General features: G+C 41.2%; 3 protein-coding genes across 3 annotated transcripts; all 3 read right to left on the bottom strand.

The window, feature by feature from the left end:
• Window positions 1-382: 382 nt before the first annotated feature.
• Window positions 383-13,738, bottom strand: LOC101730641 (extracellular calcium-sensing receptor). The gene is made up of 11 exons (XM_031898271.1): window positions 13,593-13,738; window positions 13,049-13,087; window positions 12,794-12,954; window positions 10,929-11,143; window positions 10,554-10,621; window positions 6,766-6,978; window positions 5,969-6,260; window positions 3,518-4,345; window positions 2,271-2,498; window positions 2,064-2,187; window positions 383-1,293 (listed from the first exon to the last, which is right to left on the bottom strand). The coding sequence occupies exons 1-11, from the start codon at window positions 13,736-13,738 to the stop codon at window positions 383-385; spliced, it is 3,225 nt and encodes a 1,074-aa protein (XP_031754131.1).
• A 17,536-nt stretch (window positions 13,739-31,274) lies between these two features.
• Window positions 31,275-47,759, bottom strand: LOC100493136 (extracellular calcium-sensing receptor). The gene is made up of 7 exons (XM_012960280.2): window positions 47,743-47,759; window positions 45,009-45,092; window positions 38,629-38,920; window positions 34,999-35,820; window positions 32,630-32,857; window positions 32,410-32,533; window positions 31,275-32,185 (listed from the first exon to the last, which is right to left on the bottom strand). The coding sequence occupies exons 1-7, from the start codon at window positions 47,757-47,759 to the stop codon at window positions 31,275-31,277; spliced, it is 2,478 nt and encodes an 825-aa protein (XP_012815734.2).
• Window positions 47,760-48,943: 1,184 nt separating this feature from the next.
• On the bottom strand, window positions 48,944-54,131 carry LOC100492970 (extracellular calcium-sensing receptor). The gene is made up of 6 exons (XM_012960279.1): window positions 54,007-54,131; window positions 53,485-53,770; window positions 52,008-52,838; window positions 50,768-50,995; window positions 50,130-50,253; window positions 48,944-49,875 (listed from the first exon to the last, which is right to left on the bottom strand). The coding sequence occupies exons 1-6, from the start codon at window positions 54,129-54,131 to the stop codon at window positions 48,944-48,946; spliced, it is 2,526 nt and encodes an 841-aa protein (XP_012815733.1).
• Between the last annotated feature and the right edge of the window lie 760 nt (window positions 54,132-54,891).

The following is a 54,891-nucleotide window of genomic DNA, read 5'->3' as shown; positions in this document are numbered from 1 at the left end:
AAAATGGCTACCATCTTTTTTCAATTTATTTTCAAATTTTGCCTCCCAATCCAACCTCTTCAACTTCTCCATTTCTTCCATTATATTAGTCCAACGTGTACCGTTGGCTGGAAGGAAACAAATTCTAATTTTAGACTTTCAAGACACCGCTACCCACTTACCAGTGGTGGAAATGTTATCTGCTTTGATTGCCTAGAAGCCGAAACATATAAAACAATATAAAAAGTCCTAGAGTCAAGGGACAACACTGATCTGATATGTTGACTCTACAAGTCCTAAATATAGTTTTGTTAAAAGTTTATTTAGGCAATAAGTGAATTTTTTTTATTGTGAAACAAACCATTGGGATAACATTGTGTCAATTATACAATTACTTTTTTTCTTATTTCCCTCCTCCCTCCTTCCTCATGAAGTTGTCTCTAGAGTTCATGTCGGGTCTGAACAATATGATGAAACATTTGGGGAGGAACATGCAGAACACAAGGGCCCAACTGGAAGTCAGAATGGCAAAGATCTCCATGGCAACAGTATACTTGCCCTGGGCACTGAGAGAGGCTGGGATAAAGTACACCCACACACTGAGGAAGGCCAACATGCTGAATGTTATTAGTTTGGCCTCATTGAAGTTGTCTGGGAGCCTCCTGGCCAGGAAAGCTACAGTGAAACTGACAGAGGCTAAAATTCCAAGATATCCCAGCATGCACCAGAAGGCAAACTGAGAGTTTTCATTGCATTCTACAACAATGATTCCTGGTTTGGCTTCAATATTGAACTGGAGGAAAGGAGGGGAGATGGTCAACCAAAACAGACACAAAGTGAGTTGTATGAAGGTGCAGATGGTAATGATCATGTAGGGCACACGGGGAGTTGTCCATTTTTTGAGGCTGCTCCCGGGTTTAGTGGCCATGAAGGCAAAAACAACAATAACAGTTTTGGCTAAAATGCAGGATACACAGAGGGTAAAGACAAGGCCAAATGCCGCCTGGCGCAGAAGGCACTTCTCAGGTTGGGGGTAACCAATGAAAGCCAAAGCACAGAGGAAGCAGAAAGACAGAGATACTAAGAGAATACAACTCACTGAATAGTTATTGGCTCTCACAATTGGGGTGGATTTATACTGAATGAAAAGTCGAAAGACAGAAATTGGGACCATAGAGGAGAAAGTACTGATTGTTGCCAGGGTGATGCCCAAGTAATCCTCATAGGAAAGAAACTCAGTGGGTTTTAGAAAGCATCTGTCTCTTTTACTGTTGGGCCACATGTCCCAGGGGCACTTCCAGCACTCAATGGCATCTGAAAAGTACAAAAAATAAAAAGTAGCTCATTCCAGAAATAAAGACTTGTATCCATTACTGAATAACAGGCCGCCCTACGTTTAGATGCACAGGGGCACTTTTCACACAGAGCAAAAGTATTTGAGTTTTCATGCTCTTGACCATTCAAATTTATAACTATTCAATAAATCAGTCGTTCAGTCAGGAAAACATAGTCCAACCTGTATGGGCTTAATATATATAGACCCCTATGCAATAAAACACATAAACAGAATAAAACATTGCAAACTAAAGATAATTGGAATTTCGTAATGGAATGATGGAATAAATGTTGTAAATGGGGAAAAAAATATTTAAATAAGAAAAAAGAAATGTGACAGCTTTAGCTTAGACCAGTGATCTCAACCAGTGATCTAACCAGTGGCTCAGGGGTAACATGTTGCTCCCCAACCCCTTGGATGTTGCTCTCAGTGCCCCCAAACCAGGGAGTTATGTTTGAATTCCTGACTTGGGGGCAAGTTTTGGTTGAATAAAAACAAGATTTCCTACCAAAGAAAGCCCCCTGTAAGCTGATAGGATGCATAGAGGCCCCTAATAGCCAATCACAGCCCTTATTTGGCACCTCCATGAACTTTAATGGTGCTTGTGTTGCTCCCCAAGTCTTTTTACATTTGAATGTGGCTCCCGAGTAAGAATGGTTGGGGGCCCCTGACCTAAAAGCATAAATTTTCACATTATGGATTTTTTCTCTTTTACTACATCCCCCCCCCCCCATTATGTTTAACTCACTTGTCTGATTGGAGATCTCGCCTTGAGCACAGGGGCTACACTGAAAGCAGCACACTGGCTCTCCTTCTTTTAAGGATTGTTTGAACCCCTCTGGACAACTCTGACTGCAAACAGAATTTGGAACCTTGGAAGAAATAAAGTCAATTATCAAACCAAAGTCAGGGCAAAAAGTTGACTTTCTTGTTGAAGTCCTATGTGATCACCTACCCCCTGATTCCCTGTAGCCCACCATATCAACGTGGTATTGATGCTGAATATGTCCCCAGAAGAATTTGTAGTGTCGTAGCTTCCCACTTTCACTTGCTTGATGGTTCCATCCGATCCCAACTGCCAGTTGACTATATCATAAATAGCTGGTGGGTTTCCATCCTTATCAAAGAAAACTTCTTGAGCGTTGTTCAGTGTTACTCGGACTTTCCTAAAATAACTCATCAGCTGCAGAAAGGTAAAATATATTAAAATTTATGTCAAGATAAACACTGATGATACTAAGGGACCCATTTACTAAACAATTTTCCGATAAATTTGAATTTTATCTAAATTATAGAACATTTCAGAATGTATGCAAAAATTTCATTAAAATTCTACTAATCTCAAGTGAAGGTCCACTGAGCCTGGGATCAACAGGGCCCCAGTAAAGCCATAATTTACCCTAGAGTCATCACCTACCCTAGTGAAGTCAGGGACAGGGACCCCATGAACGAGGACCAGTTAGATAGTTACTCCTGTGGAGCACATTCTAGGAAAGTGAGATAGAGAGGGAAGGAAGAAAGAGCAGTTTGGGCTCCACCAAGGAAAGCAGCTGGGGGTACCCTTCCATACAGGCAATGTTGCCTCAGCATAGGGCCACGGTTAAGACATAGGAGACAGGCAGTATCTAAACCCTGAACCACAGTCAGATGGAGAACTCTTAAAGCTAGAGGTATTCAACCTGAGGTTTGAGTATCTATCCAGACTGCTTCCATAGGGGTGCCAAACTGACAAGGTGCATTTACCCTGCCTAGACTCTAAAGGAGGTGGGATAAACCGGTGTGCATTCTTTCTTGGCTGTCCTCAGGGAGTACTATCATATAACATCAGTATGTGAGTATATTGCAATAACCCTGCACATTGATTGTCTCTGACAATAAACCAGTTCTATTGTTCAACTGCAACAACCTTCTGGTGTCCATTATTGCTAAATTGCACTGCACACAGCTACAGTGAGTTGCAGTTGCACTACACCCCTGGTTCCACTGGTTACTTCCACTTGGTGGAAGTCATGAAGTCAAAGTGAAAAGTAAAAATAAGGTTTTCCTTGGAAACCTAAAAAGGAGAGCATAAACCTGAAGCAAAGTGTCTCCATCAGACACATACTTGTAACAAATTCAATAGAAAAATTATAAGGAAGAAGTGAAGATGAGCATTAAAAGAACATAACATAAAGTAATAAACATTCTGATCTGTTCCTTTACCTGCCATGGTTTGAAATATCCTATATCGAAACAATTGTTTACAACCAAGGCTCCACCCAAGGACTGGCATTGCCTGAGGTCATGCAGAGCTGTTGCTATCACATACACCGCAGTATAGATATTGTAGGAGGCTCTTAATCTGGACACATCATTATAGATGTTCTGCACAGAACTTAGATGTTCTTCTCCTGTACATTGTTTTTTCATGTTCAGTGTAACGGTGAGGTTCTTCTGGTCAGCAAATGTGCACCCAAAAACTTCTTCCCATAACTCTTTTGCCCAGTATATCCCTGGGGTATTGTAGATAGTCACTGAGTTGAGGAACTCTTGAAGACCTTTGATTTCAGAGCTGAAAAAGGCAAAGCCTATAGTCCCAGACAGTAAGGAGACATATTTATTCACTGCTAAAAGGTTTGAAATGGACCAAGCCTCACTGGCAACAAACGTTTTTCCAGTTACATTTTGTTTCAGCATCTCATCCAGAAGGGGAAATAAGTAGAAGTCAACTGAGAAGACAATTAGGACATTAGCACTTGAATTCTTTATTGTTTTAACAATGTTTGGTAGATTTTGATTAAGTAGGTTGTCTGAAATATACACGGTGTAGGCCACACAAGCTCCTTCTTTCACGACCTCCTGTCTGATGACCTCTATCACTTCGGTGCCATAATCATCATTAGAAGCTATAAGCCCCACCCATTTCCATTTAAAATGCAGCACCATTTGTGCCAGTCCCCTGGCCTGAAAGTCATCACTTGGGACGGTTCTAAAGAAGGAAGGGAACTGTCTCTTGTCACTCAAGAGAGAGCTGGTAGAATAGTAGCTAATCTGTAGATAAAAAGATCCCCTTTATAATACAGCAGATTTTATTTTTATTATAGAAATGTGAAATCATTTAGAGTTATTTATAAACTCTCCAAGTTTGAAAAATGCTGAAGATTTGAAAATCTTATAAAAGGCCTTTAATGCCCTGAACTAAAGTAGAGGGAAAGTAGCTTTGCTTCTTATAGTGACAAGGACATATTGAAGGAGAAGGCTGAAAGGCTGATACCTACACAGGGATTCTTGTCATATGTTTGCACAAGGTATGGACAAAAAGTATCTAAAGCTTTCTGAAGGCAATTCAGTATTACGGATGTATGCAGTCTATATAAACTTCCTGTTTGCAGTCTATATAAACTTCCTGTTTGCAGTCTATATAAACTTCCTGTTTGCAGTCTATGTAAACTTCATGTATGTAGTCTATGTAAACTTCATGTAAGTAGTCTATGTAAACTTCATGTATGTAGTCTATGTAAACTTCATGTATGTAGTCTATGTAAACTTCATGTATGTAGTCTATGTAAACTTCATGTAAGTAGTCTATGTAAACTTCATGTATGTAGTCTATGTAAACTTCATGTATGTAGTCTATGTAAACTTCCTCTATGCAGTCTACGTAAACTTCCTGTATGCAATCTATGTAAATTTCCTGTATGCAGTCTAAGTTAACTTCCTCTATGCAATCTATGTAAACTTCCTGTATGCAGTCTAAGTTAACTTCCTCTATGCAATCTATGTAAACTTCCTGTATGCAGTCTATGTAAACTTTCTATATGCAGTCTATGTAAACTTCATGTATGTAGTCTATGTAAACTTCATGTATGTAGTCTATGTAAACTTCCTGTATGCAATCTATGCAAACTTGCTCTATGCAGTCTACGTAACTTCCTCTATGCAGTCTACGTAAATTTCCTGTATGCAATCTATGTAAACTTCCTGTATGCAGTCTAAGTTAACTTCCTCTATGCAATCTATGTAAACTTCCTGTATGCAGTCTATGTAAACTTTCTATATGCAGTCTATGTAAACTTCATGCATGCAGTAGTCTACATTCACTTCCTCTATGCAGTCTATGTAAACTTCCTCTATGCATTCTAAGTTAACTTCCTGTATGCAATCTATGTAAACTTCCTGTATGCAGTCTATCTAAACTTTCTATATGCAGTCTATGTAAACTTCATGTATGCAGTCTATGTAAATTTCCTGTATGCAGTCTAAGTTAACTTCCTCTATGCAATCTATGTAAACTTCCTGTATGCAGTCTAAGTTGACTTTCTCTATGCAATCTATGTAAACCTCCTGTATGCAGTCTATGTAAACTTTCTATATGCAGTCTATGTAAACTTCATGTATGCAGTAGTCTACATTAACTTCCTCTATGCAGTCTATGTAAACTTCCTCTATGCAGTCTAAGTTAACTTCCTCTATGCAATCTATGTAAACTTCCTGTATGCAGTCTGTTAACTTCCTCTATGCAATCTATGTAAACTTCCTGTATGCAGTCTATGTAAACGTTCTATATGCAGTCTATGTAAACTTCATATACGCAGTAGTCTACATTAACTTCCTGTATTCAGTCTATGTAAACTTCCTGTATGCAGTCTATGAAAACTTCCTAGTAAACCTTACCTGTGGAAATCTGTACAATCCCATGATATGAGCCACGAGGATAGAGAATGTGGATGTTGAGTGACCGATGACAGCAGTAAGAGGAGGATGTACCTGGCAGCAGTAATTTGGTATCACTTGGTTCAGACCAGTTATCATCCATAATGTTCCCCCTAACTCTCTTTGGAGAACAGCACAGGAGTCATAGACATAGAAACCCAGGGTACTGTTGGGTAGGAGTTCAGGGTTTCTGTTGATCTCTTCCACCGCAAACCTGAAGGTCTGGAACTGCTGATAGAAGTCAAGGCGGAACCTAAATGGTTAAAAGGTAAAAACATTTCACTTAAACTTTATTTTTTCGTCTAAGCTAAAGCTGTCACATTTCTTTTTAAAGGAATATCATTAGTAAATAATACTCATTCATGGGTTCCTCAACATAAACACCTGTTAGAAGCAGTGAGGCCTTCTTCAGGTGGGTTCAACTAGCTGAGCATATGGGATCCCTTCCCTTTTTATCAGATATGAGTAGGGTAACCACCTGGCTGGTAAAAACAATGTTTTATAAAAAAAGGTGGCAACCCAAACAAAAAGCAGTAACTGCCCCAAGTACATCAGCGCCAATGGGAATCCTATCCCTTCCTGAGGTCACTGGTAATTCCAGCAGGGCTTCCTGTAAATGAGGGAAACTATTTCATATCATTACACTTGCAAACATTATGTATATATAAATGTGAATATATAAAATCAAACAAAGTTTGGTTTCTTGACATGGAAGAGTTATTCCACAAGGTAATTTTACAGAAAAACAAAAATCTTACCTTTTGCAGATATCTGGGGTTGGTTTCTCTTTATAGGTGGCCAAGGGGAAAATCCTGTCAGTGTGAATGGGAATCACTGCTCCCATTAGAAGATCCCCAGGTACCAGAATCCCATGGGAGCCCAAGATTGAGGGGTTCCCATCCATATAGTAGGCAGGGGTAAGGCATGTAAGGGTGAGGTGCAGGAACGTTCTGTAGAAATAGGGTGTCAACCTGCAATGCAATGAGATGATTTTGGGGTAATAGTCACCCTGCTATAGTTCCAGGGGTACCCAGGGCACAAATAAGCACTCACCCCAAATCCCCCCCTAACTGGCCTTCAGCCTGGGCCCCCTTAGCCCATAACAAGGTTACAGATATATAGAAACATTGGGGTAACAGTCACCCTGCTATAGTTCCAGGGGTACCCAGGGCACAAATAAGCACTCACCCCAAATCCCCCCCTAACTGGCCTTCAGGCTGGGCCCCCTTAGCCCATAACAAGGTTACAGATATATAGAAACATTGGGGTAACAGTCACCCCGCTATAGTTCCAGGGGTACCCAGGGCACAAATAAGCACTCACCCCAAATCCCCCCTAACTGGCCTTCAGGCTGGGCCCCCTTAGCCCATAACAAGGTTACAGATATATAGAAACATTGGGGTAACAGTCACCCCCGCTATAGTTCCAGGGGTACCCAGGGCACAAATAAGCACTCACCCCAAATCCCCCCTAACTGGCCTTCAGGCTGGGCCCCCTTAGCCCATAACAAGGTTACAGATATATAGAAACATTGGGGTAACAGTCACCCCGCTATAGTTCCAGGGGTACCCAGGGCACAAATAAGCACTCACCCCAAATCCCCCCTAACTGGCCTTCAGGCTGGGCCCCCTTAGCCCATAACAAGGTTACAGATATATAGAAACATTGGGGTAACAGTCACCCTGCTATAGTTCCAGGGGTACCCAGGGCACAAATAAGCACTCACCCCAAATCCCCCCTAACTGGCCTTCAGGCTGGGCCCCCTTAGCCCATAACAAGGTTACAGATATATAGAAACATTGGGGTAACAGTCACCCTGCTATAGTTCCAACAAATAAACACCAAAGAGAAAACATATCCAAATAAATAAGATGATAAATGCCCCCTGTCAGTTCCCCGGCTCTCCCTGCCCTGTAGCTCTGCCCCTGCCCCTATTGACTGGAACATGTACCCGGCACTCGCTCCTTACCTCATTCTGTCTCTGTGATGTGATGCGCCCGTGCCTGTCTATATATATATATATATATGCAACAAACAATTATGTCCTTCTCATAGAGGATCAGAGATATTCCCTTAGGTCTCATTTCACCAACTCTTTGGGCTTTATTATGTTTTATACATGCAGAGCAGCGGCACCTCTGCTTCTATGAGGGTTGTAAAGGCAAAAATAAAATATTGGCAAATGAAAGAAAATGTAATTTTAGCCAAATTTACATGAATTTCAATGTATTTCTGCCCATTGTTAGTTCCCTACACTGCTAGTCCTCACTGTATGTTTAATTGAGACTAATTTCCTTTCCTCCAGCTAAGCCCATAATACCCAGAATGCCTTTCACCCTTCTGTGAGTTTCCTGTTTCACAGGTCTGGTATTTGTGGAATGAAAGCCTCAGAGTCATGACCCATGGGTATCTGTGCCATGACACTTCACTGAAGATACTTGTATCCAAAAATGCTCTCCATACTTGTGCCTCCATCTTGCTTTTCAGATAAATTGTGCCCAAGTGTGTCTATTGACACTGGAGCTACTGCCACCCTGGACATGATGATAACTCCAGGGTTCCTTCAGCAGGTTGCACCCAGCCTTCAGATGTGGATGCCATTTTAAACACACTGGCTGCCAGTGACACAATCCCTACTTTGAAAAAGTTGGGCGCAACTTGCACACGATTTGTATAACTGGGAACACGCTATAGCTTATGTTATGATGGAATGGTGGCAGTCAGAAAACTTGTTGATTTGAGTCTGAACATTTGTAAATGGTCCTTCTGAAGTTCTGGCTTGAGGCAGGGATGCTTCTGCTACATTGCTAGGGTGAAATGCAGGGAGAACATAAGTATAGAGAGCTGTGGGGTGTGTGGGTGCAAGTGTTGCCCAAACACAAGCTTTTTTTTAAAGTTGGAACTAAAATTTACTAGGTTAAGGGGTAATCAGAGGCTACATAAAGGGGGGGCAGAACCAGATAAACCTCGGTGACCTTTTCCATAGAGGACAATTTCTATCTTTCCATTACCATGCTCTTGCATTTACAGCATCAGGTTTTGACCCAGTTTAGTTTTGCATTGGCTTCTCTCCAAAATTTCACAACCATTGAACTTAACTTTAATGGAGGCCTTAGAGAAAGCTTTAGGACGACAACAAAGACACTGTCTGTGTAGGCAACTTACTACAGAGGCAGACAATGAGAGGCTTAGAGGTGCTCCAAGTCCAATCTACAAGAACTGATCTATCATAAAAACATGCAGTAATGTATTCAGAGTACAACCCTGGCTCACCCAGCCTCAACCCTTGAGTTTTCACCAGGGCCAACTTTTACGAAGAAAGCTTTCACCCTCCCTACGCCTTACACTTACACAAGGGAGCCCATAGGTATTGATGATCCACTCAGTCAAAAGCCTTAGCATTACTGAGATATAATGATAACAACACCAAAGGGGATAATCTCATGGAGGGAGTTAAGGCCTCCATCGTAACTGGGGTCAAAAGGTGCTTGTAGGTCTTATAGAACTTTTCCCATAATTCCACCTGGACCTGGGGCATTCTTTACCTTAACCAATCCATTGCTCTTCCTCTGAGTCTAAACACATTCTAAATACATTCTAAATACATTCTAGGACATATTCATTTGAGTAAAAAATGCCATAATTAGTAGTCATTCTTTCACTTATGCCTCATTTTCTTCTACTTTTCTATAACTATTTTCTCTTGGCTATTCTCTCTTGAAGTGATTATTTCTGATATACAGGAATAATTTCTAACTAACTTTCCATGTCAATGCCTTCTGCTATCTGACTCACCTACAGCATCACTATTAGTACCTATCACAGTTGGATCTGGCCCACTCTCAAAATGGCTACCATCTTTTTTCAATTTATTTTCAAATTTTGCCTCCCAATCCAACCTCTTCAACTTCTCCATTTCTTCCATTATATTAGTCCAACGTGTACCGTTGGCTGGAAGGAAACAAATTCTAATTTTAGACTTTCAAGACACCGCTACCCCACTTACCAGTGGTGGAAATGTTATCTGCTTTGATTGCCTAGAAGCCGAAACATATAAAACAATATAAAAAGTCCTAGAGTCAAGGGACAACACTGATCTGATATGTTGACTCTACAAGTCCTAAATATAGTTTTGTTAAAAGTTTATTTAGGCAATAAGTGAATTTTTTTTATTGTGAAACAAACCATTGGGATAACATTGTGTCAATTATACAATTACTTTTTTTCTTATTTCCCTCCTCCCTCCTTCCTCATGAAGTTGTCTCTAGAGTTCATGTCGGGTCTGAACAATATGATGAAACATTTGGGGAGGAACATGCAGAACACAAGGGCCCAACTGGAAGTCAGAATGGCAAGATCTCCATGGCAACAGTATACTTGCCCTGGGCACTGAGAGAGGCTGGGATAAAGTACACCCACACACTGAGGAAGGCCAACATGCTGAATGTTATTAGTTTGGCCTCATTGAAGTTGTCTGGGAGCCTCCTGGCCAGGAAGCTACAGTGAAACTGACAGAGGCTAAATTCCAAGATATCCCAGCATGCACCAGAAGGCAAACTGAGAGTTTTCATTGCATTCTACAACAATGATTCCTGGTTTGGCTTCAATATTGAACTGGAGGAAAGGAGGGGAGATGGTCAACCAAAACAGACACAAAGTGAGTTGTATGAAGGTGCAGATGGTAATGATCATGTAGGGCACACGGGGAGTTGTCCATTTTTTGAGGCTGCTCCCGGGTTTAGTGGCCATGAAGGCAAAAACAACAATAACAGTTTTGGCTAAAATGCAGGATACACAGAGGGTAAAGACAAGGCCAAATGCCGCCTGGCGGCAGAAGGCACTTCTCAGGTTGGGGGTAACCAATGAAAGCCAAAGCACAGAGGAAGCAGAAAGACAGAGATACTAAGAGAATACAACTCACTGAATAGTTATTGGCTCTCACAATTGGGGTGGATTTATACTGAATGAAAAGTCGAAAGACAGAAATTGGGACCATAGAGGAGAAAGTACTGATTGTTGCCAGGGTGATGCCCAAGTAATCCTCATAGGAAAGAAACTCAGTGGGTTTTAGAAAGCATCTGTCTCTTTTACTGTTGGGCCACATGTCCCAGGGGCACTTCCAGCACTCAATGGCATCTGAAAAGTAACAAAAAATAAAAGTAGCTCATTCCAGAAATAAAGACTTGTATCCATTACTGAATAACAGGCCGCCCTACGTTTAGATGCACAGGGGCACTTTTCACACAGAGCAAAAGTATTTGAGTTTTCATGCTCTTGACCATTCAAATTTATAACTATTCAATAAATCAGTCGTTCAGTCAGGAAAACATAGTCCAACCTGTATGGGCTTAATATATATAGACCCCTATGCAATAAAACACATAAACAGAATAAAACATTGCAAACTAAAGATAATTGGAATTTCGTAATGGAATGATGGAATAAATGTTGTAAATGGGGAAAAAAATATTTAAATAAGAAAAAGAAATGTGACAGCTTTAGCTTAGACCAGTGATCTCAACCAGTGATCTAACCAGTGGCTCAGGGTAACATGTTGCTCCCCAACCCCTTGGATGTTGCTCTCAGTGCCCCCAAACCAGGGAGTTATGTTTGAATTCCTGACTTGGGGGCAAGTTTTGGTTGAATAAAACAAGATTTCCTACCAAAGAAAGCCCCTGTAAGCTGATAGGATGCATAGAGGCCCCTAATAGCCAATCACAGCCCTTATTTGGCACCTCCATGAACTTTAATGGTGCTTGTGTTGCCTCCCCAAGTCTTTTTACATTTGAATGTGGCTCCCGAGTAAGAATGGTTGGGGGCCCCTGACCTAAAAGCATAAATTTTCACATTATGGATTTTTTCTCTTTTACTACATCCCCCCCCCCATTATGTTTAACTCACTTGTCTGATTGGAGATCTCGCCTTGAGCACAGGGGCTACACTGAAAGCAGCACACTGGCTCTCCTTCTTTTAAGGATTGTTTGAACCCCTCTGGACAACTCTGACTGCAAAACAGATTTGGAACCTTGGAAGAAATAAAGTCAATTATCAAACCAAAGTCAGGGCAAAAAAGTTGACTTTCTTGTTGAAGTCCTATGTGATCACCTACCCCCTGATTCCCTGTAGCCCACCATATCAACGTGGTATTGATGCTGAATATGTCCCCAGAAGAATTTGTAGTGGTCGTAGCTTCCCACTTTTCACTTGCTTGATGGTTCATCCGATCCCAACTGCCAGTTGACTATATCATAAATAGCTGGTGGGTTTCCATCCTTATCAAAGAAAACTTCTTGAGCGTTGTTCAGTGCGACTCGGACTTTCCTAAAATAACTTCATCAGCTGCAGAAAGGTAAAATTTCCTGTATGCAGTCTAAGTTAACTTCCTCTATGCAATCTATGTAAACTTCCTGTATGCAGTCTAAGTTGACTTTCTCTATGCAATCTATGTAAACCTCCTGTATGCAGTCTATGTAACTTTCTATATGCAGTCTAATGTAAACTTCATGTATGCAGTAGTCTACATTAACTTCCTCTATGCAGTCTATGTAAACTTCCTCTATGCAGTCTAAGTTAACTTCCTCTATGCAATCTATGTAAACTTCCTGTATGCAGTCTGTTAACTTCCTCTATGCAATCTATGTAAACTTCCTGTATGCAGTCTATGTAAACGTTCTATATGCAGTCTATGTAAACTTCATATACGCAGTAGTCTACATTAACTTCCTGTATTCAGTCTATGTAAACTTCCTGTATGCAGTCTATGAAAACTTCCCTAGTAAACCTTACCTGTGGAAATCTGTACAATCCCATGATATGAGCCACGAGGATAGAGAATGTGGATGTTGAGTGACCGATGACAGCAGTAAGAGGAGGATGTACCTGGCAGCAGTAATTTGGTATCACTTGGTTCAGACCAGTTATCATCCATAATGTTCCTCCCTAACTCTCTTTGGAGAACAGCACAGGAGTCATAGACATAGAAACCCAGGGTACTGTTGGGTAGGAGTTCAGGGTTTCTGTTGATCTCTTCCACCCGCAAACCTGAAGGTCTGGAACTGCTGATAGAAGTCAAGGCGGAACCTAAATGGTTAAAAGGTAAAAACATTTCACTTAAACTTTATTTTTTCGTCTAAGCTAAAGCTGTCACATTTCTTTTTAAGAATATCATTAGTAAAATAATACTCATTCATGGGTTCCTCACATAAACACCTGTTTAGAAGCAGTGAGGCCTTCTTCAGGTGGGTTCAACTAGCTGAGCATATGGATCCCTTCCCTTTTTATCAGATATGAGTAGGGTAACCACCTGGCTGGTAAAACAAATGTTTTATAAAAAAGGTGGCAACCCAAACAAAAAGCAGTAACTGCCCCAAGTACATCAGCGCCAATGGGAAATCCTATCCCTTCCTGAGGTCACTGGTAATTCCAAGCAGGGCTTCCCTGTAAATGAGGGAAACTATTTCATATCATTACACTTGCAAACATTATGTATATATAAATGTGAATATATAAAATCAAACAAAGTTTGGTTTCTTGACATGGAAGAGTTATTCCACAAGGTAATTTTACAGAAAAACAAAAATCTTACCTTTTGCAGATATCTGGGGTTGGTTTCTCTTTATAGGTGGCCAAGGGGAAAATCCTGTCAGTGTGAATGGGAATCACTGCTCCCATTAGAAGATCCCCAGGTACCAGAATCCCATGGGAGCCCAAGATTGAGGGGTTCCCATCCATATAGTAGGCAGGGGTAAGGCATGTAAGGGTGAGGTGCAGGAACGTTCTGTAGAAATAGGGTGTCAACCTGCAATGCAATGAGATGATTTTGGGGTAATAGTCACCCTGCTATAGTTCCAGGGTACCCAGGGCACAAATAAGCACTCACCCCAAATCCCCCCCTAACTGGCCTTCAGCCTGGGCCCCCTTAGCCCATAACAAGGTTACAGATATATAGAAACATTGGGGTAACAGTCACCCTGCTATAGTTCCAGGGGTACCCAGGGCACAAATAAGCACTCACCCCAAATCCCCCCCTAACTGGCCTTCAGGCTGGGCCCCCTTAGCCCATAACAAGGTTACAGATATATAGAAACATTGGGGTAACAGTCACCCTGCTATAGTTCCAGGGGTACCAGGGGCACAAATAAGCACTCACCCCCAACCCACCCCTAACTAGCCTTCAGGCTGGGCCCCCTTAGCCCATAACAAGGTTACAGATATATAGAAACATTGGGGTAACAGTCACCCTGCTATAGTTCCAGGGGACCCAGGGCACAAATAAGCACTCACCCCAAATCCCCCCTAACTGGCCTTCAGCCTGGGCCCCCTTAGCCCATAACAAGGTTACAGATATATAGAAACATTGGGGTAACAGTCACCCCGCTATAGTTCCAGGGGTACCCAGGGCACAAATAAGCACTCACCCCAAATCCCCCCCTAACTGGCCTTCAGGCTGGGCCCCCTTAGCCCATAACAAGGTTACAGATATATAGAAACATTGGGGTAACAGTCACCCCGCTATAGTTCCAGGGGTACCCAGGGCACAAATAAGCACTCACCCCAAATCCCCCCTAACTGGCCTTCAGGCTGGGCCCCCTTAGCCCATAACAAGGTTACAGATATATAGAAACATTGGGGTAACAGTCACCCCGCTATAGTTCAGGGGTACCCAGGGCACAAATAAGCACTCACCCCAAATCCCCCCTAACTGGCCTTCAGGCTGGGCCCCCTTAGCCCATAACAAGGTTACAGATATATAGAAACATTGGGGTAACAGTCACCCTGCTATAGTTCCAGGGGTACCCAGGGCACAAATAAGCACTCACCCCAAATCCCCCCTAACTGGCCTTCAGGCTGGGCCCCCTTAGCCCATAACAAGGTTACAGATATATAGAAACATTGGGGTAACAGTCACCCTGCTATAGTTCCAACAAATAAACACCAAAGAGAAAACATATCCAAATAAATAAGATGATAAATGCCCCCTGTCAGTTCCCCGGCTCTCCCTGCCCTGTAGCTCTGCCCCTGCCCCTATTGACTGGAACATGTACCCGGCACTCGCTCCTTACCTCATTCTGTCTCTGTGATGTGATGCGCCCGTGCCTGTCTATATATATATATATATATATGCAACAAACAATTATGTCCTTCTCATAGAGGATCAGAGATATTCCCTTAGGTCTCATTTCACCAACTCTTTGGGCTTTATTATGTTTTATACATGCAGAGCAGCAGCACCTCTGCTTCTATGAGGGTTGTAAAGGCAAAATAAAATATTGGCAAATGAAAGAAAATGTAATTTTAGCCAAATTTACATGAATTTCAATGTATTTCTGCCCCATTGTTAGTTCCCTACACTGCCTAGTCCTCACTGTATGTTTAATTGAAGACAATTTCCTTTCCTCCAGCTAAGCCCATAATACCCAGAATGCCTTTCACCCTTCTGTGAGTTTCCCTGTTTCACAGGTCTGGTATTTGTGGAATGAAAGCCTCAGAGTCATGACCCATGGTATCTGTGCCATGACACTTCACTGAAGATACTTGTATCCAAAAATGTCTTCTCCATACTTGTGCCTCCATCTTGCTTTTTCAGATAAATTGTGCCCAAGTGTGTCTATTGACACTGGAGCTACTGCCACCCTGGACATGATGATAACTCCAGGTTCCTTCAGCAGGTTGCACCCAGCCTTCAGATGTGGATGCCATTTTAAACACACTGGCTGCCAGTGACACAATCCCCTACTTTGAAAAGTTGGGCGCAACTTGCACACGATTTGTATAACTGGGAACACGCTATAGCTTATGTTATGATGGAATGGTGGCAGTCAGAAAACTTGTTGATTTGAGTCTGAACATTGTAAATGGTCCTTCTGAAGTTCTGGCTTGAGGCAGGGATGCTTCTGCTACATTGCTAGGGTGAAATGCAGGGAGAACATAAGTATAGAGAGCTGTGGGGGTGTGTGGTGCAAGTGTTGCCCAAACACAAGCTTTTTTTTAAAGTTGGAACTAAAATTTACTAGGTTAAGGGGTTAATCAGAGGCTACATTAAAGGGGGGGCAGAACCAGATAAACCTCGGTGACCTTTTCCATAGGGGACAATTTCTATCTTTCCATTAACCATGCTCTTGCATTTACAGCATCAGGTTTTGACCCAGTTTAGTTTTGCATTGGCTTCTCTCCAAAATTTCACAACCATTGAACTTAACTTTAATGGAGGCCTTAGAGAAAAGCTTTAGGACGACAACAAAGACACTGTCTGTGTAGGCAACTTACTACAGAGGCAGACAATGAGAGGCTTAGAGGTGCTCCAAGTCCAATCTACAAGAACTGATCTATCATAAAAAACATGCAGTAATGTATTCAGAGTACAACCCTGGCTCACCCAGCCTCAACCCTTGAGTTTTCACCAGGGCCAACTTTTACGAAGAAAGCTTTCACCCTCCCTACGCCTTACACTTACACAAGGGAGCCCATAGGTATTGATGATCCACTCAGTCAAAAGCCTTAGCATTACTGAGATATAATGATAACAACACCAAAGGGGATAATCTCATGGAGGGAGTTAAGGCCTCCATCGTAACTGGGGTCAAAAGGTGCTTGTAGGTCTTATAGAACTTTTCCCATAATTCCACCTGGACCTGGGGCATTCTTTACCTTAACCAATCCATTGCTCTTCCTCTGAGTCTAAACACATTCTAAATACATTCTAAATACATTCTAGGACATATTCATTTGAGTAAAAAATGCCATAAATTAGTAGTCATTCTTTCACTTATGCCTCATTTTCTTCTACTTTTCTATAACTATTTTCTCTTGGCTATTCTCTCTTGAAGTGATTATTTCTGATATACAGGAATAATTTCTAACTAACTTCCCATGTCAATGCCTTCTGCTATCTGACTCACCTACAGCATCACTATTAGTACCTATCACAGTTGGATCTGGCCCACTCTCAAAATGGGCTACATCTTTTTTCAATTTATTTTCAAATTTTGCCTCCCAATCCAACCTCTTCCAACTTCTCCATTTCTTCCATTATATTAGTCCAACGTGTACCGTTGGCTGGAAGGAAACAAATTCTAATTTTAGACTTTCAAGACACCGCTACCCACTTTACCAGTGGTGGAAATGTTATCTGCTTTGATTGCCTAGAAGCCGAAACATATAAAACAATATAAAAAAGTCCTAGAGTCAAGGGACAACACTGATCTGATATGTTGACTCTACAAGTCCTAAATATAGTTTTGTTAAAAGTTTATTTAGGCAATAAGTGAATTTTTTTTATTGTGAAACAAACCATTGGGATAACATTGTGTCAATTATACAATTACTTTTTTTTCTTATTTCCCTCCTCCCTCCTTCCTCATGAAGTTGTCTCTAGAGTTCATGTCGGGTCTGAACAATATGATGAAACATTTGGGGAGGAACATGCAGAACACAAGGGCCCAACTGGAAGTCAGAATGGCAAAGATCTCCATGGCAACAGTATACTTGCCCTGGGCACTGAGAGAGGCTGGGATAAAGTACACCCACACACTGAGGAAGGCCAACATGCTGAATGTTATTAGTTTGGCCTCATTGAAGTTGTCTGGGAGCCTCCTGGCCAGGAAAGCTACAGTGAAACTGACAGAGGCTAAAATTCCAAGATATCCCAGCATGCACCAGAAGGCAAACTGAGAGTTTTCATTGCATTCTACAACAATGATTCCTGGTTTGGCTTCAATATTGAACTGGAGGAAAGGAGGGGAGATGGTCAACCAAAACAGACACAAAGTGAGTTGTATGAAGGTGCAGATGGTAATGATCATGTAGGGCACACGGGGAGTTGTCCATTTTTTGAGGCTGCTCCCGGGTTTAGTGGCCATGAAGGCAAAAACAACAATAACAGTTTTGGCTAAAATGCAGGATACACAGAGGGTAAGACAAGGCCAAATGCTGCCTGGCGCAGAAGGCACTTCTCAGGTTGGGGGTAACCAATGAAAGCCAAAGCACAGAGGAGCAGAAAGACAGAGATACTAAGAGAATACAACTCACTGAATAGTTATTGGCTCTCACAATTGGGGTGGATTTATACTGAATGAAAAGTCGAAAGACAGAAATTGGGACCATAGAGGAGAAAGTACTGATTGTTGCCAGGGTGATGCCCAAGTAATCCTCATAGGAAAGAAACTCAGTGGGTTTTAGAAAGCATCTGTCTCTTTTACTGTTGGGCCACATGTCCCAGGGGCACTTCCAGCACTCAATGGCATCTGAAAAGTACAAAAAATAAAAAGTAGCTCATTCCAGAAATAAAGACTTGTATCCATTACTGAATAACAGGCCGCCCTACGTTTAGATGCACAGGGGCACTTTTCACACAGAGCAAAAGTATTTGAGTTTTCATGCTCTTGACCATTCAAATGTATAACTATTCAATAAATCAGTCGTTCAGTCAGGAAAACATAGTCCAACCTGTATGGGCTTAATATATATAGACCCCTATGCAATAAAACACATAAACAGAATAAAACATTGCAAACTAAAGATAATTGGAATTTCGTAATGGAATGATGGAATAAATGTTGTAAATGGGGAAAAAAATATTTAAATAAGAAAAAAGAAATGTGACAGCTTTAGCTTAGACCAGTGATCTCAACCAGTGATCTAACCAGTGGCTCAGGGGTAACATGTTGCTCCCCAACCCCTTGGATGTTGCTCTCAGTGCCCCCAAACCAGGGAGTTATGTTTGAATTCCTGACTTGGGGGCAAGTTTGGTTGAATAAAAACAAGATTTCCTACCAAAGAAAGCCCCCTGTAAGCTGATAGGATGCATAGAGGCCCCTAATAGCCAATCACAGCCCTTATTTGGCACCTCCATGAACTTTAATGGTGCTTGTGTTGCTCCCCAAGTCTTTTTACATTTGAATGTGGCTCCCGAGTAAGAATGGTTGGGGGCCCCTGACCTAAAAGCATAAATTTTCACATTATGGATTTTTTCTCTTTTACTACATCCCCCCCCCCCCATTATGTTTAACTCACTTGTCTGATTGGAGATCTCGCCTTGAGCACAGGGGCTACACTGAAAGCAGCACACTGGCTCTCCTTCTTTTAAGGATTGTTTGAACCCCTCTGGACAACTCTGACTGCAAACAGAATTTGGAACCTTGGAAGAAATAAAGTCAATTATCAAACCAAAGTCAGGGCAAAAAGTTGACTTTCTTGTTGAAGTCCTATGTGATCACCTACCCCCTGATTCCCTGTAGCCCACCATATCAACGTGGTATTGATGCTGAATATGTCCCCAGAAGAATTTGTAGTGTCGTAGCTTCCCACTTTCACTTGCTTGATGGTTCCATCCAATCCCAACTGCCAGTTGACTATATCATAAATAGCTGGTGGGTTTCCATCCTTATCAAAGAAAACTTCTCGAGCGTTGTTCAGTGCGACTCGGACTTTCCTAAAATAACTCATCAGCTGCAGAAAGGAAAAAGCCATTCTTGAGAAAAATATTCGACATTTATGTCAAGATCAACGTTGGTGATACTAAATGTCATTGGACACCTGTTCTATACTTGGATATCTCCAACCTGCAACCAATAACCTTCTTTTTAATGCTATTATAATGTGTTTTTTTATGTTCACACTAATCAAATATTGCTCTGTCTGATGTTGGGTCTTCTTGTTTCCCTTATTCAAGTCAGTTATTAACATTGGGTGGATAAGATCGTATTTTATTGTAAAAAGGTATACAAGGCAATGTACAGCATTGTCTATTTTTGTAGCCACAACAAGTAGCTCCATGTGTCTTAGCCCTTAGGCTAATGTCCCACGAGGGGATTAGTCACCCACAATTAATCTCTGCTAGCACAGGCAACTAATCCCCCTGAAAAGCCTTTTCCAACGGAATCCCCGGTAGAAAGGCCTACGCATTGCTTCGATGTTCCAAAGTCACCAGAGTTGCCTGCAGGAGAAAACGTTGCACAAAAAGATACATTTCAGTGTATTGCCGGAGGAAAGGCTTTTCAGGGAGATTAGTCACCCGTAGTGATAAGCGAATTTTTTCGCCAGGCATGGATTAGCAGCAAAGTTCCGCATTTCGGCATTGGCGAATTGTTTTGCAAAACTTCCGTAAAAATTTGCTGTGGAAAAAGTCGTCTCGTGGAAATTTTTTTTGTTATGTGTAGTGATGAGCGAATCTGAAAATTTGCTAAACGGAGAAAATGTTGCGCATACTATTCTTTTGACGCTTGTGACTATTCTTATGATTATTCTTGTGACAATTTGGACATGCAACTATTCTTTTGACGCCTGCGACTATTCTTGCAACAATTTTTGGACGCGCGACTATTCTTGTGACAATTTTTGGACACGCGACTATTCTTGCGACAATTTTTGGACGCGCGGCAAATTTATGACTGGTGAAACATTTTGCCCATCACTAGTAAACCGGGTGTGGACGCATCAAATTGAGTGCAGTCGCGTCCAAAAAGGTGTGGTCGCATAAAAACAAATGTGGGCGCCAAAAAATAGATACGGGTGACAAAAAATAGATGTGGGTGACAAAAAAGATGCAGCGACAAAAAATTTTGCGCCAAATGCGTTTTCGCAAATTTACTTGCCGTTTCGCGAATTTCAGGCCAGATCGAAACGAGACAGAGTCACCCATGGTAGCAGAGATTTATCACGGCAACTAATCTCCCCATTAGGCAATAGCCTTACATAGACTGAAAGGTTTATCCTGTTTAACTAATTAATAGCTAAAGGTTCACCAGGGTGACCTTGATGAACTCTTCCCTCATCCTATTGGTGGAAACCGGATTGTAATGATGATTTTGTGTCCCCAGAAAATACCATAGACAATCATGAGAATGGTCTCTGCTAAAATACACGTAGACACAATTATCAGTATTGTCTATTTTGTAGATAGGACAAGTAGCTCCGTGTGTCAGTGCCCTAAATGTTCATGAAGTCACCTTTGCAAAGTAAATAAGCTTTTCCTTGGAAACCTAAATAGGGTGACACCAAGGAGAACATCAACTTGATGGAAAGTGACTGCATCAGACACATTTCTACATTACATAAAAACAGACAAGAGATATTAGATTTTAAATTAATATGCAATACTTGTAACATATGTAATGGAAAATTATAAGGAATTTAGTCTATTCTTTTACCTGCCATGGTTTGAAATGTCCTATATCAAAACAATTATTTCCAACCAATGGTCCCCCCAAGGATTGACATTCCCTGAGGTCATGCAGAGCCGTTGCTATCACATACACCGCAGTATAGATATTGTAGGAAATTCTTAATCTGGACACATCATTATAGCTGTTCTGAACAGAATTTAGATTTTCCTCTCCTGTACATTGTTTTTTGATGTTCAGTGTAACGGTGAGGTTCTCCTGGTTAGTGAGGTTCTTCTGGTCAGCAAATGTGCACCCAAAAACGTCTTCCCATAACTCTTTTGCCCAGTATGTTCCTGGGGTATTGTAGATAGTCATTGAGTTGAGGAACCCTTGAAGACCTTTGATTTCAGAGCTGAAAAAAGCAAAGCCTATAGTCCCAGACAGTAAGGAGACATATTTATTCATCGCTAGAAGGTCTGGAATGGACCAAGCCTCGCTGACAACAAAAGTTTTTCCAGTTACATTTTGTTTTAGCATCTCATCCAGAAGGGGTGTTAAGTAGAAGGGAATTAAGAAGGCTACTATCACATTGGCGCTTGACTCCTTTATCATTTTAACAATGTTTGGTAGATTTTGTTGCTGTATGTTGTCTGAAATATACACTGTGTAGGCCACACAAGCTCCTTCTTTTATGACCTCCTGCCTGATGACCTTTATTGCTTCACTTCCGTAATCATCGTTAGAAGCAATGAGCCCCACCCATTTCCAATTAAAATGTAAAACCATTTGTGCCAGTCCCCTGGACTGAAAGTCATCACTGGGGACGGTTCTAAAGAAGGAAGGGAACTGTCTCTTTTCACTCAAGAGAGAGCTGGTAGAATAGTAGCTAATCTGTGGATAAAAAGATTCATTTTAGAATGCAGCAGATTGTATTTTTTTATATTATAACAGTAATTAATACATAAATTAGTTCTAGACATCATTACTTATAAATAGAGTTCAAGTTTATAAATTGAAGAGATTGTGTGTTGGATAGACGGTGGGCACACATTAAGCCTATGTGAGTTTGAATAACTGAAGCCTACGATCCACTAAATTTGGCCAGCAAGAGAAGGAAAGGGGTTTAGTTTGTAGCCATTGAAGTATAATGGTTTTTTAGCATGAAATTCTCAAGTACAGTAGAGTGTTCTAGATTGCTTATAGGGAACTAGAATATATCTTTATTGTCATTGTCAAATAGTAAACAACGAGATTTAAAAGAAGCAAGCAACAACTCAAAGTGGCATAGTAAAAGATAATATCAGTCTACTGTTACATATTTAATGCCATAATTGCTCTTGGATAAAAGCTGTTGCTCAGACGATTAGTTCTGGCTTTAAATGCTCTATATCTCTTTCCCGATGGCAAGAGCTGGAAGAGACAGTGGCCAGGGTGAGTCGGGTCGTGTACAATGCCCAGAGCTTTTTTCCGGCAACGGGAGATGTAAATGTGTTCCAGGGTTGGGAGCGGACAATCAATTATCTTCTCTGCAGATCTAACAACCCTCTGAAGTGCCTTAACCTCTTTGGAGGTGCAGGCACCGAACCACACACATAGTCCATACGTAAGTATGCTCTCGATGGAACAGTGATAAAAGGCAAGAAGAAGATTTTTAGGTAGATGGTTTTTCCTCAGAACTCTCAGAAAGTACAGTCTTTGCTGCGCTTTCTTTAACAGCCCCTTAGTGTTTACACTCCATGTCAGATCATCCTCCAACTCCATTCCTAGGAATTTAAACACTGAAACCCTCTCCACCTGCATTTTATCAATGATGAGTGGTTCAACGTTGGTCTTTTTTTTCCTAAAATCAATGACCAGTTCCTTGGTTTTTTCAATGTTCAGGAGCAGGTTATTGTCTTTACACCACTCTGACAGCCGTTCCACTTCATCCCTGTAGTCCATCTCACTCTCTTTTCCAGAGATAAGTCCGATCACCGTAGTATCATCCGCAAACTTAATGATTTTATTTCCAGAGTGTGTAGGAACACAATCATATGTGTATAAGGTATATAATAGCGGACTTAATACACAACCCTGGGGTGAGCCGGTGCTTAAGCATAGAGCGTTTGAGATGTGTGAGCCCAGTCTAACCCTCTGAGAGCGACCGGACAAAAAGTCCAAGATCCAGCTACACGTAAGAGATGGAAGACCCAAAACTGCCAATTTGGACACTAATCGTTGTGGAAGTATGGTATTGAACGCCGAGCTAAAATCCACAAAAAGCAGCCTCGCATAACTCCCCCGTTGCTCCAGATGAGTCAAGGTAGCATGAAGAGCTGTAGCCACGGCATCCTCAGTAGATCTTTTTGCCTTGTAAGCAAATTGGAATGGATCTAAATCTACGAAATCTAAAACTAAGACGTCTACTACACCTAAGGCTAATACCCCACCAGGTTGATTCTCAACCTGTTGAAAATGCCAACAACAATTTTGTAAAATACAATTGTAAACATAATAAACCAACTTAAACCCCCAGATCCCCTGCTTTGCCCTTCCCTCCCATGCCAACCCATAGAACTAAGTAGGCCTTTACCCAAAACCATATGAAAATATAGAAGCAAAGGTAGGTTGGTTCTGTACCGAAGTACCCCATTGAAACTTATTTGGTGCTTATTGAATTCATCTGCAGATGTGTTTGAGAAGTTATGCTAGTTTGGGTGTATGGAAATAAGTGTGAATTTGGAAGGTTTGTTGGCTTTGTTAAGTTAGTGGAGGATAAAAGCAGTTAAGGGTTGTCCACAGCACATATTAGAGAATAGTTGCCTGGGACAGGTCTGTATTGGCTTTTGGGTGGCCTCTTGGTGGAGAGGTGGATTCTGTCCCCGAGTATATGGCGCTTGAGGTGCTATTTGCAGCAGGTGTATGGTTTACGATAGTTGATGAAACGTGAGCTATTGCACAGCACATCTGCCCTGCCTCACATCCTAGCTCTGCCCCCCAGCAGATTTTATTTTTATTATGGAAATGCCAAATCATTTAGAGCTGTTTATACATTTTTCGGCAAGTTTGTGCCAAATTTGAACATTTTGCATTTTTTTCCCAGTGTTTTAAAACTCAAACTTTGACAGAAATTCCACATTCCATTAGAACTTTGATGCAGAGTCAACCATCACTATATCTTATCACTTTACTTTTTCTTCAACAAAAGTATCATTGTGTTCCATTCCCATTATTTTATGTTGAGGGATGAACAAAATTACCAGCATTCCAATCAATAACTCTGCTCCAATAACTATTTTGACATGCTCTGACTGGTCACAGTTTGAAGCTGTATAAACCATTTGGAACATTAAAGTGTCCATTGCAATGATAAACATTCATTTTTTTAACATTTAAGGGCTTTAATGGTATTATCTATAGTGCAGAGAAAGTAGGTTTGATTCTTAGAGTGATATATTCAGGCTATACTCAAGGAAATTAATGAAGGGCTGATACTTCTACAGGGATTCTTGTCATATGTTTGTATGGACAAAAAGTATCTAAAGCCATCTACAAGCAATTCAATTTTACTGCTGTATGCAGTCTGTGTAAACTTCCTGTATGAAGTCTTTGTAAACTTCCTGTATGAAGTCTATGTAAACTTCCTGTATGAAGTCTTTGTAAACTTCCTGTATGAAGTCTTTGTAAACTTCCTGTATGCAGTCTTTGTAAACTTCCTGTATGAAGTCTTTGTAAACTTCCTGTATGAAGCCTTTGTAAACTTCCTGAATGCAGCCTATGTAAACTTACTGTATTAAGTCTTTGTTAACTTCCTGTATGCAGTCTATGTAAACGTCCTGAAACAGTCTATGTAAACTTCCTGTAGCAGTCTATGCAAACTTCCTGTATGCAGTCTAAATAAACTTCCTGTATGAAGTCTACGTAAACTTACTATATGCAGTCGACGTAAACTTCCTGTTTGAAGTCTACGTAAACTTACTATATGCAGTCTATGTAAACTTCCTGTATGCACTGTATGTAAACTTCCTGTATGAAGTCTATGTAAACTTCCTGTAAGCAGTCTATGTAAACTTCATAGTAAACCTTACCTGTGGAAATCTGTACAGTCCCATAATGTGAGCCATGAGGATGGAGAAAGTGGATGTTGTGTGGCCAATGACAGCAGTAAGAGGAGGATGTACCTGGCAGCAGTAATTTGGTATCACTTGGTCCAGACCAGTTATCATCCATAATGTTCCCCCTAACTCTCTTTGGAGAACAGCACAGGAGTCATAGACATAGAAACCCAGGGTACTGTTGGGTAGGAGTTCAGGGTTTCTGTTGATCTCTTCCACTGCAAACCTGAAGGTCTGGAACTGCTGATAGAAGTCAAGGCGGAACCTAAATGGTTAAAAGGTAAAAACTTTTTTATTTGTCTAAACCAGGATCCACAACCTTTTTTACTCGGGAGCCACAGTCAAATGTAAAAAGACTTGGACAGCAACACAAGCACCATGAAAGTTCATGGAGTAGCCAAATAAGGGCCGTGATTGGCTATTAGGGGCCTCTATGCACCCTATCAGCTTACAGGGGGCTTTATTTGGTAGGAAATCTTGTTTTTATTCAACCAAAACTTGCCCCCAAGTCAGGAATTCAAAAATAACTACCTGGTTTGGGGGCACTGAGAGCAACATCCAAGGGGTTGGGGAGCAACATGTTCCCCCCAGCCACTAGTCTATGCTAAAGCTGTCACATTTCTTCCGAAGGAAACTACTAATTGTTCCATGAGTATAAAGTTAAAGCATGAAACCCTCTGGGAATTATAATGGGGGTCTTTGTAGTGCATATTTATTTGCATATGGTTGGTTTTGTGCATGTTCCCCCCCCTAAACACATAAATATTGCACTGCGGTGTCTGACCAAATTGTGGTGGGATGCACATTGTGCACAAATGGGTCACATGAATAAAGAGTTGATGGAAATTTTGAAATACAAATTCACAATTTGCTAAACTGTTTTTTTTCTGCCACCAAAGTTGTGGCATAACTCTACTGCGCATAAATATTTGAAATTTGTGATTGGGACATATTTTAAAATCTCTTAAGGACAATCTCAGCATAAATAAAAATTCTCAATCATGTTTGAACATTAAATACATCAAGTTTGTCTCTATAAATATAAAGAAACACACATAAATGAGCCCCAATGAATCTGAAAATATTCAGTTATCATGTGTTATTATTGAGCCTCCATTGTAATACTCTTATTAATTGTGGAATATCCGTGGACCCACCTGAACCTGTGGGAGAATCATGGAGAACTACTGGTCATCATGAAAGGTCTGACACCAAACACAAAACTGCAGAACAGGAAAAAAGTTGCAAAAAAAGAACTAAGTTCTGTTAGAATTCTATAGAGTGATCTCAGCCCAGATCAGCAGTTCTCAACCTGTGGGTCGGGATCCCTTTGGGGGTCGCCTAAGACCATGGGACAACACATATTTCCCATGGTCTTAGGAATAATTTTATGGTTGGGGGTCACCACAACATGAGGAACTGTATTGAAGGGTTGTGGCATTAGGAAGGTTGAGATCCACTGGTCTAGATGGTCCTGGAGTAAAGTCACCAAGCCTACTTACAAGGTTAATTGGATAAGGAAAGTAAACTAACAGTTGTACCATGACAGAAAGGGAGCCACAGAACAAAGCAAAGTTGGGAAGAGGAAGATAAAGATCATGGTAGGGCTTATATTTAAAAGTAAGGGTTCAAGTGGCAAAGAAAATTAGCATTCAGAGTCTATTGATATTGGTTCCTTTTGAAGAAGTGTCACACCTATATAAATTGATCAATTTAGTACTTTAAAATAAAAGCTGACATCAGAAAACAAGCAGTTGGTTGGGCGGTCTTGTGGTGATGCCTTTTTGAATTCTGTTAAGGCATCTTCTTGACCAGATAAAAGAGCCAAGACCCAGTGAGAGTAAAGATACCAAGGGACGTTCATATAAGCTTTATGTTAAAAAAAATGTCTAAAAACACTAGTAAAATAATTATCATGTAAGGAGCCCCCTGTTACAAGCAGGGAGACCTTCTTCAGGTAGGGGACCAATAGCCAAGCACATGGGGATCACTTCCCTTTTTAATGTGTTACTAGGGAAGGAGAATTTTTTCCAGAAATTTTGCAACCCAAGACAAGGTGCAGTAATGTCCCGGAGTATATCAGGGACAATGGGAATATCATCCCTTCCATAGGGCATAGGTGATTTCTGTAGGATTTCAAGTAAGTGAAGAAGACTATTTCACATCCCTACACTTGCAAACATTATGTATATACTGTATAAGTGTAAAAAGTTAAAAGTAAAAGTTTCTAGACATGAAAGTTATCCAACAAGGCTGGCCACATTATTTTACAGAGGGGAAAAAAATCTTACTTTCTGCAAATATCTGGGGTTGGCTTCTCTTTATAGGTGACCAAAGGGAAAATACCATCAATGTGGATGGGAATCACTGCTCCTATTAGAAGATCTCCAGGTACCAGAATCCCATGGGAGCCCAAGATTGAGGGGTTCCCATCCATATAGTAGGCAGGGGTAAGGCATGTAAGGGTGAGGTGCAGGAACGTTCTGTAGAAATAGGGTGTCAACCTGCAATGCAATGAGATGATTCTTTACAAATTTTCTTTTTGTTAATAAAGTATAAAATAAGAGGAAGGGGGAGAAATGGCAGGATAATAGTGACAATTGGGCACCTACCTCTTAGTCATGGATTTTGTAGTCTCATGTAGGCAAATAATACATAACGAACTGACAGACACACGGAAGTAGGTATTATCTGTACTAAGCATCATTGGGCTAAAATAACTGGAACCATCAACAATGTCCAACGTTCTGTATTGACCACATGGCTTTTCAATGGCTCATATGTGCCATACTCAGGGTAGAGAGTCAGTACTGATACTCAAACTAGTTTTTATACTTATGTATACTTTATACTAAGCATGTAACTACAGTAGGTTGGGGCACATTTATGAACGCTTGAGCCTATGGGCTTGAGCATTCTTATGCCAAAACTATGCGACAGTTCCCATTCGTGCAAATCGAGTTTTCCTTTTCCCAGAACAAAAAATAAAAAGCTCAGAAGGTTTTAGGTGGCTAAGCTTTTTTGGTTGACTAAAAGAAATCCCGATTTGTAGGAATCGGGCTCTTCGGATGAAGAAACCACGCAAGAGTTTGGGAACTCTCGTGTGTTGGGATACGAAGGCTCAAGCGTTCATAAATAGTGTAGGATCTAGTTTTCGTGTAAAACTGGGGTGATGTGTATAGTGTATGATACCTACGTGCACCCAACTGGTTTTAGTTGAATCATGGACAAACATCTAATCTTTCGGTCCTCGTTAGGACCTTCCTCAAGCATCCTAAGGAGAACCAAACTTTTGCACAATGTGTTTCAAATAAAAGTTACAATTTTTCAAAGGGTGGGCCGGTTTAAAAAACTTTTTATATATTTGTTGTAACTGTGCACCCCAATATAAAACATTTTTTTGCATCAGAGTGTGGATACTCCAAGGATTGTTTTATATATACTGTATATATAAATGAAGAATAGAGTGCCGCACACACAGGGACTTAAAAAAGAACAAAAAACCATTGTTATTCCAACGTTTCGAACACTAAGGGGCTGATTTACTAACCCACGAATCCGACCCGAATTGGAAAAGTTCCGACTTGAAAACGAATATTTTGCGACTTTTTCGTATGTTTTGCGATTTTTTCGGATTCTGTACGAAATTTTCGGATCCAATACGATTTTTGCGTAAAAACGCGAGTTTTTCGTATCCATTACGAAAGTTGCGTAAAAAGTTGCGCATTTTGCGTAGCGTTAAAACTTACGCTAAAAGTTGCGCATTTTTCGTAGCGTTAAGTTTTAACGCTACGAAAAATGCGCAACTTTTCGCGTAAGTTTTAACGCTACGCAAAATGCGCAACTTTTTACGCAACTTTCGTAATGGATAGGAAAACTCGCGTTTTTACGCAAAAATCGTATTGGATCCGAAAAATTCGTAAAGAATCCGAAAAAATCGCAAAACATACGAAAAAATCGCAAAGTACCGATCATTACGAAAAAAACGCAATCGGACTCCATTCGACCCGTTCGTGGGTAAGTAAATCAGCCCCTAAATGTGTTCTTCTTCAGGGACAAACCAAAAGACTGTGCACAAACACCCCCTCGTACATATATATGTATGAGAATTCCTCTCAAACTGAATTCCAATTCAGGAGCAATGTTCTGTAGGTGAACCATACAATAAATGAACACCAAAGAGGAAATACATAAAATGTAGTAAATAAAGTGATAAATACTAACTGCCCTACACACTAGTCACTGCCTCCCATTTACTAGAACATGTACCCGGCACTCGCTCCTTACCTCATTCTGTCTCTTTGATGTGATGCGCCCGTTCCTGTCTGTCTATATATATATGCAACAAACAATTATGTCCTTCTCATAGAGGATCAGAGATATTCCCTTAGGTCTCATTTCACCAACTCTTTGGGCTTTATTATGTTTTATAAATACAGAGAAACAGCAACTCTGATTTTATAAGGGTTCTCAACACAAAAATAAAATATTGGCAAATGACAGAAAATGCAACGATAGCCAAATTTTCATAATTGTCAATGTATATTTCTGGCCCTTGCTGAACTTAGCACGACATTTGTAAATGGTCCTTTAGAAGTTCTGGCTGGAGGCAAGGCTGGTTCTGTCACACTGCTAGGGTTAAACACAGGGACAAAGTAAGTATAGAGAGGTATGGGGTATGTGGGTGCAAGGGTTGCTGTCTGATCTGTTAGGTGCCTAATAAATTGGTAAAATTAGGAAATAAAATATATTTTTCTATAGACATTAACTATGATTTTTCCATTACTGTGCACTTACATCTGCAGCATCAGGTTTCAACACCCACTTTGTCTTTTCTCCTAAATTTCACACCCAAGGAACTTAACCTTCGTGGAGGCCTTAGTAGAGATATGGAGACCTTAGTAGTGCCAAGAATTGAAAAATCTATCTTACTGTCCAAGGTGCAGAAAGCCTCTGATATGTGGCTGTTGACCAGAGACCTGGTGGCCTCGGAGTAACTTTTAATAGCCTCCTCAGGGTGAAAAATGATAACTAAGACACTGTCGGTGTAGAAAACTTACTTCAGAGGCAGACAATGAGAGGCTTAGAGGTGCTCCAAGTCCAAGGCACAATGTACAAGAACTGATCTATCATAAAAAATGCAGTAATGTACTCAGAATACAACCCAGGCTAACCCCAGCTCCAACCTTTAAGTGGATATTCTCGTAGAGCGAGGTAAGATGCTTTTTTCTAGACAATCTCTAAGGCCTCCGTGATAACTGGAATCAAAAGGTGCTTGAAGGTCCTATAGAACTTTCCCATTATTCCATCTGGGCCTGGAAGACTCTTTTTCTTAACCATTTTACTGCTCTCCCTCTGTTTAAACACATTTTTGCAACATTTGAGACCAAAATGCCATAGTTAGTAGTTATTCTTTCTCTTATGCTTCCTTTCCTTCTACTTTTCTCCTGGCTTTTTTCTCCCTGTTATTGAGTCTTTTTCTCCTTAAGTAAGTATTTCATCTGAGCTCTGATATACAAAAATAAATTTTCATGTCAGATCATTGTCTTCCCTTCCCTTCTTGCTATCTGACTCATGTTCAGTATCACTATCAGTACCTATCACAGTTGGATCTGGCCCACTATCGAAATTCTTTGGATGGCTACCAACTATTTATTCTCCATTTTTTACTCCAAATCCAGCCTCTTCAACTTTTCAGTTTCTTCCATTATATTAGTCCAAGGTTTACTGTTGGCTGGAAGATCAAACATATTCTTCAAATGTATTCTAACTAATGAAATAGTTTTAGACTTTCAGGACACTGCTACTCACTCACCAGTGGTGGAAATGTTATCTGGTTTTACTGACTGATTGCCTAGAAGCCGAAACGGATAACACAATATATAAAGTCATGGAATCAAGGGAGAACGCTGATCACTTCCCAAATCACAATAGACTGCAAGTATAATAAATATGTTGACTCCAAGTCCTAAATAAAGTTTTGTTAAAAGTTTATTTAGGCAATAAGTGAAATTTTTATTGTGTAACAAACCATTGGGATAACATTGTGTAAATTATACAATTACTTTTTTCTCATTTCCTTCCTCCCTCCTTCCTCATGAAGTTTTCTCTAGAGTTTATGTTGGGTCTGAACAATATAATGAAACATTTGGGGAGGAACATGCAGAACACAAGTGCCCAGGTGGAAGTCACAATGGCAAAGATCTCCATGGCAACAGTATACTTGCCCTGGGCACTGAGAGAGGCTGGGATAAAGTACACCCACACACTGAGGAAGGCCAACATGCTGAATGTTATTAGTTTGGCCTCATTGAAGTTGTCTGGGAGCCTCCTGGCCAGGAAAGCTACAGTGAAACTGACAGTGGCTAACATTCCAAGATATCCCAGCATGCACCAGAAGGCAAACTGAGAGTTTTCATTGCACTCTACAACAATGATTCCAGGTTTGGCTTCAATATTGAACTGGAAGAAAGGAGGGGAGATAGAGAGCCAGAAAATGCACAAAGTGAGTTGTATGAAGGTGCAGATGGTAATGATCATGTAGGGCACACGGGGAGTTGTCCATTTTTTGAGGCTGCTCCCGGGTTTAGTGGCCATGAAGGCAAAAACAACAATAACAGTTTTGGCCAAAATGCAGGATACACAGAGGGTAAAGACAAGGCCAAATGCCGCCTGGCGCAGAAGGCACTTCTCAGGTTGGGGGTAACCAATGAAAGCCAAAGCACAGAGGAAGCAGAAAGACAGAGATACTAAGAGAATACAACTCACTGAATAGTTATTGGCTCTCACAATTGGGGTGGATTTATAATGAATGAAAAGTCGAAAGACGGAAATTGGGACCATAGAGGAGAAAGTACTGATTGTTGCCAGGGTGATGCCCAAGTAATCCTCATAGGAAAGGAACTCAATGGGTTTTAGAAAACATCTGTCTCTTTTACTGTTGGGCCACATGTCCCAGGGGCACTTCCAGCACTCAATGGCATCTGAAAAGTACAAATGACAGCAATATGCAGATCAGGCCTCAGGAACATTGTGCTTTTTAAATATACGGACCTCTTATCATTCCAGTAATTAAGTAAATAAGCAAGACTTGTGTCCACTACTAAATAACACACTGCCCTACGTTTAGATGCACAAAGATAACAATTTGAAATCCATAATGGAATGATGTCCATTAAATTACCCCCCACCATAATGTTTAACCCACCTGTCTTATTGGAGATCTCCCCTTGAGCACAGGGGCTACACTGAAAGCAGCACACTGGCTCTCCTTCTTTTAAGGATTGTTTGAACCCCTCTGGACAACTCTGACTGCAAACAGAATTTGGAACCTTGGAAGAAATAAAGTCAATTATCAAACCAAAGTCAGGGCAAAAAGTTGACTCTCTTGTTGATGTGCTAAATGGGATGCCTATGTGATCACCTACCCCCTGATTCCCTGTAGCCCACCATATCAACTTGGTATTGATGCTGAATACGTCCCCAGAAGAATTCAAAGTGTCGTAGCTTCCCACTTTCACTTGCTTGATGGTTCCATCTGATCCCAACTGCCAGTTGACTATATCATAAACAGCTGGTGGGTTTCCATCCTTATCAAAGAAAACGTCTCGAGCGTTGTTCAGTGTTACTCGGACTTTCCTAAAGTAACTCATCAGCTGCAGAAAAGAAACACCCATTCTTGAGAAAAATATTAACCAAAATTGATGTCAAGATAAAAATTGATGATACCAAGGGGCAGATTTATCATAAAATGAGTTTAGAGCTAAATACATACAAACTCATGTTTTGGTCATTCCTATGGAATTTTTGGAAGCATATTTATAGAATGGTGCTATTATCAGGGAGACGTTTTTTTAAGTTCATATGTTTTTCTTTGGATGTAATGTTTATGTTAAAAAATCAATTTTTTGAATATATATATAGGGGCTGATTTAATAATGCTCAAGCCTTCAGACTCAAGGATTCGGATTCCAAAACCACAAGAGAATTAATCATTCAAATACCATGCTTCGTGAGAATCTCATTTTTCTTTTCCTCAACAAAAAAATAAGACGGCTAGTGATGACAGAATCTTTCCCGTTTAGCTTCGCCGTAAAATTCACGAAATGACCAGAAAATTCGCAAAACAGAAATTCCGTGAAACGTGTTTGCCTACAGCTTTTTTTTTGTCGACCGCATTAATTTTTTGAGACGTGACTGAGCCTATTTTGTGGGGACCGCGCCCATTTTGGCACAACAGCACCTATTTTGCCGCAACTGTGCTCAATCTGACACAACCGCATCTTTTTTTGATGTGCAACAAATTTTTCAGTTGCGAACTTTCATAGAAGTTACACAAAACAATTCGGCAATGCCGAAATGCGGAAATTGGCTGCGAATCCAGGTCTAGTGAAAAAATTCATTCATCACTGCTGATGGCTCGAGCATTCTCAAATTGGCCTGATGTGTAGAACAGGGATCCCCAAGCTTTCTTACTCATGGGCCACAGTCAAATATAAAAAGACTTGGAGAGCAACACAAGCACCATAAAAGTTCATGGAGGAGCCAAATAAGGGCTGTGATTGGCTCTTAGGGGCCTTTATGCACACTATCAGCTTACAGGGGGCTTTATTTGGTAGGAAATCTTGTTTTTATTCAACCAAAACTTGCCCCCAAGTCAGGAATTCAAAAATAACTCCCTGGTTTGGGGGCACTGAGAGCAACACCCAAGGGGTTGGGGAGCAACATGTTGCCCCTGAGCCACTGGTTGGGGATCACTGGTGTTGAACAAGGACTAAAGCCTACAGGCCTATGGTATAAAAGTGTCCTTCTTCTAATTACAAAGTCCTCACTTAGGGTACAATTCAGAATCTGTAGAGTTACCACTGGATATATGCAGGATATATCAAGGCAAACGCCTTCTTTGATATATTGGCAGCTCTAAGTGGCATTCATCATCATCAAATGCTCAACCAAAAATTGATATCTCTGATGTTATCTCCTTGCCACCCTTATTCATGACAGTTATTGACAGAGGGAGGCTAAGACTGTATTTTATTGTGAATAGTAATAAAAGTCAAAGTCTTAACAATACAAACAAAAAACCTTTTAATCTGATGAAGGACACTCTTATGTGGACTGAAACATTTATCCTGTTTAGCTCATTTATAGCTAAAGGTTCAGACTGTGACCCTAATCAACTCTTCCCTCATCCTATTTGTGGCAACCTGATTGTCATGATGGTGTATCACTGCAGAGTGGTAGAAATTAGCCTTCTATATGTTCATGAAGTCACCTTTGCAAAGTAATTAAGCTTCTCCTTGGAAGCCTAAATAGGGTGACACCAAGGAGAACATAAAAGAACATAAAGCCTTTGTTCAGCCTATGATTAAGTACCCTTTTTCGGTATGAAACGCGTAAGGCTTTGTAGCATAATCTGTAAGTGCAAATAAACTTTTTGGGTTTATTTCAACTTTTTGAGCTACTTAAGACTTATTTTTCCAGAGTGCCTGCCTGTTTTTCTAGTTTTCCCATATTTGACTCCCTAAGCTGAAGGTCTGGGGCACTAGACTATAATTGGTAAGAATTATACTTCGTTCACTTAGTCCTTTGTATATTTTATTTTTATTTTTGATCTTTACAAGGAGGACATAAACCTGAAGCAAAACGTTTCCATCAGACGCATTTCAACTTTTCATAAGAAAAGAAAGAAGATTTTAGCTTTTAAATTAATATGCAATACTTGTAACATATTGAATACAAAATTATAAGGGAATAGTGAAGATGAGCATTAAAAGGACATAACCTGTTCCTTTACCTGCCATGGTTTGAAATGTCCTATATCAAAACAATTATTTCCAATCAAGGCTCCACCCAAGGATCGACATTGCCTGAGGTCATGCAGAGCTGTTGCTATCACATACACCGCAGTATAGATATTGTAGGAGGCTCTTAATATGGACACATCATTATAGATGTTTTGCACAGAACTTAGATTTTCTTCTCCAGAACATTGTTTTTTGATGTTCAGTGTAACGGTGAGGTTCTTCTGGTCAGCAAATGTGCACCCAAAACCTTCTTCCCATAACTCTTTTGCCCAGGATATCCCTGGGGTATTGTAGATAGTCATTGAGTTGAGGAACTCTTGAAGACCTTTGATTTCAGAGCTGAAAAAGGCAAAGCCTATAGTCCCAGACAGTAAGGAGACATATTTATTCACTGCTAAACGGTTTGAAATGGACCAAGCCTCGCTGGCAACAAACGTTTTTCCAGTTACATTTTGTTTCAGCATCTCATCCAGAAGGGGTGTTAGGAAGAAGGGAACTGAGACGGCTACTATCACATTGGCGCTTGACTCCTTTATCATTTTAACAATGTTAGGTAGACGCAGTAGGTTTTCGGAAATATACACTGTGTAGGCCACACAAGCTCCTTCTTTCATGACCTCCTGTCTGATGACCTTTATTGCTTCACTTCCGTAATCATCGTTAGAAGCAATGAGCCCCACCCATTTCCATTTAAAGTGCAGCACCAGTTGTGCCAGTCCCCTGGCCTGAAAGTCATCACTCGGGACGGTTCTAAAGAAGGAAGGGAACTGTCTCTTGTCACTCAAGAGAGAGCTGGTAGAATAGTAGCTAATCTGAAGATAAAAAGATTCACTTTAGAATACAGCAGATTTTTTGGTACTTTTTATATTATAGTTGGCAAAACAGTAATTGTCATACATTAAATTATACATATATCAGTTAGAGACATCACAAATTATAAATCCAGTTCAAGTATACAAATTGAAGAGGTTGTGTGTTGGATATAGTCCATTGTTAGTAGGTATACATTAAGCCAGCTCTCCCACACCTTTTCAAACTTAAGGTGGCCATACTAGTTAAGATTGGATCTTCTGAAATGCCCACCTTAGAGCCCTACAGCCAAATAATCGAATACCAGCAATGGGTATAGAAGCCGATGGACTTAGGACTGCATCAATGAGCCAATGTGGTCCCATCAATCCTGCCCAATTGACTCCTTGCCAATTTTTGGATAGATATAGACCAGGAAGGCCCATCAGGGACCTCATACTTGTATAGAGACAAATCAGTCTAAAGGATGTGAGTCAGGTGCCCCATATGTGAGTTTGATTAGTGGAAGCCTACGATTCACTAAATTTAGCCAATAAGAGAAGGAAGGAGGGTTAGGTTGTAGCCAATGAAGTATAATATGTTTTTAGCATAAAATAATAAAGTATGGTAGAGTATGCTTATAAGGAACTAAGTTGTTTACTACACCTAATAGGCACACTTTAGTCGAGATGACTTGAGGTAAGTCTAGGTGATCAATAAGACATTGGCCCTAGAGCCAAGTAATCGGATTACAGCAACGTGCATAGAGGCCGTTGGACTTAGGATTGCATCAATGAGCCAATGTGGTCCCATCAATCCTGCCCAATTGACTCCTTGACGATTTGTGGACAGATATCGACCGGGAAGGCCCACCAGGGGCCCCATACATGTATAGAGAAGTTGCCAAATCAGTCTAAAGGACTTGAATCAGTAGCTTAAACTTGCCCGTGTATGGCCAACTTTAGATAGTGAGTCACATGCCTCATAATCGGATTACAGCAACGGGAATAGAAGCCGTTGGATTTAGGACTCCATCAATCAGCCAATGTGGTCTCATCAATCCTGCCCAATTGACACCTTGATGATTTTTGGACAGATATCGACCAGGAAGGCCCATTAGGGGCCTCATACTTGTATAGAGAAGTTGCCAAATCAGTCTAAAGGACTTGAATTAGTAGCTTAAGCCTGCCTGTGTATGGCCAACTTTAGATAGTGAGTCACGTGCCTCATATGTGAGTTTGATTAGTGGAAGCCTACGATTCACTAAATTTAGCCAGCAAGAGAAGGAAGGAGGGTTAGGTGGTAGCCAATGAAGTATAATATGTTTTTAGCATAAAATAATAAAATATGGTAGAGTATGCTTATATGGAACTAAGTTGTTTACTACACCTAATAGGCACACTTCAGGAGAGATGATTTGTGGTAAATCTAGGTGATCAATAAGACATTGAACCACTTTTCACCAAAATTTCACAATTAATGGGCATATCCATTCATCATGTAAAATATCAGCAGTAGGGTGGTGATAGTCAGGACATGTGGAGGAAACATTCTAAGTAATCTATCAGTTGAGTAATAGTAGAGATGCAGAATTCTAAAATTTAGCAGACATATGGCTCAGGATAGTTGATGTAGCCCACCCTCACTCACATCCAAGCTCCACCCCCCCAAGCAGATTTTATTTTTATGATAAAGTGTCAAATCATTTAGGGCTATTTTTAAACTTTCCAAGTTTGGACAATGCTGTAAATTTGAAAATGTTGCATTGTTTTCCATTGTGCCTTTATTTCAAAACTTAATAAACTGATAGAACTTTGATGCAAAATCAACTATTTTTTTTTAATCAATTTGACTTCCTCTCCAACTAAAATAGCAGCGAAATATGTTCACCAGCTCAGAACTTATGAATTCCTATTATTTGATGTCAAGGGATGAACAGTCTATATAAACTTCCTGTATGCAGTCTATGTAAACTTCCTGTATGCAGTCTATGTAAACTTCCTGTATGCAGTCTATGTAAACTTCCTGTATGCAGTCTATGTAAACTTCCTCTATGCAGTCTATGTAAACTTCCTCTATGCAGTCTATGTAAACTTCCTGTATACAGTCTACATTAACTTCCTCTATGCAGTTTATATAAACTTCCAGTATGCAGTCTACGTTAACTTCCTCTAAGCAGTCTATGTAAACTTCCTGTATACAGTCTATGTAAACTTCCTCTATGCAGTCTCTATAAACTTCCCGTATGTTGTCTACATTAACTTCATCTATGCAGTCTATGTAAACTTCCTGTATACAGTCTATGTAAACTTCCTCTATGCAGTCTCTATAAACTTCCTGTATGCAGTCTACATTAACTTCATCTATGCAGTCTATGTAAACTTCCTGTATACAGTCTACATTAACTTCCTCTATGCAGTTTATGTAAACTTCCTGTATGCAGTCTATGTAAACTTCCTGTATGCAGTCTATGTAAACTTCCTCTATGCAGTCTCTATAAACTTCCCGTATGCAGTCTACATTAACTTCCTCTATGCAGTCAATGTAAACTTCCTGTATACAGTCTACATTAACTTCCTCTATGCAGTATATGTAAACTTCCTGTATATAGTCTACGTAAACTTCCAGTATGCAGTCTACGTTAACTTCCTCTAAGCAGTCTATATAAACTTCCTGTATGCAGTCTACGTTAACTTCCTCTAAGCAGTCTATGTAAACTTCCTGTATGCAGTCTACACAAACTTCCTTTATGCAGTCTATATAAACTTCCTGTATGCAGTCTACATTAACTTTCTCTGTGCAGTCAATGTAAACTTCCTATTAAACCTTACCTGTGGAAATCTGTACAATCCCATGATGTGAGCCACGAGGATGGAGAAAGTGGATATTGTGTGTCCAATGACAGCGGTAAGAGGAGGATGTACCTGGCAGCAGTAATTTGGTATGACTCGGTCCAGACCAGTTATCATCCATAATGTTCCCCCTAACTCTCTTTGGAGTACAGCACAGGAGTCATATACATAGAAACCCAGGGTACTGTTGGGTAGGAGTTCGGGGTTTCTGTTGATCTCTTCCACCGCAAACCTGAAGGTCTGGAACTGCTGATAGAAGTCAAGGCGGAACCTAAATGGTTATATGGTTAAATGGTTAAAAGTTAAAAACGTCACTCAAACTTCAGTTGTCTAAGCTAAAGTTGTCACATTTCTTCTGAAGGAAACTACTAATTGTTCCATGATTAGAAAGTTATTGTGAGAAAACCTCTAGGAAGATAATGGGGGTCATTTATAATCTTTGCAATCAATATTTATTTGCACATGGTTGTTTTGTTCATCATTTTCCCTAAATGCTTAAATGTTGCACTTCTGTGCCTGACATTCCTTTATTTGTGAATTGCGGTGAGATGCAGATTGTGCACAAATGGCTCTCAAATGAGATGGGTGTTTGCCTGAGCGTGGCCACTGTGTGTGGTCATGTTGCATTAATATAGACTTGATGGTTATCTTCTGAATATAAATTTGCAGTGCAAATATGTTCCCTGTTAAACTCATTCTGCAATGTGTAATGAGCCCCAGTGTATCTCAAAATATTCAGTTATCATGTGTAATCATTTTAATACTCTTATATTAATTGGCGAATACCCGTGGACCCACCTGAAGCTGTGGGAGGATCATGGAGAACTACTGGTCATCATGAAAGTTCTGACACCAAACACAAAACTGCAGAACAGGAGAAACGTTGCAAAAATAGAACAAGTCTTTGTTAAGAAACAAAACAGTGATCTCAGCCTATAGTTTCACTGACCAGTACGAAATAGTGTTGCTTGGAAACTGCCTAGCAACCACCTAGTCTTCAGATTGGAGCTCTCATTGGAAGATGGTCCTTGAGTAAAGTCACCAAGCCTTCACACAAGGTTAAATGGATAAGGGCCAGAGCAAGGTTAACTAACAGTTTTACCATGACTGAAAGGGAGCTGCAGAACCAAACAAAGTTGGGTAGAGGAAGAATAAAGATCATGGTAGGGCTTATATTAAAAAGTAAGGGTTCAAGTGGCAAATAAAATTAACATTCGGAGTCTATTGATATTGGTGCCTTTTGATGAAAGTGTCCCACCTCCCTAAATGGAGGCAACTCGTACTTTAAAATAATGGTTGAGAAAACAAGCAGTTGGTTGGCCTTGTGCCCATTAGGCGCTTCTGGATTCTGTTGGGCATTCTATAAATTCTGTTGCGAATTCTTGACCGGAGTTGAGACCCTGTGGCAGTCCTTTATACCAAGGGGCATTTGGAGTGAGAAAAAACGCTCATTGACTTTAATGCATTTGGAGTAAAAAAAAAGTCCCGTGTAAAAAATTTTGCCCACGTAATTTTGTCGCCCATTGACCTTTTGATTGAATTTTCCTCTGTTTCGGAAATTTTTTGTGAATTTTTCGGTGAAGTGAAATGGGACAGATTCGCTCATCGCTGCATATTAGCTGTATGTGAAGGCGTTTTTTAGGTGGGGTACCATTAGTCAAGCACTTGGGATCCCTTTTCTTTTTAATAGATAGGGATAGGGTTACCCCCTGGCTGGGGAAAACAACGGCAACCCAAGACAAGGAGCAGTAACTGCCCAAAGAACAACTGAGCCAATGGCAATACCATCCCTTCCACAGGGCATAGGGGATTCTTGTAGGACCTCCTGTAAAAAATTGGTTTCTAGACATGAAAGCATTACTCAACAACAATGGGCACATTATTTTACATGGGAAATAAAATCTTACTTTTTGCAAGTATCTGGGGTTGGTTTCTCTTTATACGTGACCAAGGAGAAGACACCATCAGTGTGAATGGCAATCACTGCTCCTATTAGAAGATCCCCAGGTACCAGAATCCCATGGGAGCCCAAGATTGAGGGGTTCCCATCCATATAGTAGGCAGGGGTAAGGCATGTAAGGGTGAGGTGCAGGAATGTTCTGTAGAAATAAGATGTCAACCTGCAATGCAATGAGATGATTTTTGATATTTTTGGTTTGGTTATGAAGGATAATATAAGGGGAAAGAGGAGTAATAGCAGGTTAAAAAGTGACAGATGACAATTGTCCGCACCTACACTCTTAGTTATGGATTTGTGAGACTCAGCTGTTCTGGAAAATGTATCTTTGCAGATTAAAACCACTTTATTCAACCTTGTAGTTTTTCGAGTATGGGGATAAGTCACATTGGCCTCAAGGTGTTACTATTATAGGTCTGAAAACAGAGGCTTTCAGACTTGTTTTAGACAACCTGTCTCGTGCTCGTGACACCCTTATCTTTCTATGAACATACATATACGAGGCGTAACTTGGTCGCTCTGGGCACCCCTGCAGAAAAATCCTCTGAGGGGCCAAGCACAACCTGTCCCTCTTCCCCCACCCCCCTCCCAGCCTTTTTATGTCTCACCTCCCGGCCCTGAAGGGGCTGCTTATATTTAAAGGTAGGAGAGGGGCCTGGAAGGGGGTATTATGGTCCGTGCCCCCCTTTTGCCCACCCCTCGCTCGGCTGCTTTCTTTACATTAAGGCAGTTTATTGAAACCCAGGGGACCCCAATTCAGCATGAAAAATACTTAGTCAAATGCTCCTCTGCTCCTTGCAGTGGCAGGCAGTAACCCCAGTGTGAGTTATCCAATATGTGAGGTGGACTTCTGGAATGGAGTAAATGGCCTGCCTGGTCCTTCCAGAATACTCCAGGTTCCAGGACCTAAAAGTTGAAGTCTTTGGACAGAGAATATGTCTTTTGGAGCTTACATCTTCTTTTATGGAGAAATCTCTCCCCCTAACTGGCCTTCAGGCTGGGCCCCCTTAGCCCATAACAAGGTTACAGATATATAGAAACATTGGGGTAACAGTCACCCTGCTATAGTTCCAGGGGTACCCAGGGCACAAATAAGCACTCACCCCAAATCCCCCCCTAACTGGCCTTCAGGCTGGGCCCCCTTAGCCCATAACAAGGTTACAGATATATAGAAACATTGGGGTAACAGTCACCCTGCTATAGTTCCAGGGGTACCCAGGGCACAAATAAGCACTCACCCCAAATCCCCCCCTAACTGGCCTTCAGGCTGGGCCCCCTTAGCCCATAACAAGGTTACAGATATATAGAAACATTGGGGTAACAGTCACCCCGCTATAGTTCCAGGGGTACCCAGGGCACAAATAAGCACTCACCCCAAATCTCTCCCTAACTGGCCTTCAGGTTGAGCCCCCTTAGCCCATAACAAGGTTACAGATATATCGAAACATTGGGGTAACAGTCACCCCGCTATAGTTCCAGGGGTACCCAGGGCACAAATAAGCACTCACCCCAAATCCCCCCCTAACTGGCCTTCAGGCTGGGCCCCCTTAGCCCATAACAAGGTTACAGATATATAGAAACATTGGGGTAACAGACACCCTGCTATAGTTCCAGGGGTACCCAGGGCACATATAAGCACTCACCCCAAATCCCCCCCTAACTGGCCTTCAGGCTGGGCCCCCTTAGCCCATAACAAGGTTACAGATATATAGAAACATTGGGGTAACAGTCACCCCGCTATAGTTCCAGGGGTACCCAGGGCACAAATAAGCACTCACCCCAAATCCCCCCCTAACTGGCCTTCAGGCTGGGCCCCCTTAGCCCATAACAAGGTTACAGATATATAGAAACATTGGGGTAACAGTCACCCCGCTATAGTTCCAGGGGTACCCAGGGCACAAATAAGCACTCACCCCAAATCCCCCCCTAACTGGCCTTCAGGCTGGGCCCCCTTAGCCCATAACAAGGTTACAGAGATATAGAAACATTGGGGTAACAGACACCCTGCCATAGTTCCAGGGGTACCCAGGGCACAAATAAGCACTCACCCCAAATCCCCCCCTAACTGGCCTTCAGGCTGGGCCCCCTTAGCCCATAACAAGGTTACAGATATATAGAAACATTGGGGTAACAGTCACCCCGCTATAGTTCCAGGGGTACCCCGGGCACAAATAAGCACTCACCCAAATCCCCCCCTAACTGGCCTTCAGGCTGGGCCCCCTTAGCCCATAACAAGGTTACAGATATATAGAAACATTGGGGTAACAGTCACCCTGCTATAGTTCCAGGGGTACCCAGGGCACAAATAAGCACTCACCCCAAATCCCCCCCTAACTGGCCTTCAGGCTGGGCCCCCTTAGCCCATAACAAGGTTACAGATATATAGAAACATTGGGGTAACAGTCACCCCGCTATAGTTCCAGGGGTACCCAGGGCACAAATAAGCACTCACCCCAAATCCCCCCCTAACTGGCCTTCAGGCTGGGCCCCCTTAGCCCATAACAAGGTTACAGATATATAGAAACATTGGGGTAACAGTCACCCCGCTATAGTTCCAGGGGTACCCAGGGCACAAATAAGCACTCACCCCAAATCCCCCCCTAACTGGCCTTCAGGCTGGGCCCCCTTAGCCCATAACAAGGTTACAGATATATAGAAACATTGGGGTAACAGTCACCCCGCTATAGTTCCAGGGGTACCCAGGGCACAAATAAGCACTCACCCCAAATCCCCCCCTAACTGGCCTTCAGGCTGGGCCCCCTTAGCCCATAACAAGGTGCCTGATGCTGCCTTGCTAATAAAACCTGTACAAGCCGTGCTACTTACCTCATTCTGCCTGTCTGGGTAATGCACTCACTGTGTGTCTGTCTATATATATATGTAACATAATGAGGATCAAAAATTCTCTTAGGCCTCATTTCGCTAATTATATGAAGCTTTCTATACACAAACTAATAGCTGCTCCTTTGGCTTCATAAGGGGATGGAAACCCAAAATAAATTATTTCCTAATGAAATAAATGGTAATTCTAGCATTACAATATATATATATATATATTTGCAGTGGTTTAGCTTTATAAGATTGTGTGAAAAAACGTGCCAGTGAATTATACTCCCCTAAATATGTGAATGTGCTTCTGAAAAGATTTGTTTTGGACTGATTTATTAAAAACTGTTTTTCCAGCCTCATGTAGTACCGTATCCTGATCCAGCCATTTGGCCAACACTTCCACCCACTGCTGTGGGTTAAGCTCCACGGGTCTTTCAGTGGCCGGCATGTTCAAGTCAAACCACAAACAACAGAAAGAAAGGTGTGGATCCCAGTATTTTTGTAGGCCCAAGCAAAAATGAGCAGCATCTCAGGCCTCATCTCATGGTACATTTCTCCTAGAGTCCAATTGACTCTGTTATTGTTGTCCTGGGGGTAACACAGTGTTGTGGGTGACTTTAATACTCCTTGGAACTTACATAAGTGGTAGGGACTACCATCACAAACTTAGAAAAATGGTCTATGAAGCCTAAGGCATACCGGTGCCCTGCCAGAGCTCCATGAATGGTCACATGCCATTGAATGGTCAATAGCCAAAGAGTCTCTTGGTTAGCAGGGACTTGGGACTAATATTCTGGTCCCACATCTGTCAGGGGGCTCATGCCCAGAATCACGGGCCACCAATACTTTACACAGTAAGTACTAGTTAAGTAATGTAATGTCCATCCAGGTGATGCCTACCACCTCAATATGAATTTACAACCCGTAGTGTCAGTCATGACACCTGCCACTTCAAGTCCAGAAAGTCTCCTTGCTTAAAGAAAGCAAAAGACACTGTGGTCACCTCAGAACTAGTGTCTCAGAACAGGCAGTGAGACTTCTGTTCCCCTAGCTCTTCAGACACAAATCGCCAGGTCCTTATCTGCCCTTCTTTCCACTCAACGGGGAACACATTAGCCTCCCCTGCAGTAGGCCCCATAAGCATAGATACCTCTAGCTTAATGGCAAGTCAGGGTACTTTCATAATAGTGGCAAGTCGGGGCTGTGTGAATTGGCATACCATAGTGCTAACAATGGGAAGGCCAGCTTCCACCTTGTTGGCTTCAACCTCTTCTCAGTGGCATGTTTGGAATCCCCTTACGGAGATTAGCCACCTCTCACTGCATCCAGGGACTCTTACAGCTCTTTCACAATTTCCTTTAGGCCTCTCGAGGTCCTTCCAGCAGCTGTCTCTAGCTTAGGTGAGGCCATGGTCATGATGGACACAGGCTATATGGCATTTTCCTCACTTCCTGACTTCTTTTACTGACCGCCCTGAAGATGGTGCAAAACAGGATCTGACACCAGCATGGATTTTATCTCTCAGTGTCTCCGGTAGACAACTGCCACTGTAACACCGACCTATGGGCATCACCTTCCAGTGTTCCTAGGGCTAGTCTTGCCCTGGGACTTCTGAGACCTTCCATCCCGGTTGATGCCACACGGGCTGATTTTCATCCTGAGGAAAAACACAGGCCAAGAATTAGCCCCTATGCTGGCATCACCTTGCCTGTACCTGGAACCACTGTGGATATCAGCTCTGAAATGCAAGCTCTTGGGTTTTTTAGCCTGCACCCAGTCCAACCCAATGGTTCGACAAGATATTGATGCCAGCAGATGGGCTGATACTAGGCCTGCCGTTTTCCATAGGCTGAGAATCAGATCTATGGGGCATCAGCCTTAACTTATTCACTTCTGGGACCTTATTCACTTCTGGGACCTTCCATCCTGGTTGATGCCACACGGGGCTGATTTTCATCCTGAGGATAAACACAGGTCAAGAATTAGCCCCTATGCTGGCATCAGCTTCCTACCTTGCCTGTACCACTGTGGATATCAGCTCTGAAATGCAAGCTCTTGCCAACACAATGGTTCGGCAAGATAAGAGCCTGATGCCAGAAGATAGTTACATAGTTACATAGTTACATAGTTACATAGGGTTGAAAAAAGACCAGTGTCCATCAAGTTCAACCCATCCAAGTAAACCCAGCACACTTAACCCACACCTACCAATCTATACACTCACATACATACACTATATATACAACCACTAGTACTAACTGTAGATATTAGTATCACAATAGCCTTGGATATTCTGATTGATCAAGAACTAATCCAGGCCCCTCTTAAAGGCATTAACAGAATCTGCCATTACCCCATCACTAGGAAGGGCATTCCCCAACCTCACTGCCCTCACCGTGAGGAACCCCCTACGCTGCTTCAAATGGAAGCTCCTTTCCTCTAATCTAAAGGGGTGACCTCTGGTGCGCTGATTGTTTTTATGGGAAAAAAGAACATCCCCCAACTGCCTATAATCCCCTCTAATGTACTTGTACAGAGTAATCATGTCCCCTTGCAAGCGCCTCTTTTCCAGAGAAAACAACCCCAACCTCGACAGTCTCACCTCATAGTTTAACCCTTCCATCCCCTTAACCAGTTTAGTTGCACGTCTCTGCACTTTCTCCAGCTCATTAATATCCTTCTTAAGGACTGGAGCCCAAAACTGCCCCCCATACTCAAGGTGAGGCCTTACCAGGGACCTATAAAGGGGCAAAATTATGTTCTCATCCCTTGAGTCAATGCCCTTTTTTATACAAGACAGCACTTTATTTGCTTTAGTAGCCACAGAATGACACTGCCTGGAATTAGACAACTTGTTATCAACAAAAACCCCCACATCCTTCTCCATTAAGGAAACCCCCAACACACTCCCATTCAGTAGATAGTTTGCGTTTATATTATTTCTACCAAAGTGCATAACTTTGCACTTATCAACATTGAACCTCATTTTCCAGTTTGCTGCCCAGTTATCTAATTTTGTCAAATCGCTCTGCAAAGCGGCACATCCTGCATGGAACTTATAGTTTTGCACAATTTAGTGTCATCAGCAAAAATAGAAACAGTACTGTCTATGCCCACCTCCAGGTCATTAATAAACAAGTTAAAAAGCAAAGGCCCAAGGACTGACCCCTGCGGTACTCCACTAACCACACTGGTCCAATTAGAAAATGTTCCATTTACCCCACTCTTTGTACTCTATCCTTCAGCCAGTTCTCTATCCAATTACAGATATTATGTTCTAGGCCAATATTCCTTAATTTGATCATTAACCTTCTGTGAGGTACAGTATCAAACGCTTTAGCAAAGTCCAAGTAGATGACATCAACTGCCATTCCAGCATCAAGGTTCCTACTCACCTCCTCATAAAAGGCAACTAAATTAGTCTGGCAAGATCTGTTACGCATAAAACCATGCTGGCACAAACTAATAGTATTGTGAACTGCAATGTATTCAAGTACCCTATCCCTTATTACCCCTTCCAAAAGTTTTCCTACTACTGATGTCAGACTAACAGGCCTATAGTTTTCAGGCTGAGAACGGGATCCCTTTTTAAATTATGGCACCACATTAGCAATCCGCCAGTCTCTTGGCACCATGCCAGACCTCAATGAATCCTGAAAAATTAATTGAAGAGGTTTGGCAATCACAGCGCTCAGCTCATTTAATACCCTGGGATGAATCCCATCCGGCCCTGGACCTTTGTTTACCTTTACATGTTCAAGTCTCTTTTGAATTTCCTCCCGAGTGACCCATGCGCCAGTAGCTAAATTACTAGCACTGGGCATATTACAAGGGAAGCCTTCATTATCTGGCTCCTCAGATGTATAGACAGATGAAAAATAAGAGTTCAAAATTTCTGCTTTTTCCCCGTTCTCATCAACCATCTTACCCCCCCCGTGATAATAAAGTTCCCACCCCTTCTTGCTTCATTTTTTTACTATTCACATAATTAAAAAATAATTTAGGATTCTTTTTACTCCTAGCTGCAATATCCCTTTCCATCTCTATTTTAGCTGCCTGATAGCTTTTTTGCTGCTTTATTTGCTTCCTTGTACCTGATGAAAGTCCCTGCTGTCCCAGCTAACTTGAATGCCCTAAAAGCACGTTTTTTCTTACCAACCTCGACAATAACACTTTTATTCAGCCATAAAGGTTTTGCTGGATGGACTGATGGACTGATACTCATCCTGAGGTTTTCCACAGGCTGAGAATCACATCTATGGGGCATCGGCCTTAACTTATTCAACTTTCACAAACCTCCCACTTACCAAAGGCTGGAATCCATTAGTGCCCCGGTGTGGCCCCGGAGATTAAAAATAGAGATCAAAATTACAATATTTGCAGTCTAGCAGCGAATCTTTTCAGATTGACTGGATTAAGAATTTGGTCAACCATGACTATACTGGGACCTGCCCAACTGATTTTCTGACGTTGAATGAAAAATCGCTAGGTGTACAATCATACGGTACCCACAAACCTTGTGATAATTTGACAGATTTGTCAGATTTGCACTAAAATCGGTCATTAGAGAGAGAGAAATCTCAACATTTGGGTTTGATTTTTTTCCCAGAGTCGAGTTTTTTTAGCTCTGAAACTTGCACAATTTGAGTTTTGGGCCCCCTCAGAAGATTTTTTTGCAGGGGGGCCTGGCGTGACCAAGCTATGCCACTACTAAAACTACTTTTTTATATCCTATCTATCACTCCTAGGCACATTTACTAATCCATGAACATCCGAAAGCATCCGAATGCGTTTTTGTTTTTGTAATGATTGGTATTTTTGCATTTTTTTCCGTTGCCGTCACGATTGTTTCGTATTTTGTGCAACTTTTTCGTCGCCGTTACGACTTTATCGTATATTTTCCGCGACTTTTTCGCCGCTGTCACAAAAAATTCGGATTGGTTTTTCCACCGTTTACAATTGCTCAATACGAAAAAATTGCGAAGGCGACAAAAAAATCATGCAAAATCCGATAAAGTCATGACGGCGACAAAAAAGTCGCGCAAAATAAGAAACAATCGCGACGGCGACGAAAAAAAAATCACAAAATTTTAGTTTCCAATCCGTTTTTTTCCCATTCGGGATTCGGATTCGAGAATTAGTAAATGTGCCCCCTAGAGAATATCTTCACAACTAACTAGGCCTACCTTTGCCTAGACCTTTGCCTAGATCTTTACCTAGACCTTTACCTAGACCTACCTTTGCCTAGACCTTTGCCTAGACCTTTGCCTAGATCTTTACCTAGACCTTTACCTAGACCTACCTTTGCCTAGACCTTTACCTAGACCTTTACCTAGACCTACCTTTGCCTAGACTCCAATCTTCTTCCCCTACAAGTGTATTGATATAAAGTTTTAAGGTGGAAATAATTAAATGTGAATGAAAATCTGCAAGTCCTATATATTGTTTTGTTAAAAAGTTTATTTTGGCAAAATAGTGCAAGAAAACAAAGGAATACCATTTTATAAATTAGAAAATTATTTTTTTCTTTATTTCCTTTCTTCTATCTTTTCCCATGAGATTTTCTTTAGAGTTCATGTTGGGTCTGAACAATATAACGAAACATTTGGGGAGGAACATGCATATAACAAGGGCCCAGGTGGAAGTCAGAATGGCAAAGATCTCCATGGCAACAGTATACTTGCCCTGGGCACTGAGAGAGGCTGGGATAAAGTACACCCACACACTGAGGAAAGCCAACATGCTGAATGTTATTAGTTTGGCCTCGTTGAAGTTGTCTGGGAGCCTCCTGGCCAGGAAAGCTACAGTGAAACTGACAGAGGCTAAAAATCCAAGATATCCCAGCATGCACCAAAAAGCATATGGAGAGTTTTCATCGCACTCCACAAAAATGATTCCTGGTTTGGCTTCACTGTTATATTGTGGGAAAGGAGGGGAGATGGTCAACCAAATCACACACAAAGTGAGTTGTATGAAGGTGCAGATGGTAATGATCATGTAGGGCACACGGGGAGTTGTCCATTTTTTGAGGCTGCTCCCGGGTTTAGTGGCCATGAAGGCAAAAACAACAATAATAGTTTTGGCCAAAATGCAGGATACACAGAGGGTAAAGACGAGGCCAAATGCCGCCTGGCGCAGAAGGCACTTCTCAGGTTGGGGGTAACCAATGAAAGCCAAAGCACAGAGGAAACAGAAAGACAGAGATACTAAGAGAACACAACTTACCAAATGGTTATTGGCTCTCACAATTGGGGTGGATTTATAATGAATAAAAAGTCGAAAGATGGCAAGTGGGACTACACAAGAGAAGACACTTATTGCGGCCAGGGTGATTCCTAAAGAATCATCATAGGAAAGGAACTCAATGGGTTTTGGAAAACATCTGTCTCTTTTACTGTTGGGCCACATGTCCCAGGGGCACTTCCAGCACTCAATGGAGTCTAAAAAAATAAAACATAAAAACTCTTATTCAAAAAATTCTTATTCACAGTACACTTTACTGGATTCATCTAAAGTCATTCTTAAAGAAAGACAGTGGAGATGACAAAATACAACACAACACAGATGGAACCAAAAGTATCTCAAAGTGATATCTCAGGCTATTCCAGATAAATGTCACCCAATGCCAAGTTGCACTTCTAAATATAATTTACTATGTGAATTAGGCATAAATCTGATTAAAATTGTTACTGACCTGTCTGATTGGAGATCTCTCCTTGGGCACATGGAACGCACTCAAAGCAGCACACTGGTTCCCCTCTTCTTGCAGCTTTCCTGAACCCCTCTGGGCAACTCTGGCCACAAACAGAGAGTGGTATCTTGGAAAGAAATTAAATATTTTATATTACATTTATTGGGATTTTATCATCTGATTATTAGGTCTAAATCTAGTGCACCCAAAAACCAACAAAGACTGTCTATTTGAATAAGCACCACAATAAAAGCCCAAATACTTGTCATTGTCCTAATAACTCAAAGTGTGAATTGAATGAATGTAGATTATAACTAATTGTCTTCAGAAGAATCTGTCATCTACAGGGATAACTATACATTGCTAAATGTAAGTTGAATTTGCTGAAGGAAGAATGTGGTGGAAGCTAGGAGATGCTTTGTGATGCCTTACCTCCTGGTTCCCTCTTGGCCATGCCCACAATAAAAATACATGTCATTGTCCTAATAACTCAATGTATGAATCGAATGAATGTAGATTATAGCTAATAGTCTTCAGAAGAATCTGTCATCTACAGGGATAACTATACATTGCTAAATGTAAGTTGAATTTGCTGAAGGAAGAATGTGGTGGAAGCTAGGAGATGCTTTGTGATGACTTACCTCCTCATTCCCGCTTGGCCACCATATTGCACTAATATTGATGCTAAATACATTTCTTGAAGTATCCATCGTGTCATAGCGTCCAACTTTCACCTGCCTTAGGGAGCCATCCGACCCTGGGTGCCAGTTTACTATATCATATACAGCTGGTGGATTTCCATCCTCATCAAAGTAAACTTCTCGACCATTGCTTAGCTTTACCCGGACTTTCTTAAGGTAATGGAGTAGCTGCAGAGTAGGAAACACAAACAGTTGGCTTTACATCTCCTTATTATTACTGCTATCTTATTGTCTCTGATTGATTAATCTAAGATGACAGTTACATTTTAATGCCAGATTTACACGAGTAGGTAATAGATAAAAAAACATTTGCCAACCCCTGGCTACAGGATAGGTTAAAGCTGCAGATTGTGGTCCTTCACAATGATCCGGCAGCTTATCTGACCATGTATGGGGACTAGTGATGAGCAAATTTTTTTTGGAAGGCATGGATTCGCAGCGAAATTCAGCATTTCGCTATTGGCGAATTGTTTTGCGAAACTTCCATGAAAATTCACAGCAGAAAAATTTGTTGCTCGTATTTTTTTTTGCCGCGCATCAATTTGGGCGCGGTGACGTCAAGTTGGGCGTGGTTGCATCAAAAAAGCGCGGTCACATCAAAATAGTGCAGGCAACAAAAAAAATGGGTGACAAAAAAATTGATGTGGGCGACAAAAAAAAATTGTGCAACAATGCGAACAAAATGGATTTTTCGGGAATTTTCTTGCCTTTTCGCGAATTTTATGGTGAAGCGAAATGGGACAGATTTGCTCATCACTAATGGGGACCCCTGATGGACCTACCTAGCCGATATCTGGCCTAAAATTGGCTAGATGTCAATTGGGTAGGTTTGGTTTTCCTGTCTGGTCGGGACAACTTCAGCTTATTGATGCTCACTTGCTCCGACAGGTCCTATTCCTCTCATTGTAATTCAATCGTTTGGCCTATTGGTGGAAAGATCTATTTGTTTGCTAAATTAGTGGATCTTATAGTCTATGGCCACCTTAACCCATATAAAAGGTCACTTTATCAAAGGTGTGACCTCATCATCAAAACTATCTATGTATATATAGATTTATGTAAAATGTAGTTGTTTGTTCTTCTTGTATCCACATCATAAAGTAACATGGCCCTGGAAGTGGACTAGCAAGACTAGAAAGTGGATGATTTATTGGTTTAACTCAATGCCATAATGATGTACCTGCCATGGCTCAAAGTTCTCTAACGTTGCACAATATTTGTTAAACAATGGTCCAGCCAAGGTTTGGCAATGGTTGAGGTCATCCAGAGCTTTTGCTATGACATACACCGCAGTATAGATATTATAAGAAGCTCTTAAATTGGAAACATCGTTATAGCTGTTCTGGAGGTTTTCTAGATCTTCATCTCCTGTGCATGGGTTTTCTAGAGCATTCACGATATCAGAAGAGTTTGTCTGGTTAGAAAAAGTGCAGCCGAAAGCTTCTTCCCAGAAAAATTTCGACCACATTGTCCCCGGTGTGTTGAGTGGATTAATGGAGTTCAGAAAACGTTGAAAACCTGGGATAGTTGAACTGTGAAAAGCAAAGCCGATTGTTCCAGATAATAAAGAAGAGTATTTTGGGACAGATAAGACATTTGAAATGGACCAAGCCTCACTGGCAATAAAACTTTTGCCAGTTACGTTCTGCTTAAGCATCTCATCCAGAACAGGGATTAAGTAGACATCAGTACAAAAGGCCACCAACACACGGGCACTTGACTCTTTGATAACCTGCACAATGTTATGTATGTTTTGATCCATTGGGTTTCTTGACATATATATTATGTAAGCTACGCAAGCTCCTCCCTTTGTTATCTCCTGTTTGATCACTTCTAAGCCTTTATAACCATAATCATCATTAGAAGCTATGAGCCCGACCCACGTCCAGTTAAAATGTAGCACCAAATGGGCCAGTCCTCTGGACTGAAAGACGTCACTGGGGACGGTTCTAAAGAAGGAAGAGAATTGGGTCCTGTCACTCAGAAGAGAACTGGTTGAGAAGTAGCTGATCTGTTGGTAGAAACATGCAGTTAATAGTCATTCTACTCTGGACAGAGATTAAAAGCACACTCAAATGGAAGCACTTTTTGCATCTCCATAAGGGAAGGTTGTTGGTAGACTTTTGGCAATTGCACTTCAACTATTGGAGAAGAAAAGGTTGGTCTTCCATAATGTGCATAATAAAAAAAACTCATCTTCTGGCCAAGAGGTAACTGCATTCCCTTAGATGCCCTGGATCGGGATATCTATCTGCCTTTATACAGGTGTGGGATCCCTTATCCGGAAACCCGTTATCCAGAAAGCTTCGAATTACGGAAAGTGTGTCTTCCATAGACTCCATTATAATCAAATAATTTAGAATTTTAAAACTGATTTCCTTTTTCTCAGTAATAATAAAACAGTACAGTGTAATTGAGCCCAACTAACATATAATTACCCCTTATTGGGGCAGAACAGCCCTATTGGGTTTATTTCATGGTTAAATGATTCCCTTTTCTCTGTAATAATAAAACAGTACCTTATACTTGATCCCAACTAAGATATAATTACCCCTTATTGGGGCAGAACAGCCCTATTGGGTTTATTTCATGGTTCAATGATTCCCTTTTCTCTGTAATAATAAAACAGTACCTAATTGGTTAATTGGAGTCCTTACCTGTGGGACTTTGTACAATCCAAGGATATGAGCCATAAGCATGGAGTAAGTAGACTTTGAGTGGCCAATGATGGCAGCCAGAGGGGGGCTTTTTCTGCAGCAGTAATTAGGAACCTCCTCAGTCTTTCCAGTCAGCATCCACAGGGTTCCCTTTATCTCGCTCTGTAGAGCAGCACAAGAGTCGTAGGCATAGAAGCCCAAGGTGATGTTGGGGAGGAGGTCAGATCTTTGGTTGATTTCTTCCACTGCATATCTCATGGCCTGGAGCTGTTGGTAGTTTTCAAACCTGAACCTTGTAGGAAACACAGAATTTATCAAATTTGTAATGCCAATGTTATAATTTGGATCACCATACCATAGCGTGACCAATAGGATTGTTTCATCAAATACAAAGTACTGGTTTATTTTTATGGGTAGGAAAATCGTTCTTGGTCATGTCTACAGAAATAGCAGAGATAGGTTGCTCGGCAATATACTGTACCAGATGCCAAAAGCTCTACGGAAGTTCACAAGAGTCCTCACATTGTGCAAATATCTGCTGGCGGCATCTCGTGGAAGGTCACCGTAGGGTACAGTTTGGCCACGTGAATGGGAACCACTCCTCCGATTAAGAGATCTCCGGGTACAAGAATCCCCTGTGGGCCCATATTACGTAGAGTGTTGGAGGCATAGGAAGGGGGAATATGGAACGTCAGGAGGAGATGCCAAAATGTTCGATATAAATGGGACGCCACCCTGAAAAGGAAGGTACTTGTTTCTTATTAATCAGCCACTTTAATTGGGTGATTGATCAACGGTTACCAGTTTGGTTTTTTGGTTTGATTTGAGTTTTTTGAAGCTTAAAAAAATTCAAATTTGAGTTATGTATTGAAAACTTGAACGTCTGGTATTTATTACGCACAAAAAAACCCCAAAACTCAAAAAAAAAAGCTTGCGAGTTTCTATAGAAGCCAATGGGAGTTGCCATAGGCAAAGTCAAGTTATATTCGAGTTTCCGAGTCATATTCGACTTTGTAATTCGAGTTTACGGGTTATATTCGAGTTCAATAACCACTTTAATAAATAGATGAAGATTCGATATGCGAGTTTAATCGATTTAGAAAAACAAACTCGTATTCACAAATTCGGAAGTTGATACATAAGCCCCTAAGTCTTCATTAATTAAAGCTAAAGCAATGTTTGTAGGGTTTTCTGTTCAGAAAAGTCCCTAAAAAGATCATATACACCCCCAAAATAACATACCTTTCTCCCTTAATTAATTCTCATGTAGATTCTGTACCACAAGCAGCTAAACTGCAGCTCTCTCAGCTACTTCCTAGTCTAGAGTACAGCTCCACCCTCTTTTCTCTCTGACTGTGAAGCTGGTCGAAGAAGTGCCTACTGCACATGCCTGATTGATTTCCATTG

Source organism: Xenopus tropicalis, chromosome 3 (assembly GCF_000004195.4).
Source record: "Xenopus tropicalis strain Nigerian chromosome 3, UCB_Xtro_10.0, whole genome shotgun sequence".
Lineage (NCBI taxonomy): Eukaryota > Metazoa > Chordata > Amphibia > Anura > Pipidae > Xenopus > Xenopus tropicalis.
This window is presented reverse-complemented; position numbering and strand designations above follow the sequence as displayed.

Coding starts and splice junctions, on each gene's coding strand:
- LOC100493136 (XM_012960280.2), bottom strand. Junction 32,858..34,998: donor GACATTTCAAACCATGGCAG/GTAAAGGAACAG, acceptor TCTTTTCTGCAG/CTGATGAGTTACTTTAGGAA. Junction 32,534..32,629: donor GGGCTACAGGGAATCAGGGG/GTAGGTGATCAC, acceptor ATTTCTTCCAAG/GTTCCAAATTCTGTTTGCAG.
- LOC100492970 (XM_012960279.1), bottom strand. CDS start 54,131: ATGGGCCCACAGGGGATTCTTGTACCCGGAGATCTCTTAATCGGAGGA. Junction 53,771..54,006: donor CCAGCAGATATTTGCACAAT/GTGAGGACTCTT, acceptor TACAAGGTTCAG/GTTTGAAAACTACCAACAGC. Junction 49,876..50,129: donor AGAGATCTCCAATCAGACAG/GTCAGTAACAAT, acceptor TTATTTTTTTAG/ACTCCATTGAGTGCTGGAAG.
- LOC101730641 (XM_031898271.1), bottom strand. CDS start 13,738: ATGGATGGGAACCCCTCAATCTTGGGCTCCCATGGGATTCTGGTACCT. Junction 2,499..3,517: donor GATATTTCAAACCATGGCAG/GTAAAGGAACAG, acceptor ACCTTTCTGCAG/CTGATGAGTTATTTTAGGAA. Junction 2,188..2,270: donor GGGCTACAGGGAATCAGGGG/GTAGGTGATCAC, acceptor ATTTCTTCCAAG/GTTCCAAATTCTGTTTGCAG.